This window comes from Gastrolobium bilobum, unplaced genomic scaffold, assembly GCF_033153095.1.
Source record: "Gastrolobium bilobum isolate Gb01-03AN ecotype WA unplaced genomic scaffold, APGP_CSIRO_Gbil_v1 utg15969, whole genome shotgun sequence".
In the NCBI taxonomy this organism is placed as follows: Eukaryota; Viridiplantae; Streptophyta; class Magnoliopsida; order Fabales; family Fabaceae; genus Gastrolobium; species Gastrolobium bilobum.
In genome coordinates, this window is record NW_026898747.1 from 372,108 (window position 1) to 444,196 (window position 72,089).

The following is a 72,089-nucleotide window of genomic DNA, read 5'->3' on the forward strand; positions in this document are numbered from 1 at the left end:
GACATTTTTTTTTCTTTTTTTTGGATACATTAATAAAAATTGGACCCATAATCTAATATAAACTACTCAACTCGCTTATCACTGGACCAACCCTAAACTCAATCAAGAGAGTGTATTTGAAGGAATGTAATTTTTCTACTTCTATTTTGCGCTTTCTCCTCAAAATTTTCATTCTGCAATTGGAAGGGAAAATAACATAAAATGCAAGGGGCAATTAGCAAAAATGGGTCATGTTTGTTTTTAGTCATCCCAATTTCATGGCCATATTCAAAGCCACTCATACATCAAAAACAAAGTTAACAACAGCCTCAATTTGCCTCAGCACAAACACAAAACACAAGAAGCAAAACAAATCTTCTCTCTCATCTCTCATCTCTCTTTCAAATGAAAAACTAATATCTTTGAAAAGCATTGAGCATTAAAGGCTATGGCTTTTCTTATCCCCAATCTCCAACCTTCTCTCCTAGCTCAATCCAAATCCAAAGATAAACCCCTTAACCAAACTCTTTCACAACCAAAACCCACTTCTCAGTTTCCTATCTCTTCAACCCTCCAAACTTCCACTGCACAAGTTGCACAGGTCAACACACCACCAATTGCTAAAGATAAGCAGCAACACCAGCACCCAAAAGATGAATTCTATGTCAACCTTGGCCTTGCTGTGAGGACCCTTCGCGAGGACCTACCTTTAATCTTCAGCAAAGACCTCAATTATGAAATTTACAGGTTACTTTCTCACCCCATGTAATCATGTCTTCAAATTCTCTTCTTTGGGGTGTTTACATTTTTCACTTTTTGTGAAAAAGTTAAGAGCTTTTCATTGGAATTTGATCATTTCAGGGATGATATAACATTCATGGACCCCTTGAACACATTCACTGGGATTGAAAAGTACAAATTGATTTTCTGGGCATTGAGGTTTCATGGGAAAATCTTGTTTCGTGAGATTGAATTTGATGTATATAGGGTGTGGCAACCTTCAGAGAATGTGATATTGATTAGGTGGAATCTTAGGGGTGTGCCAAGAGTTCCTTGGGAGACTAAAGGAGAATTTCAGGGTACCTCAAGGTATAAATTGGACAGAAGTGGAAAAATTTATGAACACAAAGTTGATAACTTGGCATTCAATTTTCCACAGAATATCAAACCAGTTTCAGTTTTGGATTTGGTTACTGCATGCCCTGCAAGTCCAAATCCTACATTCTTGTGGGGACCTGTGGATGCTTACTCTTCTTCATGGATAACTTTTTACCGGGCAGTTAAGGAAACATTGGATCAAGAAGGGAGTTTGATACCACAAGATGGTCTAGCTACATGTTCATAGCTATGAGCTATTATCTAGTGAACTGTTTCATAGGTTATGTATACTATAGAATTCAATAGGTTAGGTATAATGAATATGTTTCATAGCATAAAATGCTTTCTCTTGAAGGACAAGAGTTTATATAGATAGGCAGGGATTTGGAAGAGTTCAACTTGTTCACTGTTGGAGGAAATGGAGATTCCTATGTTTGGCAGATGGCATATATCTAAATGCAGTCATCTTTTAAAGTTAAATTTAATAATTTAGATTTTCTTTGATTCTGTTACAGAATTGATCTTATAATTTTTTCTCATATAATTGTTGAACCATATGGATCACAACTGTTTAAACTTTTATGTGAACATTCTATAATCTCTTTCAGAGTTGTAATAATTTTACCCTAGTAATTTTGATTATCTTATATTGGTTTTCTGTAGCCAATTTTACTTCATATGTTTGAAATCTCAGCTTATGGCTTAGGTGATGATTTCATTGAGCAGTAATTTGTTCTATAAGAAAAGTTGATCTAGAAATGGTAATATAGCATGTATTGTCTTGTAGAAATCCTTACCTATATCTAATTTCTTTTGGACTATTGTTGGTCAGATACATAGACCTGGTTTCATTGTCCACATGATATGTGCCCTTGCTTTAGTTAATTAATATCTTTCAATTGTTAAAGAAGAATTCAAATATCCTATTCTGACACTTTGGCAGACAATGAGTTTAACATTAATTTAAATGGCAACGATATAACCCAAAATAATATCTACATTTTTGCAATTCTGTTATAGATTATACCACAATGATTTGATTATTCTCATCTCCCTTGAAGAAATATTATCAGAACAAAGAATGGTTTGTTGATTTTCATCCAAAAAGGTTTAAACATATTACATAACCTACAGGGCAGTGTGTGTTTCTGTTGGAGGACAAACTTATATTTACCTAGAAGTAAGATGTAGCTGTAGCACTTTCTACTGGAAATCCAAACATATATCATCTTTGAATTATGATTTAGTGCTCACCTTTTATGACTTAAAAACATTGCTGTTGTTTATAGTCTTCTGATGATTCGTTCCCAAACTTTTTATATGCATTCCCTGATCTTTACTATTTCTGTTTTTCATGGCAGCTTCTTTAAACGTTCCTTATGGTTGATGAATTCCCTAGATGGAATTCATAAGAAAACTGAAAATCCGTGTCTCTCTTTTCTCCACCTTAATTCCCTTCCGGTAACTTGAAATTGTCTATTTCCATATTTTGACTTGAATGCTGTTTGCGAGACTTTTCCATGGTGATGGTATGCTAATGGGAAAAATAACACTTGGTTGCAAAACACGCTTTTCCTCATTTCCCTTCCACTTTCAAGTCTTATTTTCTCATCTTAGTTCTTCTTAAGTCTTAAGTTAAACAATGGCAGTAGTAGAAGAACAAGATCGCAGCACCTTTTTTTTTTTTTTTTTTTTGGATAAACCACATGTATCCTTGATGGAAGACAATCTTATTCGGGGAGGGTTCAGGATTAAGGCTTTAAATTCCTTCCAAAGATGGCACTGGAGAGGATCGAACACATACTTTCACCTCCACCTATTTAGTTCTCATGCGCCAACTAAACTGCTATCATTTGATTTGCAGTACCTCTTTTTAATAAAGTAATGTAATATCCTATCAGAATATATGAGATAAAGAATCAAAATGAAATTGGTCATTCAAGGTCAAAACATTTGGACCTTTGTAAAACAAAATAAGAAATTATATTTTTTATGGGGCAGGATATACTTACAACTAAAAAAGTTTACTATCTTTACAACCAATTTAATCTCCGTTGATTTTCGTCAATATAACGGTTATCATTTATTAGAATTAATAATTAATTAATAAATGCGACTCAATAATTTCTAATAAATAATAATCGTTAGATTGACGGAAATCAACGGTGATTAGGTTGGTTGTAAACTTTTTTGGTGATAAGTATATCCTTTCCCATTTTTTATTGCCACAAATTTCAAATTTTGATGCAGAGAATTCCTATAGGATTTTAACTTTGAAGAGATTCATAATCTTGAAAAGCTGAGGAATTTGAAGCTTCCAATGTTCTTCTTGCTTCTTTTCTGAGAATTGTTTTCCCTCTATTACTGAAAACTTGCCTACCCTGAAAGTTTTGAGGCAATACTCTTATTTTCCACCTTGGATCTCACTTTAAGAAGGAGAAAGAGACTTTAAATGCAAAGTTTGTTCTCTTGTATCATTTCTCATTATACTCAAAATTATATAATTAGTGGAAAGAGAAGAGCATGGAAGGACTTGATTCATCTAAATAAAAAATGTCATGCATGCATAAAGCATCTTCTATTGTAGGTCTCTATTTTTTGTATCAGAAATCCAACAGCATTGTTATATCCTAAGGTAGTGTTTGGTTGAGGAGAAATTTTGTAATACTAGGGAAATGTAAATACTAGGGATCTGCAGGAAAAGTGAGTTAGATAGGAAAATTTTAAATAAGTTGTTTGGTGGGGAAAAATTTTACCAGGAAAATTGAGTAAAACTCCTGAATGTGTGTTTGGTTGAATATAAAATATTGATGGGAAAACTTATTGAAATTACAAAATTATCCTTTTACAAAATTATACAACCAATTGCCCCACTGCATTAAGGGGTAGTATTGTCACTGTTTTGTACCGTGTTCATTTATCCGATTTTTAGATACAATTCCACCTGATTTGATGGATTCTTGAACAGTTCTTTTCTTCCTTTCTTACGTGCAATTTGAGATAGCTATGCATCTGATATTGATGGGCAAAAATCATGATACCATGAACCAAACATGGAAAAATGATAAAGTCACAATCACTTCCCTAGGAATATCTACAAAACTCCTGAAACAAACACTACCTAAGAAACACGGACATATCAATTTGGAAGAAAAATGATGTTCGACAACGACACGTTTCGACATGCAGTCAATGTTTTCTGACACGCGGTCAATATTTTTCGACACTTTTTTTTTTAATCCAAATTTTATTTTATTTTATGTTTTAACTAAACATAAAAAATTAATTCATAAATCAAATATTTTCTGTTATGAAATTTGATATGAAAAATTAATAAGGTATGGATAATTATTTTTATTTTAAATTTATGTTATGAAATTTGAATATTTGATTGGTTATATGATTTATTATGGGCTGCTATATGTATTAAATATAAACTATATTATATATATTAAAAGTATTATTTAATATTAAAACATGTCAAAACTTTAAAATTAACGTGTCAGCGTGACGTGGCGTCGGTGCAACATATATATCTCGCCAATATGGAAAATGTTATTGTTGTTTGTATATTTGTAAAAAGTATAGAATTAAAAAAGAATTCAAGTATCGTTCACTGGGAACGGAAAATTCAATTTTTTTTTGTTATTCTTTCTTATTTTCTTGAATGTGAATGTAATGGCTTTTTCAATGGAAATTGTATTTTCTAAAATGCAAACTAAAGTAAGAATAATAAGAACACGTTTAAATGAGTAAAACTGAAAATTAAAACTCTAGAATTCTGATTTCAATGACTTTTCCTTAAAAAAATGCATGTCTGCGTTTTAACTGCTGTAGCACCTATCTTAATGGAATCTGACTTTTGTAGAACCTCACTAGACTTTTCCAAATTCAGTTCTAAAATGATTCAAATTAATCCATTAATCTTGAATCATTTTATTGATGACTTGTAATCAAATTCTTTCCTAGATTATTCCTAATCTTGAAAACTTGAATTAATGAAATGCATAAACTCAAATTTTCCAATACAAGTTCATGCAAGAATCTTTAAGCCCATTCCCATGGAACTTAAACCAAGAAAAATTCACTAATCAAACATCAAGAACATGTACAGCAGTTTGAATCAATTAATGGGTACTTGTCATCTTCATCAGAATTCTAAAAATTTGAGTTAACAATGCATGTTGAAAGGTAAAGCAAAAATGAAATCTGAGATAACAGTAAGCATAGTTTTCATTCACAGAGAAAAGAAATAGTAAAGAGTTGAAGGTACAGACCAATAGGTTCTTCACAAATTCAAAATGTAAAACTATGAAAAGCTTAAGAATAGAAAAGTAAAACCACGAGTTGCGCTGCAAGTTTGCCTTCTTGAATCCCTTCAAGAGTGGTGTTCTTCCTTGTGTATCGTCTCCAAGAAACTCTAAAAGCTAAGGGCTCAAAATATGAAAACTGAATAGAACTAAAATTGAGTTCTCTATTCAACGAAAAATCTCCTTTTTAAAATCTGAGTTCAACTCCTTTTTTATTACAAAACAGAGACTTGTGTTTAAGCCACATCTTCAAATGTTTGCTGGCCGTCAGATCAAAAGAGTATCCAACAAGTCTCACTTTACCATCTCATCTCATCTTTTTTCTTTATCAGCCATGTGTCTTTTTCTGCATTATAATGTAAAACATATTAGTGAAAAGTCAAAATCTCTTTTTTTTATCCCTTTTTACCAACTTGGGCTTACTTCATTAATTTTGACCCACTTTTACCTGCATTTTAACACCATTCAGCCCATAAAATATAAGAAACTTACCACTAAATTAAGTAGAAATTAAGACTAACAGTTATTATATACATACGTATTATTATAGCAATGGTGTTGATTACGTGCATCATCTTAAAGTACTGCTAAACAATTCTAAGGAAGAGACAAAGGCACATAAGCACAGTGCTGACCTGATCTGAACTTTGGTTTCAAATTTGAGCATTAGAAGCCTTGAGTGTGGTCTTAATAACACTTTGCATTCACATATTTGATTACAAAATTTGAAGTAATCTCAAGGAGTAGCAGCTAACTTATTAACATCAAAACCAAGGGGGTTCGAAAAGATATTAAAAAAAAAAAGAATAAAAAAATGGCCCATGCAGGTCTCGAACCTGCGACCTTCGCGTTATTAGCACGACGCTCTAACCAACTGAGCTAATAGGCCATGCCATTGAATTGTTCGTGCTTTAGTGCTATGTGTATTTACACATCAGGATCATTTTACTGATAAAAGAAGAAGAAAAGACAGGAATTAAATAGAATTAAGTTTGATTCTTTTTCTGCAAAAAATTGCTGCATATTTTATTGCACGATGAAACCAATAATATTATGAAATGCAAATGCAAATGAACTAAACACGAATGTCATAAAATAAAACAAGTTAAGATACTTGTGTCTTGCATCAGTTATTTTACATTTAATATATCTATTTTTAAACTTTTAAGGTAATATTTTCATGTATAATGACTGTTACTAATTATTATTATTATTTTATTCTTATTAACTCTTAAACTCTAATATTGTTTTTTTTTTCTAATTTACCTATAACATTTTTTTTCTATTTAGAAACTAACAATGTTATTTTATACATAATAATAGTACATATTTTTGTAAAAACTAATTTTACACACACATATATATAGCTTTGAAAAATCATCAACAATATTATCATAGAATTCTTACTAGTTTTTAAATTGAAATAACTAGTAAAAGCTAGTAAAAATTACTATTAAAATTACTATTTTATTTTCAAATGTAAAAATAATATTGTTGTGTTTTCTAATGTCAATATTTTACTATTTCACTTTAAAAACTAGTAAGAATTCTATGATAATATTGTTGATGATTTTTCAAAGCAATTTTATATATATATATATATATATATATATATATATATATATATATATATATACACCAGTGTAAAATAATAAGTTTTACATCAAATTTAATAATGATTTTTGCATCAAATTTTAATGGTTGATTTTAGCGAATCTAACAAATATAATTTATTATAAATTAATAATTAATTAATAAATATGACCTAATAAATTATATGTTACCGTTAAATTCATAAAAATCAATGATTAAGATTTGATATAAGATTTATTATTCTTATACCGGTGTAAGTTACCCTTTATTGCAAAAACAACTAGACTTGGAGTCTAATAGAAAATTCCTTCCTTTTTAATACAAAGATTCAGAATATATATAAGACATAAGGGGTGTTTGGTAAATAATAAATTTTTTCGTATCCAGTAATATGGTGGGAAAATCATTTTCTCGGGACTGTTATCAAAACGTTATTTGGTAGGTCAAAATATCAACGAGATTTTGTTTCAAAAAAATGTAATTTTTTTTCAATAACTGAGATTCCAAGAATACCACTTATTTAGTGATATTCTCGTATGACATTTTGAAAGAAAAATTATATATAAAACAAAATCTCAAAAAAATCAGATTCTCGGAAGAAATTTCAGGAACTTTATACTAAACATGAGTAAATAAAATTACCACTATTACTTTTAGGGGGTGTTTGGTTCAAGTTACATTTTTATTTCCCCATACATCTCATTTTGGTAAATTTGGATGTCCATGTTTGGCAAAAGTTTTTGAAATACTTCCCCATCTAACACATTTCCCTAGCATTTCAAGCATGTGTGTAAAATGGGGAATAAATCACTATTTGGAAAGATCACTTGGATGGTGGTATTCGTAATTAGATGGGTAAATGAAAAAAAGGACAACATGCATTGAACCAAAATACCCCTAATCTAAAGTGCCAAAGAAAAAATTCCGTACACTAGACCAAAAAATTCCATAAAGTGTTAGAGTTAATTTTGTCATTTCAACCATCTTCTCCATCTTTATTTTATCTTTAACCAAATAAAGACTCAGAAAATTTAACTCAATTTCCCTGGTAAAACTTTGGCCAACCAAACAACTTTTTTTATATTTTCCTATCAAACTCACTTTCCAACCATTTCTCTATCAATTATATTTCCCTAATATTCAAAAATTTCTCCTCGACCAAACAACCCCTAGGAGAATCTCACAAAATTCCACTTACCAAACACCAAGCTATTAACTTCACAACAACACCGTTACTGTTCGTCACACTAGTTAATCAATCCTTCCGTTTTGTCCTCGTCCATTTTCGGTTTGTGTGCTGGGCTGGGCTCACTCCATTGTTGGCCCACAATTCCGATCCATCTACCCTGTAATATTGGATTTTCTAAGCATAGATTTTTATCTTAGTTATACATGTTAATTCATAAGGATTAATATATCTTACACATATATAATATAAAAGTGTATTAGCCTCATTTTTTCTTTTTTTTTTCTTCACATGATTTCATATGAGTCCCACAAAATTTTATGTATATGTAGAATTTATAATATTGAATTGTGTTGATGATTGTATGGTTATTGCTATTGGTATTTCGTTTTTTAATATTTCTTTGTAACGTTATCTTTCGAGTATCAAGCCACATGGAGGAAGATGGTGTTAGGGTGGTAATTCGGGTTGTTGGATTATGTTTGGGTTTCAAAAATTTAATATAGACACGAATATAATCCACTCTAGCACAAGCACGCATAGTTAATTGTGTCAAAATCATATAAATTAATACAATTTATTTATTATGTGAGTTTACACTATATAACCGGCCAATTTTATTTTTTAAGGAATATTATTTAAATAACCTGAAATTAATTAATAAAAGTGAAGTAAGTGAAATAAATATGTAATATATTATTATTTAATTTAAATGAATTAATTATGGATCGACACAAACCCAACAAGAATAAAATAAAATTTCATGTTATGTTCAAGTCGTGGTAGCATATCTGGTTGAAAATTGCCATCCCATTGTGTACAACTTCATCTCCCAGTTGATAGAGAAATAGAAGTTAAAATTTCATATGATTTATTTATACTAGATTCAGAGGATCCTCTTGCTACAATAGCTAATCATACACATCCAAATCTGTTAGAACACATTTAAGATATTAAATTCTTTGTAAATAGGGCAATCTATAGAAAAGGTGAAAAAGTATGTTCTATCATAGATACTTACAGTTGAAAAAGAGTATCTAAGTTCATATTCTATTTGCATACGTGTGAATATGAATGGCTTACTACTATATTCTTGAATGTGATTAAATGTTCTAGAATTCCAATTGCAAATTTATTCTGAAAAAAAAGGAATTTCAGTAATATTACTTAGAAAGATAGATCAAGCAAGTGGAAGCAATGGAATAAAATTAATAGTAAATAATTTGGGCAACAATCGCCACACGAAGCCGTGTTGCAGATAAGATACTTATTCCAATGATGAATTTGAAGCTTACAAATTCATGCGTTCATTTAAAATTCCACATAAGGCAGTTTTCATTAATTCTTGCTTTGCAATGACAACCACTAAAAGTCATGCATGATTAATCACTTTCTAATGTGGGTGTCAATTTATCTAAAAGCAAACAAGGAATGAAATTCTTAATTTTTGATGAATTTGGAAAGCCATGTTGAATAACTAAAAATGAGCTTACAAAGGAGTAGTCCAAAACATATGATCAATCACAGGGTAGCTAGCTACATGATTACTATTTTTCAAAATTGTCCAATATATTTTGATTTTCATTTTACAGATATTGAATACTGTCCATTAAATATTCTTCAAAACAATTGCAAGGGAAATTTGCGAGGGAAAAATTCCCTTGCAAACTGCGACGGAATTTGCAAGGGAAAAACAATTGCGAGGAAAAATAGGCAAGATTTTCGTTACTACATTTCCGTCGCAGAATCTCTTGCAGTTCGGTCGCAATTCCCTCGCAATTTGCAAGGGAATTTGAATCCCTCGCAAGAATCATAAGTCTGTGACGGAAACAGCGAGGAAAAAAATTAGCGACGGAAGTTTCCTCGCAAAATTTAAGATATGAAAATTGCAACTGAAATTTCACAATTTCCCTCTCAAATTCCCTCGTAAATTGCGAGAGAATATATTCTCTCTCAAATTCCCTCGCAAATTGCGAGGGAAAGAGGGAATATATTCCCTCACAAAATTCAAAAATAATATATAAATCAAATTTAAAAGGGACAAGGGCATAAATTGGTCGCCGCATCATGCGTATGAGAAAAAATCATTAAATAGTTCGCCACATCCTTTATGGAAGACATTGAGTGCATGTAGTGACAGTAGTGCCTATGTTAGCTAGTCATAGGAAAGATAAGACTCTGTTGATATTTAAGGTGTGTGTAAAAATTGTTCAATAATGAGAAGCAGAGAAAAATGTCTGAAAGATTCCTGTTCCAACCACCCTCGTTGTCATCACTGTACAAATTAAATGAAAAGTGACACATGCTTCCGCTGCCACCAAAAAGGGCATTGGTCTTTGTAGTTGGGGTTTAACCACTTAATTAAAAGTCAAGTCCAGCCCAATAAAGAAAGCTAGGGTTCCCAATTCAAGATGTCTAGCAACCACTGTATGTTTTACTTCTTTTAGGACTTCAGAGATATATCATATATTTTTTGTATGTTTTATTTTTTTTAGAACTTTAGAGACATTTTTGTTGTAGATTTGATGGTTGTTGTTGTTTACTTTTGTTGATATACTATTTAATTTTAATTTAATTGTTTATCCAGTATTTTTTTGGATTTCTGTTGCTCAATTTATGTATTTATGTTCATTTAGAATCCTTGTTGTTTATAGGAAAATTAACAATAGTTTAATACATTTTTTTATTTTTTTTATTTTAATTCCAGAATTTGTGGCGGAAATTTTCAAAATTCCCTTGCAAAATTCGTAGCCTTTTGCGAGGGAAAATCAAAATGTTCCCTTGCAAAATTTGTGGCCTTTTGCGAGGCAAAATCAAAATGTTCCCTTGCAAAATTCGAAGCCTTTTGCGAGGGAAAATCAAAATGTTCCCTTGAAAATTTTGCAACGGAAATTTAATACAGCCCTTGCAAATTCTGCTACGGAAATTTGCGAGGGAAATTATACTCGCAATTTCCGTCGCAATCTGCGAGGGAAAAACACTGTAGATAGGTCTGTTGTTAGCGAGGAAAATTTACTTTTTTGCAAGGGAACTTTTCCGTAGCAATTTGCGAGGGAATTGTCATATGACAAATTCCCCTTATAAATCTATTTGCGACGAGGGTTTTAGCGAGGGATCACGATCCCTCGCAAATTTCGTCGCTGACAGATTTTGCAAGGGAATTTTCCCTCGCTGATTGGAAATTTTCTAGTAGTGTAGAGAAAACAAAAAGAGTAAATACCTTTTTTGATCCTCAGCAAATTTTACGATGCTCGCTTTAGTCCCTAGCAAATAAAAAGGCCTATCGTGGTCCCTAAGAAATTCAAAATGGACCCATTTAGTTGAAATCGTGGTCCCTCACATATTCAAAAAAGACCCATATTAGTCCCTCGAAAAGACTAAAATGGATCCATTTTGAATTTCTTAGGGACCACGATGGACCTTTTTATTTGTTATGGACTAAAGCGGGCATCTTAAAATTTGTTGAGGATCAAAAAAGATATTTACTTAAACAAAAAAGAGTAAGGGGAGAGAAATTGACACAGAGGTTGACCCTAGTTCACCCAATGTACGCTACCTCACCGTTACTCTTTACAACTCACTCGATTTACAAGGGAATAAAAATAGGATTTAGAAAACTCTAACAACAGTTATTCATGGATCTTCCTCACCGTTCCTCTGAGGCTCCTGCAATGGAAAGACCAAGATCTTCCTCTGTAATTCACACCACTCCCTGATCACAACCTTCAATGGGGAAAGTTGTGGAGTAACGGTTCTCTAACACACTGTGAATGCAGAGGGGATCTAGCTGTAACAACCTGTTGTATACTGATATTGTTAACATTGATCATGATATTAAGCGCAGTTACAATCACAACAATTCATTTATAAAAATACGAATAAATTTTTTCTTTTTTATTACGCGAGCATTTAAAACAATAATAAAGCGTAATAAATAAAAGTTGTGACCGTAACTGAATTTGCCAATTTATAGAAATTTCGCTAGAGTCTCCTTTGTTATTCCAACTTATCCCACTTTTACAAGTGTGTTATCTAAACTCAAATGGTACCTAATAAATATCGGTGGTACTCAAGGACCAGCAATGTATAACACCTCACAATTTTAAATTAAGTATTTAAGCCATTAAGTGTGTAATCAAGCGATGGATTAGTGAAAATCCTAAAGATTAGGCCAAAATACAAAGAAAGGGCAAAACAGTAATTAACCAACACGCAACCCTAGGAAGATAAAAATTGAGTTGAAGGTCTCATATGGTAAAAATAACCCTGGAAATTGGTTCAGAACGAAAAATTAAGTGGATAGGCAAGTTTCAGAAAAATCAGTGAATAGTGTTTTTCGCGGGAAAAAATATCGCGTTACGATTGCTCCGTAAAACGTGCCAGTGAAATTTTGAGCTCTAGGTTTCAAATATGAGTTACAAATGGTCTAATGAGTTAGGAAATATGATTGTTGATAAAATTTGATGAAAGTAAGTCATTTTGGGAAAACGTGTCAACGGCGCGCGCGATAGCTTAAAAATAGTGTTTTCTCTGAACGGATGGAGGACTCTGAATTCATCTGATCAAGCCTAATTAAAGTGGAATAGTTAATGTTAAAAATTAGAGTTTCTAAATAGGCTTTGAATTTACGGACGTTTAGTGAGAGTTTTGACACGTTTTGAATCGCGTGAGGTGGCGTGGGACCCACCCCACTTGAAAGTCACTTAAACATCTCATCACTACACTATTCATCTCCTCCTCCACTCCTCATCAGCCCCAAACCCGCGCCCCCCTCTCTTTCCCTTCATCTTTATGCAAAATTTTCTTTGGATTATAACTTGGCCATTTCTCCACCAAATCACTTGATTCTTGTGTTGAAATTTGTTGGGGAGAACCTTCTAAACCCATTGGTACCCTTCTTGAGCCTTGAAATCGCGTGTGGGAGGAGATCCTGCCCATTTTCAGCCGCGACTTGGAGGGAAAATTTGGTGTTCATGGAGCTTTGGAATGCTCCAATGGAGGAGTATGTGTAGGAGGAGCCCATTGCCTAGCATTTGAGTGAGTTGTTACACCTTTTCATTGGTTGATTCTTGTGATTGAAATTTGAAAACCTAAAGCTTTGAATTGATGAGTTGTGATATTAGAGAGCTCAATTTGAAAATGTGTATTAGATGATAATGTGTTAGAATGAAGTATTAAAGCTAGAAATGCGATGAAATTTATTGGTGAAAATTGATGAATTTAACTTAGAAAAAATTGATGATCATGATTTTGGACTTGTGAATTTTGGTGTTGAGACTTGTTTGATGAATTGTGGCATGATGGTATGATGATATAATGGTTGTATGAAGGTTGGAATGATTAAAATTGAATGGAAATTCCTTGGAATGTCATAGGGCAAGATTCGAACCTTTGAGGAAAAATTGAGGAATTGATGTTGAAAAAATGTTTTGGATGATGATTTGTGTAGTTATATAGTGCTTAGATGGGTTATGTTGTGGTTGGAAAGTGTTTGAATCAATGGGAAAAGTGAATTGTGTTTAGAGACCTAAATGAGCCTAAAGTGAAATATTTCGCAAAACAATGCGTAAATGTCGTAAAACGGAAAAACGACGATTGAACTAGCCTCTAAGCAACCTAAGGGAGTGTTATAAAATGAGAAAGAAAATTTAGAAAAATAAATCCCCAATTAACACCTATATGGCCGAACCTCCAAGGGGAAAAATGGGGATTTTGCGGTTTTCGCGTTCTGATGTAATTCGACGCGAAAATGACGAACCGGCACTTGAATTGGCCTATTGATAACCTAATGAGACGTAACAAAATGAGAAAGAAAATTTAGAAAAATAAATCTTAAATTAACACTTGAATGGCCGAACCATCAAGGGAGGATGGGGAGGATTTTTTGATTTTGCATTTTGATGCTATTTGACGCGTACTAATGGATGTACGTGATTGTATAGGTTGCCGTACGTTGACTTGAATCTGGGAGTTACCCTTGGTCTTGGACCAAGTGGATTGAGGTATGTAATTGGTTCAATGCATGTATAATTGTAAATTAGCATGTATTGTTTGAATTATAAGAGATTGGGAATGTCCTATGTGTAGGCATTCTGCTGTGTACCAAATTGAGGGATAAGCTGCTGCGGAGCTTGTGAAAACAACATTTCAGGTAACCTCTTGGTACTGGGGCTTGTTCCCCTTTTCTGTTCCACCTTGCCAGTTGATGGCAACGGTAGGAAGTGTGTATGAGTAGTATAAAACACATGAGCATGCATGCATTATTGCTATGGGTACTGAGGTACCGAGTCTCTGGCCAGTAGACAGTTTTATTAGCCTTCGGGCAGTTTCGGACTTCCGCTGGATAGGTCTCCAGGAGGAGTTCCAGTTGACTGCGTGTCATGGTGTGTGATCCGGGTAGGAGCACACTAGGAATGTCTTTGGCGTTTTGGATGGTTTGGGCATCATGGTTGTGGTTTCTGTGAACACACCTTGGATGATACCCTTAGGCTTATATATGCCCAGGGCGTACGTGGAATTGGGGTTACCATCCCGTATCGTCGTAGTTTGTATCTTTATATTCCTCATTTCTCTAAATCCCTTGCTATATCCCGTTTTCAAAGTGGTTGTTTTATTCTATTGATATGCATCGAAGTGAACCATTGGGTGGAGTTTTCTCCAGAACCTCTTGGTTACTGAGATATATTCGTATATCTCACCCCGTCTCGGGGCATTTATTTCAGGATGTAGCAGTGGAGCCGGAGCAGCGGGCAAGAGGCCCGCAGAGTGAGCAGTGGAGTGCTTCATATTTTGCATTTTGATGGCCGTGTGGCCTAGGCTAGACTTAGGGCATGAACATCTCATATGTATGTAGTATGAGCTTCATTAGCATATTTGTTCATGCCATTTTGCCTAAGTCTAGTAGTTATGTATTTGTTATGTTGTCATTTGAATTTAAGTGGTAATATTGGAAGAATGTAAGTTGAAGTTTAAGTTTCAAGTTGTAAATTGTAAAGCAATATTGTAATCATATTTGATGCATGACTATTTATGATGAAAGGGCCTTAGGCCTATTTTAGGGTATGATTACATGTATGATGAAAATATGCATGAAAAAGGTGTTAGTGATTGCAACTACCTAAGAATGATTAATATGAACTATATGCCTAATGACTATAAACTGGATTGGGTTGTAAGTGCCCCAAGGCGTTGTTGGTCTTTGTGTGTGCCACCTATTGGATTATTACTGTATTATCATGTGATTATTAGGTACATTTGAGGCTTAAATGATCTTTTACAAATTTGGGATTATTGGAAAAACAAAGGAAACTCTGGCGAATTTTCTGTAGAATTGGCAGATTTTAAGCGAACTTCGGGAGAGCATATCTCCCTCCATAGAGGTCCAATAGGGACGTTCCATACGCCATTTTGAAGGTTGAGATGTCCTCTATCGTTTTTCAAAAATTGGGAAAAATATAGGTTGATCTTCGGCCTGAAACAATTGGAGAAACGCGGACTGCTCATGTGCCACTGCATCTGAGGCAGTTCTGGACCTGATTTAGGAAATTAATTCCCGCTTCGTTTCTCAGTCAAATTAAGCGTGTGATATATCAAAATGAAGTTTGAGATGTCTAGTTTGTAGGATAAAAATTTGAGAGCAAATGGATGAGTGGATTGAGTGCAGTAATTCGAGAAATGTGAGTGGTTTGGAGCTGTTTTTGGGGTTGGTTGGCTATTTGCTTATCTAACTTCAAACGGCGATAACCGGAGCAAATGAGCTCCGAATTGAGCGTGTGTTAGCTTGTTAAAAAGGAAATTAAGTAAGACAAAGATATAATCTGAGAAGAAGGTTTGGTTGCGAGCGGCATGGTCGCAGAAAAAATTAAGAGTGAAACATGTCCGAATGGGTAAAAACGTAAAGTTTGGAAATTGGCTAAGTGGGTCTATGGGAACCCCTTAGTAACTTATAATAAGTAAAGTAAGTTATAAAAATAGTTTAAATAAGCCTTCCGCAAGAGTTTACGGTTACGGTCACAGCTTTTAATTATTACGCTTTTTATGTTTTAAATGCTCGCGTAATAATCGGAAAAAGTTTATTCGCATTTTTAGAAATGAACTGCTGTGATTGTAACTGCGCTTAATATCATAATTAATGTTAACAATACCGGTGTACAACGGGCTGTTACACAATGCCTTGGTGCTCTTACACCCTTCATAATTTATATCAATTAGCTTACTTTACAATTCAATAATGTCATTATCAAATCTTAAACCATTTCAATCACATTAATTCATTTGCATGTATTCCTTTGACATAAAACATAAATCAAATCCTAGAATAAGCCTATTTCCCTTTCATCATATACATGCTTCAATATTACACAAGGTCTCCATGTTACTATTACAATTTACATTTCTCCAATGAGGCTTAATACAAATAAATCTCCAAATGAAAGCATGGTAAAACACAAGCTAAACTTAGACAAAATATGGCATGAATATCAATGATAAAATGCTTAATCCTAACTCAACATACAGTGTTCCTTCCCTAAGTCTATCCTAGGCCCAATGGCCACAAAATGCAAAATAACTCCATGTACAAGCTCAACCTACGGGCCTCTTGTCCGCCTCTTCAACGCCACTGCCACTACCTGAAATAAAGTCCCCAAATGGGATGAGATATACGAATATATCTCAGTAACCTAGAGGCTCTAAAGATTACTCCGCCCAATGGCTCACTCAGATGCATATCAATACTATACCACAACATCCAAAAAGGGACAAAGCAAGGGATTTAGTGAAGTAGGGAAGCATAGGGAGTAAAAATACGATGAAGCTGAAATGGTCGATGTCAATACCACGCAACATCCATCCTAATGGCCTCGGTATATAGCCTACGGGTTCTCATCCAAGGAAGTATTTCCAGAACATCAACCAAGGCACCCTCCATCCATATACACCCGAGACTTCCTAGTGTGCTCCTCTACGGATGACACACCACGATCCCAGGTCAACTGGAACTCCCTCATGGAGACCTATCCAGTGGAAGTCCGTAATTCCCGAAGGCAAACTGTCTATTGGCTAGAGACACGGTACATCCTATGTACCATGATACATACAAAATGCAGGAGCATGTCATAATATACTACTAATATACACCTCCAACCACTACATTCGAGGGGCATGGTGGAGCACACACGGGGACTAAACCCCAGTACCAAGGGATTACCTGATGGAAGCTCCCTCTCTAGGTAGCTCCAAAGCCAAACACAACCGAGCTTGGTCCAACAAGAAATGCCTACATATAGGTCATTCCCATATCAATTATAATCACATAACGACATCAACTTGGTTACTCAAGCATTCATGAATTTTTACGTAATTACTCATCACAATCATTTTGGTCAAGGACCAAAGGCAACCCATCCAGCTCACCGTTCCAAGTTCACATCCGTGGGAGGCAACCTACAATGATCACAGAAGGATCATCAATACCATGGTGCAACCAAGTTAAAATACAAAGCACCACACTCCCGCCCACACATACATAGGTTCAGACAAATGGCCCAAAAATACCTAGCCATGTTTTTAATTTTATTTCAAGCTTCAACTAGCTTACGAAGCTTACTACAACATCAAACCAATTCCTTAATTTCACTCCATTACCATTCAACATCATTTTTCCCAAATTTCCTCCTTTAGGCCAATTTCTACACTTAGACATATCCAATGGTTCCACTTCCAATTCACATGCATCAAACCAACATACAACCTATTTAAACTAAATTCACAACCACACAACACCAATCACATATTTTTTACATCATCTTTTCATTACTTTCCTTACATGGTCGAAATTTTCATGTTTGTGTTCCTAGGGATTTTTAATTCAATTCAACACTTCCACACATCATACAATCCTATAATTAACTCATACAAATACTCCACAACTTAATTACACAATCCTACAACCATGTCATTTCACAAAGTGTTGAATTCCCACATCAAATTTTGCCTAAGTTAACAATCCAATCTTCAAAATTTTTATAGTTTCTATCACTCTAAAACATCATTCTAAGCCAGTTTCATCTAATACACAACTTCAATTTGAGCTCTATAACTACATCAATCAAGCAAAATAGCTCTAGGGTTCACGAATTTTGATCCATCAATTCAACCAATCAAAAGTGTGAAAACTTACTCACAAGCTAGGCCTAACACTGGAGAACGAGACATTGGCCATGGAACGATACTCAGCCTCGGTGGAAGAACGAGACACAGTCGGTTGCTTCTTGGACTTCCATGATACCAAAGAATCACCAATAAAAATGCAGTAACCAGTAACCGAACGTCGACTATCAGGGCAGGTTGCCCAATCTGAGTCACAAAAAGCATTGAGATGAATATGAGAAGATGAAGAGAAGAACAGACCCTGCCCAATTGTTTATTTCAAATAACCAAGCAACCTATAAGCAGCCTGTAAATGAGGGAGACGAGGAGAAGCCATAAACTGGCTGAGATGATTCACTGGATAAGAAAGATCAGGCCGAGTAATGGTGAGATAAATGAGACGACCAATCAGCCTTCGATAGATAGCAGGGTCGGGGATCAATTCTCCAGAATTTAAAGTGAGTTTAAGACCAACATCCATAGGGGTGCTTCGAGGCTTACAACCCAAATAACCTGAATCCTTGAGAATTTGCAGAGCATACTGTCTTTGACAAATGGTGATGCCCTTGGTGCTTCGAGCTACCTCTATACCAAGAAAAAATTTTAAATTGCCCAGATTCTTAAGACGAAATGTATCATTTAATTCAGCAGTAAGAGTCTGAACATGAGAAAGACTGTTAGATGCCACTATGATGTCATCAACATACACCAAAATAGCAGTAAAAAAAGAAGCATCAGACTTCACAAACAAGGAATTATCAGATTGGGACTGTTGAAAACCAAGCTGTAATAATGTAGATGAAAACTTAGCAAACCATTGGCGAGAAGCTTGGCGAAGCCCATACAAAGACTTATGAAGACGACAAACAACATTAGGTGGAAGAGGAGAAACCCAAGAGCAATAGACAAGAGGTAACTGCATGTAAACCTCTTCAAACAATTCCCCATGAAGGAAAGCATTATTTACATCCAATTGAATTAAAGTCCAGTTAAAAATAGCAGCCAAGGCAAGAATGATTCAGACAGAAGTTAATTTAGCAACAGGAGAAAAAGTATCCATGAAATCAATACCTTCCTATTGTGTAAACCCCTTGGCCACCAAACGAGCCTTGTAACGTTCAAGAGAGCCGTCTGATTGGTATTTGACCTTGTAAACCCAACGACATCCAACAACATGCTTGTCCTTAGGAAGAGACACAACAGTCCATGTTTTGTTCAATTCAAGAGCTGATAACTCAGAATCCATTGCAGCCTGCCACTCATGTAATTGGGAAGCCTCAGAATAAGAGGTTGGCTCGAAGTGAGAGGAGACCGAATTCACAAAAGCCTTATGTAAGGGAGACACCCGATGATAAGAAATGAAATTGGTCAGGGGGTGTTGAGTGGAAGATGAGCACACAAAATCAGCAAGCTTAGCAGGGGGATGTCGAAGCCTTTGAGACCTCAAGGAGTGGTTAGAGGGAGAAATATCAGAAGATATAGGAGAAGGAGATAGAGGCAAAGAAGGTGGTAGTGTCAAAAGTTCTGTGTGAAAGGATGTGGAGGATGTGTTGAAGGTATAGGGAAAAATGTTTTCAAAAAATGTAACATCACGGGAAATATAAGTGGAGTTGGATTGGATGTCTAAAAGTTTATATCCCTTATAACCAGTGGGATAACCCAGAAAAATGGCAGGGGAAGCACGGGGCGAAAATTTATGGCAGTGGTGAGGAAGTGTGGAGCTATAACAAAGGCAGCCAAACACACGAAGGTGAGCATATGATGGGGCTCTATGTGAAAGGAGTTCAAATGGTGTCTTAGAAGCAAGGAGAGGGGAATGAGTGCGGTTTATGAGGTAGACAGCAGTAAGAACACAATCCTGCCAATAAGGTAAGGGTACTTGGGACTGGAAATGTAAGGCACGGGCCACATTGAGCAGGTGTTGGTGCTTTCTTTCTACAACAGAGTTCTGTTGAGGACGGTTGACACATGAGTGAAACACTTGAATACCATGAGATGAATAAAAGGAGGATAAATTGAATTCAGGAGCATTGTCACACCTAATGGATTTAATTAAAATGTCATACTGAGTATGAATGAAGGTGTGAAAAGCTAGAAAAACAGTAGAAAACTCAGATTTAGTTTTTAAAAAATATGTCCATGTGAAACGTGTGGAATCATCCACAATGGTTAAAAAATATTTTGATCCCTCGACAGAGGGGGTGTGAAATGGACCCCAAATATCAAAATGCACTAAATCAAAAGGCAATGCAGAAAGTGTAGGATTTAAAATGAAGGGAAGCCGTTTTTGTTTGGCTAAGGGACAAATAGAACAATGATGAGAAACATGCAAAGCATCAGAAAAACCAAGGGAACTTTTCATTGAATTCAAAACATTGACAGACAAATGACCAAGCCGAGAATGCCACAGTATGGGGTCTCGAACAGTTAAGGAAAAACACAGGGGAGGGGGAACATCAACAATGGGAAGAAGACATTTACTATCCAAAATGTAAAGATCACCACATCTCTTAGCAATCCCAATCATCTGAGTTGAAACACGGTCCTGAAGAAAACAAAAAGAGGAGGAAAAATTAGCAATGATGGGAGAGTCCCTGGTTAATGCACCTATGGACAACAGGTTGAAAAAGAAAGTAGGAACACAAAGCACATTAAGAAGAGACAATGAGTTGGACAACAAAACGGAGCCAACAGCAGAGACAACGGTAGATGAGCCATTAGGGAAAGCAACAGATGAAAAAGAAGGAGTAGAATCATGTAAAAAATCAGGAGACACACACACATGGTGCGTAGCACTAGTGACAATTATCCAGCAAGAAGAAGGAAAAGAAAGGGGAGATTTACCACTTAAGCTCGCCACGGAAGGAGACGAGTCAGCAACAGAAGAAGCAACCGAGGAAGAAGCAGAACTCTGATGTAGAAGCGAAAGTAACTGATTATATTGGGTGGGCGTGAAGGCAAGAGAGGCATCAGCAGCGGAAGGGTGCAGGTTTGTCGGTGGTGCAGAGTGAAATTGGGAATTAGGTTGGGAAGAAAGGTGGGAAGTAGGTGGTAATGACAAGTGGGAATTACATGTCATGCAATGAACAGAGGGATGGGTATGGGTCTGAGGTGAGGCTGAATAGGGAATGGGCCTAGGCTGTTTCGGTTTGTAACCTGGGGGATACCCGTGAAGTTTGAAGCACTTCTCACGGGTATGACCCGTTAAATTGCAGTAAGTGCACACTGGGCGTGAACGGCGTGGAGCAGCAACGACCATGGATGCTTGAGAAGCATCAGAAACAGAATTCATCAATGGTGTGTCCAGAACAACAGGAACAGATAAGGACACAGAGAGTTGATGCTGGCGTTCCTCTTGAAGGATAATAGAGAAAACCTTGGCAAGAGGAGGCAAGGGGTCAATGAGCAAAATCTGAGCACGTGTAGCAGAAAACGAATCATTCAGACCAATTAAGAACTGGAGAACATGATCTTGATCATTCCTGGAAATCATCTCGCGAAGCGTACCACAAGTACATCGTGGAAGAGGCAGATAGTCATGAAGCTCATCACAAAGAGACTTCAACTTAGTGTAGTAGCTGGTAATATCAAGAGAACCTTGACAAAATGATGAAATTTGCTACTTCAATTACCCTTTATTAGATGAATCCGAAATTTTTCGGTCGTTCGGAGAAATCACAGTTTTAAGCTGTTATGCGCGCAACATTTTAATTTTAAAAAGAAAATAAGTTATTTGAAAATGACTAGCTAAGGACTAATTTTATAATGTGGCCACATTTTAAGAAAAAAAGCACATGATCCAAGGTGCGATATCTGAATATGACTCCATCCAACTAAAGTCAAACAATAATGAATCAGGCGGTGATTACATCCTTCATTGATATAAGACCTTCCATGGTCACAATATCATTTGACTCTATCGACTAGTCATTAGTGTGGAGTGTAGCAAGAAAATAGCATGCCAATGTGATCTAAAAATAGCCAAACTGTTATTTTCTTTGTCAGTCCTTAAATTTCTCTCAAATGCCTTAAAGACAAAGAAATGTTATGGTTTATCAAACAACCATCATATAATCAAATATGGTGTCGACTACGGGCCCTGTAGTCCTAACAATACCATTATGTCTCAAACTCCCATATAGTGTCAACCACAGACATGATGGTTCCAATGACATTAAGTTTCAAAATTATGCCTTAAACTCCAATATAGTGTCAACCGTAGGCATGGCAGTCCTGATGACACTGAGTTCCAAAATCTTTCACAATTGAATATATACAATAATAAAACTCAAATCCTTATCCGTTTGTTCAAAATAAAATTTGTCTATCAACCAAACATCAATTGTATCCAAAATGAATGGTTCACCACAACAAGAAAATAATAAATAATTCAAACTCCCACTAATCAACTAAATCAAAGGAACTTATTGTGCCCATATTCTTCACATACATTTTAAATACCATGGGCTTAAGTCTTTCAATTAAAGGGTTGAACCATATTCTTAATAATTAAGTCATCAAAAAAAAAAAGATCCATAGCTAATTAATAACCTGAGAATTCAACATTATTTTTCCATCACTTAAAAATACAGTAAAATCCAAACAGGATAAAAAAATTCAAAATCCTTCATAATGAGGCCTTATAGAAAGTTCATTTCAAAATAAACTCATGCCTTGATGTAAAAAAACTAAGCAAATATCTTTCATTGACTCTATAATAACTTCAAGATCACCCAAAATCAAGTATATCTCTCCAGCTAAAGAAATATCAAGTATACTGTCCACATTAACTATATGCTAACTTTAACGTAATACCTTATCGAGATCAAAATTCATAATAAAAAATCTAGATCTCATATTTATTCATTATAATTTAATCCAATAAATAATTCTGTTATAACATTGTTATCATTCATATCAAAAGTATATTTATTACATTAAATGCAATTATATTAATTATAGGCAATCAAGCAATTTTTACAAAATAATTAACATATTATAAACACTCATTTGGGCGGAGTATATAATCACAATTATTTCACATGATTAAAAATTTAATCTCCATGTATGTTTCACAAATTACTGCCACAATAATCCCCTTTGGGCAGATAATTGGAAACAATAATTTTTATCAATAAAGAACTCTAACAATTCACAAATAATATTCTGAATAATCATGTCCAAATAATATAAAAATCTTATAACATTTGTTTCCAAAATTCATATTGCATTAACTAAACTATAATTTATATACAAATTCTAATCTCCAATATCAACAATTATTCATCTTAGCTCACTAATCAAATACAAATTGCAGAGTACATAAAATCTACGCTAAATTAAAGAGTAAGTATTAACATTATAATCATCCTATTTTATAATAATTTTTTCATTAATTAAAATTCGAAAAAGGAACATAAATATTTATATATGTCAAAAACTAAAATAAATATTTCAAGAACATTGAATAAGAAATCATTTAAACACACTTACAAATGGATTTAAATAAAAAAATATAATATGAAGGCAAAATAGGAATGCATTTAAAGAAACTATAGGGCAAGATACAACTTCAATTAAATTAAGATAATATAACGAGGCCAACATAATAGTATATTCCCCTTTAGGCAGAATGCACTAACTAAGGTTGTCACCAAGGCCAGAACCTCAGATGAGTTAATCAATAAGCACTACATTGGGTTTGAAAATCTATCCCCTTTGGGCAGATAGATTCCTAGACCAATGAGCCTCCAATAACTTCATCTACAATCTCAAGAAGAAGTTGCTCAGGATGAGTTAATCATTAAGCACAACAGGTTATCATAACAAGGCCAACATAATAGTATATTCTCCTTTGAGTAGAATGCACAAACCAAAGTTTAAACCAAGGTCAGAACCTCAGATGTGTTAATCAATGAGAACAACATTGGGTTCAAAAATTCATATATTTTGGGCAGACAGATCCCTAGACCAATGAGCCTCCAATAACTTCATCTACAACCTCAAAGAAAAGTTGCTCAGTGAGCATACACTGACTTCAGAGATTTTTTTCCCTTTGGGCAGACAAATCACCTAGATCAATGCACCTCCATTAACTTCATCCCAAACAAGTTCACAATTATAACACACAATTACCCCCTTTGGGTAGAAAATTGCATGAAGTAACCAAAAATTATTTCTTAAATTTTTCAATTTTTTTTTCACAATCCAATATAAGTAATCTCACTTTGGTGGCAATTACCCTTAGTAATTCATGAAAACTCTTGCACCGAAATTAATTTTCTCTTGCCCAAAATCATAATACAATCAATAAGAAGGTAAAACACCCCTATCGATCATGAATTCAAAACAATAGCAATCCCATACAAGTTTTGAACTTAAACATTTCAAGCGGAAGCATTAAACTCAATACTCAAAAATATTAGAGCAAGCATTAAAATCTCGAATCAATCAACACTACAGCATAACCACATCCAAGTCATATACCTCTCGCTATAATATATTCAGAAAAATAATAAAATATAACATAAATTTCAACATACCTGTTGTTATCAAAATCTCAAATCAAAAAATGATAATAACGAAATATGTCTAAATATAAACACATAAATAACATATGCATTATTCATCAAATTTGTAACTAACTTTTAATGAATGACCTTTGATGTAAACATCTACTTAACTAATAAGGCTCCCAAGACAAAAAAAAAGGGTATATGATAAATACTTTCTTATTCAATTTTAATTTTTTACACACAAATTGAAAATACAAATGAATCATAATAATTAAAAGGGAGAAATTGTAAATAATTCATCATAATATTATATTAATAAGGTGCCTACAAATATAATATTATAACATTTTTTTAAAATGTATCATAAAATCACATTTAATTATAACACCACACAAATAATATTTAGTAAAGGTTAGGTCAATATTAGGCTCACAAACGCCTAGTGCATCATAATCTGCAAATAAACTTCACTCAAGGGATTCAAATAAGTCTTCTTCTCCATCAAGCATGAAGCATGTCACATAAATAGTTACATCCCAAATAAAACATAAGAAATGTTGAAGTTATGGAGCATATTATTTTTTGCAAATCGATAGTGGTGGCATAAGAAATGTGGAATATTGTGTAAAATCATATATAACACCACCATCAACAAAGATAATATTTTTCATCGAAATATATTCCAAAAAAAAATTATAAAATTAATATTTTATCAAAATATTTTTTATTTATTTTTCGTCCACATATCTCATCCAAAATTCTTCTTGAATTTAAAAGCTCCTAAGGTCTCGATTTTTATCGTGGTTACATTGGATCTCATCATCATTTTTGTATTGCAGGTCACGCGTTGAAAATGGTGCACAAATAAGTAAGGATTTGGAAGATCACATTTAAAAATCAATTGCATTTTGATATTTTGATATTTATTTTTAATAGCATTATCTAAATTACCAAATGCCACAATACCATGAAAATAAGTTTCAGACTTCTCTGAAACCAATATCATGTGTTCCGTTCCGTTCCAAATACCTCACAACCATGACAACAAATATCAAAATTCTATTTTTATAATGTACAAAAAATTAGGGATTTAAAAATTGTAAAATCCCCAAAAATTATTGAATTTAATTTCATCAAAATAAAAATAAAAGTTAATTTAAAATTTAAATATTCAAGATCGAGGGTAGCAAAATCCCAAAATATGCAATCACATCCAATAATAGATGATTGGGTCCTAAATCATATAATTTAGGCTCTGATACTAAATGTAAAATATTTCATAAAATAGGATTATATGACATTAGAACACCAAAATATTTAGACTTACTTGTTGAAGACATGATTTTTGATTTCTTGAAGGCTTCTTGTTTCCTCTGAGGCTCCTGCAATTGAAAGACCAGAATCTTCCTCTACAATTTACACCACTCCCTGATCATAACCGTCGACAGGGCAAGTTGTGGAGTAACAATTTTCTAACACACTGTGAATGCATAGGGGTCCTTGCCAAACTTATTAACCCTAGTCCCCTTCCCATCATTGGCCTATGGGTTAGGCCTACACTTTTACCCACACTAATCAGTTTATAGATATCCAAGTCTAAACAAAAGGATCACTTAATTAAATGGGCGTTATACTGCACCGCCATATGGATATGACTTAGCCCGTTTTTATAAAACAAAAGAAAAATTATAATTGACTGAAACCCACAATTATAAAAATTCTAACATATTTGTTATCACCAAAACTCTTGCATCTTTATACTCTTTGACTTGAGTGTATTCGTTCCGCAAAAATAAAAAGATTGAGAGAAAAAAAAGATAACGATATATGACGTGACTTATAGGAAAAACTCATTGTGTGTAATAACATTATCAAACATTCAATTTTAAAGAGACTTGATTGCTAATTAGGATTGGCATAGCCGGTTGAACTTTCCGTTCACTTTAGCCAAAACTTGGGTTTGATTTTCAGTTTTTCCTTTTAAATAGGTGATACATAATATTTTTATGTCCTCGGTCAATGAGATTGTTAGGGTGTGCATGACAACCATTCTATTCCCTAGCACTATTTCTGAAAAGAAACAATTCTTTTCTATTTCTGTTCCTTGGAACAGTTTCTGAGAAAAAAATGTGTTTGATAACATATTCTATTTTTATTCTAAGAATGAGAATTGCGTTTGATAACACAACAAATAATATAATACAAAATAATTCCTATTAAATATAAAAAAATTCGGATCATCACTTTCCTTACCCTATGGTGTGGTTGTGGTGGTGATGGCGACGGGGGATGGCATAGTGGTGGTGGTGGTGGCGGCGGGGGTACAACGGTGGTGGTGACAGTGACGTGGTCATGACAGTTGTGGTCGTTAGGGGTGAAACTGGACCGGGCCGGCCTATAGGGGCCTACGGCTCGGCCTACATCAGGCTAGACCTGACCTAGTATATTTTGTATAATAGGCCGGGCCCGGGCCTTAAAAAAGCCTATTTAATAAAAAGGTCGTAGGCCCACTTTCAAAAGGTCGAGCCTATAAGCCTACAGGCCGGCCTATATTGTATTATTTATTTTAGATAAAATAAAATAAAATAGAGTAAGTATGCCTGGAAGAAAAAAAAAAGATATAAATTTAATCAATTGCAATTATTTATAACTTAATCATATTCGATTATATTTTAAAGAAATCTTACTTTATTTCTTATATAGGAGGAACCAACATCTCAACATGTTAGATTGTGTATATGAATATATTAAAAAAAAATTTGGCAGAGGTTATACGTACTACAAACATCATGATATGTTTGTTGGATTCATGTAGTTATTTTAATTTACATAGTATGGATTTGTTTGTTGGATCTGATGAAATATATGTTATTTAATTTGAGCATTTTGCTTTTGAAAATGACTTAAATGCATATTGTATTAGTTTTGTTATGATTCATGATTCTGTTTGGACATTGAAATTATGATTTTTGGTGTAGCAACAGAATTTGAGTACTTTGTAAAGTTGATTCATGGTTCTGTTTGGAAGTTAAAAATTAACAGGATAACGAGCCAAGCCAAGCCATTTGTTTTTTTTCATAAACGGGCCAAACCAGGCTAACAGTTAGACTCATACTAGGCTTGGGCCGGGCCAATTTGAAATTTTTTGACGTAGGCTTGGGCTTTTTGGGGCAAAGCTCGGCCCAGCCCAGCCCACTTTCACCCCTAGTGGTGGTGGTTGTGACGACAATGGCTACAGCGATGGCGGTGGTAATGGTGGGGATGATAGTGGTGGAGGTGACGGCAGTGGCTGCGACAATGGTGATGGGGATAGTGGTTGGTGGCATTGGCAGTGGCTGCGACGGTGAAGGTTGAAACAACCCGTGTATACCTGGTTTGTTAACATGTCATCGTATTAAGCCACGCTTAATTAAAATGCGAAATAATTTTTTATTTTCAATTATGACGTCATTATCAATTACCAAGTTGATTACTTAATCACTTTCAAAATATTTCCTGTATATAACTTGCAATTCGACAACTAGCTACACTGAATAACCTTAATATACAAATAAGTGAGTATCTAAGTCACGAATCTACAACACGTAGTCCGAACATAATCTTGATACATTAATACAACTCGAATCTGAAAGCATAAAGTCAAGTCAATGTGGTATGGACAATCCCCATGATCACCAATTAAGGCGCAAGCCCAACAAGTCTCAACAACAACATCATAATAATAAAGGCAGTAAATCAGAACAACAGCCAGTCATATCAGCATAACATCAAACACCTTGATGCTCTCCGGCAAGTATATCGATCGCACAAGTAATATAATGATAAGAAAAGTTCGTCTCCACAGGGATTGTGATCGTATATCAATTAATAGTCCTTTCAAGAATGGAAGAGTTCAAAGAGTTTGTGAAAAATATTGTCGATTTGTGTAAAATTAGAACTGAAAATAAAGACTTGTTTTGAATTTTTTGTTATGAGAAAACCACATAGATGGATTTTTGTAATTGAGAGAAAGAATTGTAGCTAGAGTGCATTCACCATATGATCCCCACTTCTTACTTTGGATTGATTTAAGAATACTTATTTATATAAATACTCAGATAATTATCATCTAGAATTAATTAGTTAAATTCCAATCCCTTGGCAATTTAACCTTTTAACCTCAATTGGAATCCTAATCCCTTAGTAACCCCTCATGAAAATTAAGCAATGAACACGATAATTAAAGCATCTGCAATTAAATATACATCTATTCCTAGCATGCATAATAATTGTTATCTTACTCCCTTTCAAGATCAAAACCCCAATATTCCTATCTAGGGTTCTAACCCTCAAACTATCATCAACTATTAGATTGATCAAGTCTAACAAAGAAAATAGAAATTTCGCACAAGGTAAAGATAAAGAAATTTATATAAACGAGTAGAAATAAACCAATCCGTCGTAACAAAGGTTCACATAAGGTTTGTGACCCTAACTACAATAAAGAAAACTTAGCCAATCATTATCATGGCTGATAAATTCAATAGTCAATGTTACTTGAGAATGTAGATGGAAGAATAAAGAAGATCAAGAATTTCTCTCCAGAGCTCTCCTTCTGAAGCACGACGGTCTCCTTAGGTCCAGAATACCTAATTCTGTGCTGAGCATCCTTTTTATAGTCCCCCTTTTCATCTTTCAAAACTGCCCTTTTAAAAACACAGTGTTGTGATTTCGCAATCTGGCGCTCTTAGGGTGAGTTTCACGCTATGAGCGTGGATGTCTCTGCATGTTCACGCTACTAGCGCGGATCTCACGCTATGAGCGTGCATGGCAAGAATGACTGGCGCTACTAGCGTGAGTTTCACGCTATGAGCGTGGATGTCTCTGGATTCTCACGCTACTAGGGTGAGTTTCACGCTATTAGCGTGGGACTCTGGCTTGAACTTCCAAAAGTGCCTCTTTTTGTCCTGTTTCCTACAAAATTAGAAGAAAATCAGTTGCACAATCTTTGATTGAGATTTATCAAATTAATAGTAATTCTAGCCCTTTTTCTCCAAGATTAATCAATATTTCTTTCTCATTTTGGCTAAAAATCATATATATGCTAGAGGCATATCAAATCATTCCTAGATTTAAACGTTGCTGTCCTCATCAATGTACAAGACTCAATCCAGGACATATTCAATTAATCCAACATAATAATCCATAGACACTCTCACACACAATATGCCATGCATGCCTAACCCAATATCATAAACTCCCAACAATGTCATCAGCTTCTTTAAAGATACAAGTCTACATTGATTACCCCTCACACAGATAAATAATATCCACTCAACACTCAGTGTTTAAGGGTATCATGAGCACTCAATCAATCACAGCTTTAACACTACCATAGGCTTGATCATATTCTCAATAATTCTTAAAATTGAAGAATCAAACACATGCATCAATTGATCAAAAGAACTTCACAGGTTGTAACTTGGTCAGGGTAACGGGTAGGAATTTATGGACAGTAGCTCAAACAACAATGAGATTGAAAAACTGATATTATTTCACTTTAACACATTCAACTAAATGGTTTGCTCTACTAACATTCTCACAGAATTTTGAGAATTAATTCCTTTCAGCCACCTTTTATGCACATTCATTCTTTTACTTTTTCTTGCTTTTTTTCTTTTTCTCCCTTTGTTTTAAGGGTACAGATGAAATTTACATCCCCCAATTGCTTGACCTTTGTGGAGCTTACCTCAATTTCTTTGTTTTATTTTCAACACATCAGTAATTCAATCTCAATCAAGGTAAGTCACATGGATATAGGCTAAACCATCAATCAGGCCACAAGTCATTTATCAACAAACAAGTGCAGGCTCAAGGGGCTAGCAATGGAAAAATTTATACAAGTGGGCTATTTTGGCCATAAGCTATCAAGAACAAAATGCCTTTATCACTTCAACCAATGCATGCATTACAGAGAAACAGATCAAGTTCTAGAGTGTTACAACAGTGAGGTCTCTCAACAAAAAAATTTCAGTGTTTAAACTCAAACCTCACAGCTATGGTATCAATATAGACTCAAGAAATTGACCTCAGACATTATCAGAATTTTACAAAATCAGTTCAGACCAACGAGAAATCATGCAATCTAGTTATACCTATGCAATGTTATGCTAGAAAGTCATATAATATATTTCCAAGAATTCAGTCAAGCACATTAACTAGATAAGCACATTTAAACCTGAGAATTGCTTGAAAAACATATCAATATTTTTTTTATGCATAGAGTAACACAAAGTAACTAACAAAAAAAAATAAGGAAAATTAAAAGAGTTTAGAATATGTCCCCTGATAAATGAACTGCAGTTCCAAGATGCTTTCCTAAAGCCTACTATTCCTAGATTTAAAGAATTGTTGTCTCCAGCAATAATCAAACCAAAAGATGGATGAAAAACCTGCATAATAGAACAAACAGCAGCATATAGGATAAACTATAATGTGCTCAAAAGACATCAGAATGTTTGGGAAATAACCCAACACAAAGTAGCTAAATGATCCTAACATCAACCTAAGGTCATAATAAAATAGCAAAAAGTACTAAGAAAAATAACTAATATACAATAAATCTCCGACAGCAAGGAGATTTAATCAATCCTCCATGTCATCCCCCTCAGCAGCACGGGATGACTCAACAATTGCAGGATCTGGTGGTTCTGGATGCATCAGTTCATGAGACCACCATTCCCAGATTTGATTCCAACTGCGAATCCATGTGAGGAACTCTTTAAAGTATTTTTTTCTTTGAGAGATAAAGTCGCGATGTCTCTTCTCAAAGATTCTCCTTTTTGCGGCCTTCAACCTCTGGTGATCCACAAACATCCTCCAACCAGTATAAAAGAGTTTCATCACTTCCTTTGTCATTACCTTCTTCCTTGTAGGATTATGCCTCCTTTGAGGTTTCCTCACATGTTTGACATCATCCTCTTTAAGAATTTTGTGGGTGTGGAAAGAAAGCAATTCTTTGTTAATGATAACAGGGTACGTCTCCTTATCACCCAAGAAGATATCTTTTAGAGTTTCAGGAAGCTCATTTAACTCCACTTTTGTGGCACCATCTTCTTTGTCATCATCTTTCTTTTCAAGAACCTCAAACGCTACATTTTTTCCTTCCTTAACAGGAATAATCTCATTCGCCTCAAGTTTTTCATCAAGCTCTTGACTAGAAGATTTTTTTTCTTTCCCCACTTGCTCTAAAACATCAAGTTTAAAACAATCGCCTTTGTCAGAAGATTGTTTCATAGAGTCAAAGACGTTGATGGTGATGGTCTCATCATTCATCCTTAACTCAAGCTTCCCGTTCTCAATATCAATCATGGCCCGAGAAGTGGCCAGGAAAGGTCTACCCAGCAAAAGAGGCATTTTTGTTCCCTCTTCCATGTCCAACACTATGAAATCAGCTGGAAAAATGAATTTATCTACTTTCACAAGGACATCTTCAATGATACCACTGGGCTTCCTTAAAGATCTATCAGCAAGTTGAAGGGATACCAAAGTAGGCTTCAACTCAGTGATCCCCAATGATTTACAAATAGAAAGAGGCATCAAATTAATGCTAGCCCCAAGATCACATAATGCCCTGCTAATTTTTGTGTTACCTATTTCAATAATAATGTTGAAACTTCCAGGATCACGAAACTTAGGAGGACATTTCCTTGTGATAATAGCACTGCACTCCTCAGTAAGTGCTACAGTTTGGCACTCTTGTAACTTGTGCTTCCTTGACAAAAGATCCTTTATGAATTTAGCATAGTTAGGCATACTAGCCAGAGCTTCAGCAAAAAGAATGTTGATATGCAGCTTTTTGAAAATATCCAGGAACCTTCCATAGTGTTGCTTCTGAGCATCCTGCTTGAATCTTTCAGGATAAGGTGCCATAGCTCTCACATAATCAGGACTCAGCTCAAATTTCTTCTTTTCAGCAACAATCGGTTGCTTTTTTTCTGCACCTTTCTGAAGAGGCTTCACAACCTTAGAAGGAATTCCAACTTCTTTTTCTGGCTTCTTAACTTCATTAAGCTTCTCTTCAACCTCAGGAGATGGGAGTATTTTACCACTTCTAATTGTGATGGCTATACAATCTTCCTTCGGATTAGTAACAGTGTTACTAGGGAAAGTACCTGGAGTTCTATCAGCAACTTGCTTAGGCAGCTGGCCAATTTGATTCTCCAAATTCCTGATAGAAGCACTCATGTATTTAGTATTGGACCTAGTCTCTTCCATGAAGGCATTGGAATGTTGAGCCATTTGTCCCACTAATCTCTCCAAATCAGATGGTTCCTTAAGCTGAACTGGTGGTGGTTGCAAATAATTATTAGAATTGAAATCAAGACCAGTCCCCTGCACCCTCCTCTGAAAGTTATTATTTCCAGAACGAAAATTCTGATTCCTTGGAATATTTTGTGGCTGAGGTCTTTGATCATACCAAATGCCATTCACATGCACTTGTTGAGGAGGATCTGCAGATAGCAAAGAAGGACATTCATTAGATTCATGATTGTCCTTGCAATATTCACAAACAATTGAAGCAACTTGAGCTTGGACACTAGAGAGTTGTATCTTATCAAGCCTCGATGTCAAATTCGCCATTTGCTGTGATAACAATTTGTTTTCAACCAGCACAACATCATTACCTTCCAGTTGAAGCATACCTCTCGTAGGCTTGGATGACAACCCTTCATTTTCATTTGCAGCCATTCTCTCAATCAACTCAAGAGTCTCATTGGCTCTCATGGATTTAATACTTCCACCTGCTGCACCATTCAGCACCATCAGGTTTACAACCATTGAAGAAGATTCGGACCTGATCACCAGAAGTCAAGCTATACTGAGCACATCTCCTCATTAAATCTTTAAATTTGTTCTAAGCTCCACACATGGTTTCACCCTCAGCTTGAGTGAAATTGGTGATGTCATTCACCATCTGGTTGTATCTCTCCATTGAGAAGAACTCAGCAAAGAACTTTTGTGATAAATTATCCCATGAAGGAATACTTCTTGCAGGCTGCCTCTCCAACAAATTAAGAGCCTTTCCCTTCAAAGCAAACGGGAACAACCTCAACCGAACTGCATCATTAGACACCTGAGAACATTTTGTCGAGTCACAGATCATCAGGAATCTGTCTATGAACCTGTGAGGATCTTCATCTTCCTCTCCACCAAATTGAGCTCTCTCTTCCAGTTGAATATTGGCAGACTTGAGCTCCCAATTATTGTTGCCAACTTCAGGATTAATAATACTCGAATTGGGCTTGTTGAATGATGGAGTCAGAATGGTATCCATGAGTGGATTGTCTGCTTCATTATTTCCTGCCATGTTGTGTGCTTCTTCAGACAGAATTCCTAACTCGTTGAATGAAAGCTTCTTCCGAGCAAGTTTTCTTATCCTCTTTTCTGTTTTTGTAATCTCTAAATCAAGTGAAAATTCTGGCTCTTTACCTCGCATACAACTCAGAAAAGAGATTAGTAGCACTGTTCAAAGACCACAGAAATCAAGAATAAAATAAAAATAAAAATCGAGTCTTAAAAATCAAAATTAATTGATATAAGAAACGCAATCCCCGGCAACGGCACCAAAAACTTGATGCTCACTGGCAAGTATACCGATCGCACAAGTAATGTAATGATAAGTAAAGTTCGTCTATACAGGGATTGTGATCGTATACCAATTAATAGTCTTTTCAACAATGGAAGAGTTCAAAGAGTTTGTGACAAATATTGTCGATTTGTGTAAAATGAGAACTGAAAAAAAAGACTTGTTTTTGAATTTTTGGTTATGAGAAAACAACAGAGATGGATTTTTGTAATTGAGAGAAAGAATTGTAGCTAGAGTGCATTCACCATATGATCCCCACTTCTTACTTTGGATTGATTTAAGAATACTTATTTATATAAATACTCAGATAATTATCATCTAGAATTAATTAGTTAAATTCCAATCCCTTGGCAATTTAACCCTTTAACCTTGTTTACAAAAAAAAAAAAAAAAACCCATTTAACCTCAATTGGAATCCTAATCCCTTAGTAACCCCTCATGAAAATTAAGCAATGAACACGATAATTAAAGCATCTGCAATTAAATATACATCTATTCCTAACATGCATAATAATTGTTATCTTATCCCCTTTCAAGATCAAAACCTCAATATTCCCATCTAGGGTTCTAACCCTCAAACTATCATCAATTATTAGATTGATCAAGTCTAACAAAGAAAATAGAAATTTCGCACAAGGTAAAGATAAAGAAATTTATATAAACGAGTAGAAATAAACCAATCCGTCGTAACAAGGGTTCACATAAGGTTTGTGACCCTAACTACAATAAAGAAAACTTAGCCAACCATTATCATGGCTGATAAATTTAATATTCAATATTCATATTATACTGTAACTAATTTTTTTTAAATCATGAATATCATCTTTTAACTTTATGGAACTAGAAAGCATTCAAGTATATTAAAATAAAAAACATGATACCTTTTTCGTTACCTAACTCTGGTTCATTTTGTATCTTAGTTTGGTTAATATGTCGATATTTTGTCTTTGCTCCTCCAACATCTCATACGCCCATTTATAATAATTCCATTTTTAATGACTGTTATTATTAAGCTCTTATAATTAATGAATATATATATTAACCCCTATTTTAAACACACAAGCAAATGATTTAACTTGATATATATAATCGCCCTATTTCAAAACTTTTCAGTAGTAAATATAATCGCCCTCTGTATATATAGCTCAATAATAATATAATCTAGCTTAATAATAATAAAATCAACGAAGGGAACTTTATATAATGGGTATGAAGTGTGAGATGTTGGAATAGCAAAGACATAATATCGACATATTAAACAAACTAAGACACATAATGAAACAATAATGGGTAAATTCCATTTGATTTGGAGGTTTGCGTGATAAAATAGTGTATATAAATATAAAAAATAAATAAATGTTAATGGATAAAAATTATATTTATTACTTGTTTTAAAAAAAAAATTTACAACTCTTACTACTAAACTAATTACCGTCGATTTCCGACAATCAAACAATTCTATTTTATTAGGAATTAATAATTAATTAATAAATGTATCTAATAAATTATAACCGTTATACGAGTGACAATCAATAATAATTAATTTAGTAGTAAGAATTGTAAAACTTTCCAGTAGTAAATATAGTCATTCTCCAAATATATATATATATATATATATATATATATATATATATATATATAGCTGAATAATAATCTAATCTAGCTTAATAATAATAAAATCAACGAAGGGAACTTTATGTAATGAGTATGAAGTTTGAGATGTTGGAATAGCAAAGACATAATATAGACATATTAAACAAACTAAGACACGTACATAATGAAACAATCATCGGTAAATTCCATTTGATTTGGAGGTTTGCGTGATAAAATAGTGTATATAAATTTTTTAAAAAATAAATGTGAATGGATAAAAATTATATTTATTCCTTTTTTAAAAAAGTTTTACAACTTTTACTACTAAATTAATTTCCATTGATTTTCGTCAATCAAGCGATTATATTTTATTAGGAATTAATAATTAATTAATAAATGTAGCTAATAAATTATAACTGTTATATGGATAAAAATCAATAGTAATTAATTTAGTAGTAAGAACTGTAAAAATTTTCATTAGTAAATATAACCGTTCTCCATATATATATATATATATATATATATACGGAAAAAACATTTCTACAACCACTTTAGATAAGATTGTCTACAGCTACCTTTTTTCACTAAGTACGACCAGTCGTACATTAAAATTATATTTTCTCTCACCGCCACGTCAGCCGACAATGTTTGAGGAAAGAGAAAAAAGAACAGCTCTATTGTTATAACTAAGTACGACTGGTCGTATTTAGTGAAAAAAGAGTAGCTGTAGACAACCTTATCTAAAGTGGCTGTAGAAATATTTTTCCAAATATATATATATATATATATATATATATATATATATATATGGCTTAACATTTCTGCAGCAGCCGTAGATAGTGTTATCTACAGCTGACACAGAAAAGTGGGCCCCACAGCTTTTTAAAAAAAAAAAATACTCAGGATCCGTTGTCCTATCCTAGGATTCCGACGCGGATCCTTACTTGCTGTAGTTACAGCAGCTGTAGAAATCATTTTGCCATATATATATATATATATATATATATATATATATATAAGGTAGGATCCTTTGACACCGGTGTCAAATTTGAAGTTTGACACCTCATCTAAGAGTCATTAGATAAAAAAAGATCAATGGTGTCACATGTTTACAAATCAGAGTTGTTGATCTTTTTTGATCTAATAGTTCTCAGATGAGGTGTCAAACTTCAAATTTGATACCGGTGTCAAAGGATCCTGCCTATATATATATATATATATATATATATATATATATATATATATATATATAGCTGAATAATAAGATAATCTAGCTTAATAATAATAAAATCAACGACGGGAACTTTATGTAATGGGTATGAAGTGTGAGATGTTGGAATAGCAAAGACATAATATCGACATATTACACAAACTAAGACACATAATGAAACAATCATAGGTAAATTCCATTTGGTTTGGAGGTTTGCGTGATAAAATAGTGTATATAAATTTAAAAGTAAAATAAATGTTAATGGATAAAAATTATATTTGTTCCTTTTTTAAAAAAACTTTTTACTAAAATTGTAAGTATTTGTTAAAAAAAATTAATAAAAAAATGTAAACATACATGCTTTGGAGCACTTTGGCTTTATATCATTTGGGATGTTTTGAATCATCTATTCTCACAGAGGAGTAGTTGCTTCAAGAGAGAACAATAAGTCCACCATTGCGTTCTTCAACCTGGGTTCTACCCTGCATTTTAGAATAATAACGTTATAAAAAAAACAACATTTCAAAAAAATCATAACTTCGTTATTTAAATAAAAAAAAACACAGAGGAGAAATTCCACTTGTACTCAGCTAAAGAAAATACAATAAAAAGATAGTAATTTCATGTAATAATTGATGAAAATAATGGGAAAAATTGCAATGATAACTTTTGTCAGAGCTATCCAAAAAGGCAAGTGCTTTAACTTTCTGCTTCAACTGACTAATTAAATCAAAAGAAGAAGCTTTATGTAATAGGAATGAAGTGTGAGATATTGGAATTTCAAAGACATAATATCGACATACTAACTAAACTAAGACACATAATGAACAAATCCTAGGTAAATTGCATTGGTTAAGGGGTTTGTATGACAACATACTGTCCACACTATTGCGTATATCAATGACCTTTTTTTTTTTTTCTTTTTACCTTTTTTTTTTTTTTCTTTTTATTAGGTAAGACATCTTTTCCCACTATGGATGCACGTCCTTCCATTGCATGACCTCATTTCAGCTTTTCAATGTCTGTCTGTAACTGCACTTCATTACAAAATTGCTTTTATTGATTCAAATACGTAAATCCCAACAAGGAATATGCATAAATTTTAAACTTGGTTTTCAGTTTTCATTACCTTTCGTTACTGCTGTATGAAAAATTCGTGCAGGTTACGTATTAATATATTATGGCCTATGGGCAGTTCAACCTCTTGCAACAAATCACATGCATCCCTCAATTTTCCCATAAGTTTTCCTTATGATTAAAACGATCATGTTATCTGTATAACTATATCAATTTTATACATTATCGATATAAATTTCAATAAATATTAATATTTGACATAATGAGTGTGACTAATAATGAGTGAGATCAACGGTTAATAATGAATCTTATAATATTATTATTTTTACATAGGTGTAACTTAATCATTCATCTTATAATACTCACTATTAACAGTTGATTTTACTTATTCATAATGAGTTTAATTTATTACTCAATGAGACTAGCAATATAACTTCTTATTCTTATATTGATATAAATAAATTCTTCCTCTTTATCAAGATATTATTCATAAATAACTATTTACATTATATTTTATCCCAAAAAAAAAAACTATTTACTTTATTTTATAATATTTTAATGGGAAATTTTTTTGTCCTTTTAAAGGATATAAGCTGTGCCATTTTAATTGCTTATAACTATCTACTCCAGAGAGTACATAGTTATAAATTTATAATATTAAAGTTATACTTTCTTTTTTCACTTTCTACGTCAGCTGACAGCTTTTAAAGAGAGAAAAAAAAGTACAACTTTAATATTATAACTATGTACTCCCCGAAATATATAGTTGTAAGTAGTTAAAATGACCTAATTTACATCCTTTAAAATGACAAACCATTTTTTCAAAAAACAAAATACTTATTTAATTCATTTTTGAAATAATTATTCATATTAATACGTTTAATCTCGCACGTCAATCATGTAGCATTTATTGTTATAGAATAATATAAATCATTAAAAAAGTTATTATCCAATATTTTAAGATTTTTGGTTAAAATAATTATTTACACGGTATCAGATCACTAGGTCATGAGTTTGATTTTAAGTACAAGATAAACAAAAAAATTAGTCCCGTGTAATATTCATGCTGAACCCTTTTCGTGAACTGGTATGTTAGAACCATTAGAAAGACTTTCAAGTGTGGAAATTCTATTCTTTAATTCCCGCATTAGAAACATACAAGACTAGTCAGTACATATTGTTAAAACCACAGCACGATTATAAACCCTGTGAGTTGAAGACAAGTTGTTGGTTAATTAACCAACTTATATAAGTTATTAATTAGTAACTGAATCATTATAAACCAAAATTATTTGTGTAAAATTGATGTCCACCAAATGATATGTACGGAACATTTTCAAAATTAAAAATGAGTATATGATTCTTTACAAAATTTAAGTTTGAAGGGGCGTAAGTGACTGTACAAGATGCTTACGTTTTCAGCCCCTCAGAGTGGCCTTTATTTCCTTTTGTCTTTATATGGTCAATGTTCGATCAGACAAAATCAAGTGTAAACTTTCCTCCTTTTAAATAACAATCTCAGAAACATTTCTCAAAGACTCATAGCACCAACAACATTTCCTAGTTTCTACACACCTTCATATTTCTCTTCCTCACTAACAGGAATCATGAACTTTCAAGCTTGTTCTTTCACCATCTTGGTGTTGTTATGTGTTCATGTCCTACCAACTATGGTTTCATGTGAGTGCACATGTGACACAGAACAAGCCAAACATAGTGATGATACAAGTGAAGCTCTCCATTACAAAATTGGGTCGATAGCTTCTGTGCTTGTTGCTGGTGCTCTTGGGGTGAGCCTTCCATTGTTAAGCAAGAGAATCCCAACTTTAAATCCTAAAAATGACATCTTCTTCATGATCAAAGCTTTTGCAGCAGGGGTAATCCTTGCAACTGGGTTTATCCACATACTACCAGAAGCATTTGAAAGCTTGAACTCACCCTGCTTAAAGGAAAATCCATGGGGAAAATTTCCCTTTGCCGGGTTTGTTGCCATGTTGTCCTCTATAGGAACATTGATGGTGGATTCAATTGCCACGGGGTATTATCAAAGACAACATTTTAATCCATCAAAACAAGTTCTAGCTGATGAAGAAATTGGAGATGAACATGTTGGTCACATGCATGTTCATACACATGCCACACACGGTCATGCTCATGGATCAGCTATCTCTTCTGAGGGTTCAATGACATCTGAACAAATTCGGCAGCGCATCATATCACAAGTAAGACCAATGAGTTTTTCATAATTTTTATTGTTTATGGTGTTTACTAGTTGAGTTTAGAATTGTTTGCCTTATCAATGTTCTGTTTGGATTGGTTTCTGTGTCAGGTGTTGGAGATAGGAATAGTGGTCCATTCAGTGATCATTGGAATATCTTTAGGTGCTACAGAGAGCATTGATACCATAAAGCCTCTCCTTGCTGCCTTGTCTTTCCATCAATTTTTTGAGGGGATGGGGCTTGGTGGTTGCATATCTCAGGTATTGTAATTTGCAATTAATGCAATTCTTTTGGTTTGTATAAGAATAAGAATAAATTTTTTTAGATTTTTTTGAATAAATTATCTAACCTTTTACTATCAGTCACTAGTGAATTAAGATCTGCTTTTGGGTTTTGCATATTATATGATCACATAACTTTAAAGTTGAATATTAATTAGGATTAAAAAATATTATATATGAATGTTTTATGTGCTTCTAATGATAAATAGAATATATTGCGTGCAGGCAAAGTTCGAATCCAGGTCCACTGCAATTATGGCTACTTTTTTCTCGCTAACAACCCCAATTGGGATAGCAATTGGAATGGGAATTTCAAGTGTGTACAATGAGAATAGCTCAACTGCTCTGATTGTTGAAGGGGTTTTCAATTCTGCATCTTCTGGAATTTTGATTTACATGGCATTAGTTGATCTGCTAGCAGCAGATTTTATGAACCCAAGGTTGCAGAACAATTTAAAGCTTCAATTAGGAGCTAATATATCCCTTCTTTTAGGTGCAGGTTCCATGTCTTTATTGGCCAAATGGGCTTAACTTTTGGTGTTTTAGTTTGTTATCACTACGCAAAATAGAGCCTTATAAGTGTTTTTCCTTAATTTTCTGCTCCTTTTCTATTAGTATTTCTCTGTCTTCATTTTCAGTTTAGCATGTTCCTTGATTTATTGATGAATCAGTAAAAGAATAGTTGTGATATTAAGAAGTTTCATTATAGTTATAATTATGGAGCAAGGTCCAAATACATGGAATTCGTACTCATTAGATAAATATTTATAAAAATAAGTAAAAGAAAAGAAAAATATAAATGTGGAATAAATACTGTGATTTCGTAGCTTAGTGATTTGTAAGTGGTCCACTATGCAGAACAAGTTCTTCTTATAAGCACCCCACATTTCAGTTTGTCAATATTTCAACTTTCCGAAAAGAGCATGGTGTCTTAACTTTGATGATGCCTAACCTAATTGACCATAGATTAGTAAGATTAAATAAAGGATCATGACATGCTTAAATGCATTATGTCCCCGTTGACTCACTTTTCCCTAAAATTGACCAATTTTTCATAAATGCATTATGACGACTTAATTGTGAATTTATTTATTTATTTTTTTGGTAAAATTTGTGAAAATTTAACTCACTACAGAAAGATATATAATATTTATATTTTTATACAAGAGATTTTTTATTTTATTTTTAGTTTAAAGCGTATATAATACACAATCATTTATCTTATATTTAATTTTAACTTTAAAAAAAAAAGATATAACAAGGTTTAAATTTAAAGTATTTAATTACTTTAATATTATGTCAAATAAACTATATCAAAATTTTAACCTTATAAATAAAAATATATTAATATCTTTTATACTTAGCATACCTATCACCAATTTTAGAGGAAATGTCAATTCTCTCAAAATCTTAAATTGTTGGATAAAAGCACATCAATAATTTTATTATATCTCTTTACACTTTTCTTCATGAGAGAATCCTTTGGATTTTGAATCATGGATAATGCATAGACACATATTTTTTTTATGGTTACCTTGTGCTTAATTTCTTTTATTAGAAGAATGGGGGTGACAATGATCGAAAATATAGAAATCCTAATGCCCACAAACTCTCCCATCACACCTCAATTTGTTTGAAAGTTTTTAGAATATCACATTTTTTATTTTTTTAGCTTTTTGTATTTTAATGGCCACGTCACCCAAGTGGTTGTAACAGAATTTGTTATTCTTCTCCTTTATATTTCGATGCACACTGTACAAATACCAATCAACAAAGAATGAATATACAGTTTCAATTCTCTGCTTCTCTTTTTACTGCAAATGCAAATTTGCACTACTAATATGGTATCAGATAGCAATTTTTGATGGCTCGTGGCCATATTTGTCTTCCTCCTTCCCCTGATTTTTCTTCTGGTTCATCTTCTACAATGGAAGATGCTTCCAGCCCCTATTTCCTCCAGAGCAGTGATCATCCTGGACTAATTTTGGTAACTCACTCACTTGATGGTACCAATTATAGTTCATGGAGTAGAGCTATGCTCCTTGCTCTCACTGCTAAGAACAAATCGGTCTTCATTGATGGATCTATTCCTCATCCCCCTGATGTTGACTTGCTTTTTCCCGCATGGAACTGGTGTAACTCGATGGTAATTTCTTGGCTTCTGAATTCTGTATCTAAAGCTATTGTTATAGCTTGGTCTACTTCTCCAATGCTTTTGACGTCTGGATTGACTTACGCACTCGATTCCAACAAGCAAATGGCCGTCGAATTTTTCAATTGAAGCACGAAATCCCCTTCCTACACCATGTGAATGCTTATTACACCAAATTGAAGACTCTCTGTGAAGAACTTGAACTTCAGAGTCACATTCTCATCTCGTCATGTACTTGCGGAGGTTTGCGACATCTCTCGGTCTCTCGGCAGCAGCATGATGCTCTCCAATTTCTTATGAGCCTCAACGATTCCTTTTCTTCAGTGCGCACCCAGATCTTGTTAATGGATCCTCTTCTCTCGCTTGCTCGAGTTTTCTCCCTGGTTCTTCAAGAAGAACGACAACGCCAAATTTCCATCTCCATTCCTGCCACTCTTGATACATCATTACTGAATTCAGTAAACACTACACATAATTCCCATTTTCCCTCTGATTCCACCTCTCCGGTGGTTGCAGCCACCACCACTCCTCGTCACCTTGTCCATTTTGCACCTATTGTCATGCTCAGGGTCATGTGAAAGACAAATGTTTCCGTCTCCATGGTTTTCCCCCAGGGTACAAGCCTAGAACACCCAAACCCAACTATCACTCAAACCCGTCCCAAAGTTCCTCGGCCCATTCTAACTCAGCAGTCTCTCACCCAACTCTCCCCAATTCCCCCAAACCAATTATCCCTTACCTTAATTTCTCTCCAGCACCTTTTGTCTCCCTCAACCAAGCATAATATGAGCACCTTCTGTCTCTCCTCCACAAGAGTTCTGCTGCTCTGTCACGTCGTCTTCTGTCTCGTCAACAATGGTTCTCCCTTCGTCGCTAGTCTCAATGGTATTGTTCCTCCTTTTTTCTCTGATTCTTGTTGGATCTTAGACACCGGTGCTACCCACCATGTGTGCTTCTCTTCTCGTTTATTCCTTTCTTCTGATCTTTCTCCACCTTCTAAGGCTTCTGTCATGTCCTTTCCCAATGGCTTTACTGTTCCCGTGGTTGGATCTATCTCCATCTCTATTTCTCCTTTTTTAAATCTTTGAAATATTTTATTTGTCCCCTCTTTCACTTTTAATCTTTTGTCAATAAGTGTTCTCACTCGCGATTCCTCTTTCGCAGATAATTTTACATCTTCTCATTGCATCTTACAGGAACCTACAATGGCAACGACGATTAGGATTGCTATGCGTTGTGGCAATCTTTATGTCCTTGATGTTTGTTCTCTTTTCCCCAATATTTCTGTTCCCTCATCCCTCTGTTTTGCTGTAAATAGGCCTAGTCCTACACTTTGGCATGCTAGACTAGGTCATCTTTCTTTTTCTGTCTTGAATTCCATGAAGGATGTTTTACATAACACTGAGCATATAGAATCCACACATCATTGTAATGTTTGTCCCCTTGCAAAATAGAAACGATTACCGTTCATTTTAAATCGTAAATTGTCTTCTGCTCCTTTCACTCTTATCCATTGTGACATTTGGGGACCTTTTCAACACATATCTGTTGAAGGTCCAAGTATTTTCTTACAATTGTTGATGATGCTACCCGTTTTACATGGGCTTATTTTTTGAAATGTAAATCTGAGTTTCGCTCTGTTTTTCTTAATTTCATTCATCTTATACAAAATCAATATAATGCTTCCATCAAAGCTATTCGTTATGACAATGCTCTTGAGTTTATAATATCTGACATTTTTCATTCTAAAAGGATTCAAGTTTATCACTCATGTGTTGATCGTCCGCAGCAGAACTCAGTGGTGGAGCGAAAGCTTCAACATATCCATAATGTTGCTCGCGCCCCTCCACTTTCAATCCCATATCCCTCTTGCCTATTGGCAAGATTGTGTGTCCACAGTTATATACCTTATCAATAGGACCTTTTCCCCTCTACTTTCTCACAAAACCCTTTTTGAACTTCTATCCCACAAGCCTCCTTCCTATGATCACTTGCGTATTTTTGGCTGCCTCTGTTGTGGGTTCACTCTCCCTAAATCACGTCATAAGTTTTCCCCTAGATCTGTTCCTGCTGCTTTCCTTGGCTATCCCCCTGGTTTTAAGGGTTATAAACTGCTTCATTTAGCCTCTAACCGTACCTTTATCTTTAGGGATGTAACCTTGTTGAAACCATTTTTCCTTTTGCCTCAAATACATTTCATATTTCTCCTTTCCCTGTTTTCCCTCCCACCATCCTTTCCCCAACCGAACCTTCTCCAACAATTTTTCCTACTCACCGTCCCATTAGAGCTAGACAGCCCCCTTCCCATTTGGCTGAGTATATTTGTTCCTCTTCCACAGCTCACCCTCTTTCAAATTTTCTTTCCTACCGAAAACTTTCCCCTTCCCATATTGCCTTAATTAATTCTTTGTCCAATCATTTTGAGCCAACTTTTTTTTCTGAAGCATTTCAACTTCCTGAGTGGCAGGCAGCCATGGATGCTGAAATTCTGGCTTTACAACAATACAATACTTGGTCCATTATGTCTCTTTCCCCTGGCAAGAATAATGTTGGCTGCAAATGGTTCTATAGAGTTAAATATAACTCAGATGGCTCTGTTGAAAGGTATAAGGCACAGTTAGTGACCAAGTGGTTCATTCAACAAGAATGAGTGGATTTTTCTGACACATTTTTGCCTGTAGCAAAATTAACTTCAGTTCGTTTACTGCTTGCACTTGCTGCTCTTCATAATTAGCATCTAATTCAATTAGATGTCAATAATGCTTTTTTAGATGGGGACTTAGAGGAAGAAGTTTACATGCATTTGCCCCCTGGTTATCATGGACAGGGGAGTCTATTCTCTATGATGTGTGTAGATTGCATAAGTCTTTATATGGGCTTAAACAAGCCTCTAGACAATGGCTTGCAAAATTCTCTTCAGCTTTGTCTGCTCTCGGATTTACACAGTCTAAGGCTGATCATTCTTTATTCATAAAGCACTCTGATTCATTTTTTGCAGCTCTTCTCATATATGTGGATGATATCCTTTTTGCCTCTAACAATTTATCTGAAGTACAGCTTCTCACTGCTCTTCTAGACAGCAAATTCAAGCTTAAAAACCTTGGACCTGTCAAGTATTTTTTTGGACTTGAAGTGGCTAGATCCTCTAAAGGAATATCTCTCTGTCAGCACTAATATGCACTAAATATTTTGCAGGATGCTGGGCTATCTGGTTGTAAGCCGAAGTCAACTCCAATGGAAGTCAACTTAAAGCTCTCATCACATGATGGAGACCCCTTACCTAATCCAACTCCATATAGAAGACTTATTGGATGACTTCTGTACTTGACCATCACAAGGTCAGATCTCTCCTTTGCAGTGAATCATCTTAGCCAATACATAGCTGATCCTCGGGTTCCTCACCTTCAAGCAGCTCATAGAATACTTGCCTATGTAAAAGTTATTATTGGTCAAGGACTATTTTTTCCATCTAACTCTTCTTCACATCTGAAAGTCTTTTGTGATTCAGACTGGGCTTCTTGCTTAGATAGTCGTCATTTTGTATATGGTTTTTATGTTTTTCTTGGAGCTTCCCTCATTTCATGGAAATCAAAGAAGCAACACACCATTTCTAGAAGCTCAGCAGAGGCTGAATACTGTTCAATGGCAAATGCAGCCTGCAAAGTTCTTTGGCTCTTACAGTTACTCAAGGATCTTGGTCTTCCTCATCCTTCTGCTGCACATCTGTTTTGTGATAACAAATCTGCTCTTCATATTTTAGATAATCCAGTTTTTCATTAGCGTACGAAACACATTGAAATTGACTGTCACCTCGTACGAGATTGCATTGTTCGTGGCCAGTTGAAAACCTTCCACAATGCCTCTTCTCATCAGATTGTTGATATGCTGACCAAAGCTTGTCATCCAAGTCATTTTTCTGCTCTTCTCTCCAAGATAGGAGTTCTTAATATACACTCTCCATCTTGAGGGGGAGTATTAGAATATCACATTTTTTATTTTTTAGCTTTTTGTATTTTAGTGGCCACGTCACCCAAGTGGTTGTAACAGAATTTGTTATTCTTGTCCTTTATATTTCGATGCACACTTTACATATACCAATCAACAAAGAATGAATATACAGTTTCAATTCTATGCTTCTCTTTTTACTTCAAATGCATATTTGCACTACTAATAAAATTAGAGCTATCAAAAAGGGTTATTGCCTGCAGGCCAACCCAAAATGCTCTATATTTGGCCATAACCCTCTAAAACCCACTTTATAATAGGGTTTTTCTAACCCTAACCCATACAGTCCTATGATTTAGTGAGTTGAGTTTGGGCTTATCCACAAACCAAAATTTCTCATTCATCTCAATGGTCATCATAAAAAAATAAAAAAATATATATAAACTTATTTATATATATTTATAAATATTAAATAAATTATAAATATAATATAATAATTAAAATATTATACACACACACATATATATATACATACGTAATACTTAAAAATACACTTACTTTTAAATCTAAATTATTTAAAATAGATAAACTTGTATTCAAATATGAATTCACATCCTTTGAGTAATCCAAATTTGAATCCATTGGTCTGGAATGTCAAAAAATATTATTTTCTTAATAATTAATAATTAATAATGCGAGAATGGATAAGTGTTGGAAAATTTTGATCAGCAGAAACGATTTCGGACATAGTAGTACATTTGTATGCTTACGAATCATTATTGTCTCGCAACCACAAAGGTCATACCTCTCAAAGCGCAGATCCGCGAGAAACCTCTCTTATGTAGGTGTGATGTTCCTTCTCGCCTCTAATGCCACATAATGTCCTCTGCACGAACTTGCCTCCTCAACATCACAACACAAATAGACTTCCTCAGCGTCACAGTACGATCTGACCTCCTTCCTCAAGGGGCAAAGGGGAAGTATGTGGGCACTCTTAGTTTTTCAGATCTAATCTTACCCCAGCAAGAGTAGCTTGGAGGCTGATGACTAAAGTGAAAATGTATATATGGGTACTAAGAAACCCTAGCCCTGAGTTTCTTGGGCTCTAGGCTTCTTAATCTCTTCTTATTCACTGAGCCCAATTGGAATTTGGTAAAATAACATAAACACAATAATCTCCCACTTTCTCTTAAGTACAAACTTGAGCCCCAAGCCTAAACTCATGTAACTCACTAGTCATCTTCAACTAAAATTACCTCTCCATTATCTCAAGCTAGCCTGGGGATCTACAATTTATCATTAATCAAGGCTTCTGATAATCAACAAAAGATTATCTGATTCGGTGCTACTTCACTAAAAGCCCGAACTTAAAATCCAAGATTATTAATTATAATTTGAATATGTATCACCCCTTTGTAGAAGGTCTATAACTGACTGATGAGCTTTCTGTTACTAAATCAATTATTTGTTCTCTTGACTGTGATAGTTTCTCTAATGGATTACATGCACTGGCCAATGTCTTCAATATCGAAGAACTGAAACATATCAAGGGGACATTTCTTACAAATTCCATATTATTTATCTCATATATACCTATAATAAAATAGTCTCACTCTCAAAATATCGAGTTATTGGCAGTCAATAGATCGGACGTCACCCGTTGGTAAATCAAAGAATAAAAACTATTTAATTACCTATTTATAATGAACACAGGATTAAGATAAATCACATAATTATAGTTAACTGGATATTTGATACCTTATGATAGAAAAACAACCTTAATCAAATCACTCCTTGATCCTTTCAATGTGAATATTAAATCATACCAATATTTTACAATGAATCGGACAAGTCACTTCATAAAATATTGCAGCCTAAATAAAGTGCCTAACTTTATTTAACAACTGTGAACCTATTCATCAATTGTGAGAACCTATGTTCATATCCTCCATGAACATATCCAAATGATTATATACTTCGCAATTGTTCAGGACCTTAATGTTTGTAAATTGTATTCACAAAATAATGAACAATACCTCATTCGCAAAATTCAGAAAGAGATTACATTGTTTCATTGTTTTACTCCAAGAGCACAATGAACACAATATCTCCATTCTCCTAGTGCAAGTCTAGGATCCTCGTAAGACCTAAAAAAGTAACATACCTCTCGAACACAAGTTCAGGCAACCTCTTAGTAAAAGGGTCAGCCAGATTCACCTCTAATACTATATTGTTTAGTGTAAATTTCATAACTCGAGGTCGATTTTCTTGAGTCTATATCCACTCGGAAAGCTGATTATGTGTAATCTAAGATTTTCAAGACTCCCACTATAATATACTAGCATATAATCTCTCATTCTTCGAAGATACTTTAACAACAATCTAGTGTTCCTGTGGGATTAAATTGGTACCATCTCACTACTCCCACTGTGTGGCAAATGTCTGGTTTATTGCACAATATGGTATATATATGAAACTACTAATTGCCAAATCATAAGGTATCATACTCTTGCATTCTTCCTTCTCAAGTGTCTTTATAGGTTACTTCTTAGGAAGATGAATTCTATGTCTGAGGAATATGATTCCCCTCTTAGTTGTAATTCCTATTATTTTGAGCATTATAATTTAGTAGTTATATTTGTGGTGGACTAATGTAATTGATGTATAAGTACCTTGTGTAATTTAATGATGAATGTATGTGATGGAAGGGAAATAGGCTTATTCTAAGTTATGATATTGTTCAATTATGTTAAATGCATGTAATTGAATCATGTGATTGAAATGAGTATCAAGTTGTAAAATGATTAAGTGATGGATGTCGATTGTGGATTAAATAAGGAATTATGCAAATGTTGTTGTGGATTGTAAGAGCACAAAGGTATGTTGAACCTTGTGTGCCACCCTTGGTCAATTAGGTACAATTTGGAGGATTAGAACACACTTGGAGTAAGTGGGATTAGTTAATAAAACAAAGGAGATGCTGTCAAAATTTCTAAGAAAATGATCAGTTTTTAGACCAACTTTGGGAGACAATATCTCCCTCCACAGATGTCCAAATGAGGCATGCTATACCTCATTTTAAAGGTTTAGATGTCAGTTACACAGTCCCAAAATATAGGGTCATTTAGAGTTGTCAAGTATTCTGTAGGTCGAAAAGAGTGATAATTAGAAAATAAGTGTTGTATAGTCCCAAAATATAGTCCCAAAATTTATGGGAACCTCTTAGCAACTTAAAATAAGTGTTGTATGATAATTAGAAAATTAGAATATTACTTCAGCATTTAGATTTCAGTTGCGATCATAATTTGTATTATTGCGTTTTACGGTTGTTTTAATTTCATTCGTAATAAAAAGAAAAAGTTTTTTCGTATTTTTAAAATAAACTGCTATGATTGTAACTACGCTTAATATCATAATCAATGTTAATACACAGCGGTGTACAACGGGGTGTTACACAATCCACGCCTCTTTGTCTACATTGTGGTCTAGAGATGAGAAATGAAAAGAATTCAAAGAAACAACCAATTATAAATCACTTTGAAAAGTAAATAAAAGTGGCTATGTGAAGAATTAAGCATTTGTCTTCACTTGATATACATAGATGGTCATATGTTACCTATGTCATGCCATTTTCCTTTCAATTGCAAGGGATTAAAGATTCTAGAATGTTTCATTACTTTGTGACTAAGTTAAAGTGACAAACTAATGGACCAATAAAAGGAGAGATGAAAAATTAAAACACTAAGTAAATATCTAAGTCACTTGGTCATTATTGCAATCTATAGATCGATTAGTTCATTTCTTCCAAGCCTTGTAAAATACTTTCTTCTCCTTTTTTCCTTGTTAAAATTGTGAGCTTGCTTGGAACAAAGAACAATGAAGTTCATGGTGATCTAGTCAAAACTAGCAAAAGTTCATTACACAAAACTTGTAGTTCTTGGTCTTGTGAACTAAAATCTTCTTTCTTTTCATCTTGGGAAGTCGTATGTAACACCTCGTAGTACTCCAGTTGTTATTATTATGATACTTAGCGTACACAGGAGAATACTTTATTTTAAAAGAATAATAAATCATCTTACGAAAATATGAATAAACTTTTTCTAAAATATTTTATGAAAACCTTTCTAAAAACATTCACGTGAGATACTGCAAAAGCATAAATCTAAAATATACATCTACTAATTAATCCCATTAGCCAGTATTAGTGGCCATTGATCATCCGGATATAACATCAAGTGTCATTCTTGATGGAGTCTCACGGACAGCATAACAACTGTATTTTGGATAACTGGGAACTTGATCCCACACATACACACCTGATAGATACAATAAATTAAACAGATAGCTTGCAAATCCCACACGGACTGCAATCCCCTTAATGGGTCAATACAATCAATAAGGCTCCATGCCCAAATTAACTGAATACATACATCAAGTGTAACAGCCCGTTACGTACCGGTATTGTTAACATTAATTATGATATTAAGCGCAGTTACAATCACAGCAGTTCATTTAAAAAAACGAGAATAAATTTTTTCCGACTATTACGCGAGCATTTAAATCATAAAAAGCGTAATAATTAAAAGCTGTGACCGTAACCGTAAACTCTTGCGGAAGACTTATTTCAACTATTTTTATAACTTACATCATTTATTATGAGTTACTAAGGAGTTCCCATAAACTCACTTAGCCTATTTCCAACTTTACATTTTTACCAATTCGAACATGTTTCACTCTAAATTTTTCTGCGACCAAACCGATCGCAACCAACCCTTCTTCTCAGATTATATTTTTTTATTACTTAATTCCCTTTTTAACAAGCTATCATACGCTCAATTTGGCGGAGAAACGAAGCGGGAATTAATTTCCCAAATCCGGTCCAGAATCTGCCTCAGGTGCAGGGGCACATGGGCAGTCCGTGTTTCTCTAATTTTTTCAGGCCGAAGATCAACCCAGAATTTCCTCAAATTTTGACACAAGATAGAGGACATCTCAACCTTCAAAATGGCGTATGGCACGTCCCTAGAGGACTTCTATGGAGGGAGATATGCTCTCCCGAAGTTCGCCTAAAATCTGCCAATTCTACAGAAAATTCGCCAGAGTTTCCTTTGTTTTTCCAATAATCCCAAATTTGTAAAAGATCCTTTAACCTCAATTGTACCTAATAAACACATGATAATACAACAATAATCCAATGGGTGGCACACACAAGGACCAACAACGCCTTGGGGCACTTACAACCCAATCCAGTTTATAGTTATTAAACATAGAGTCCATATTAATCATTCTTAAGTAGTTGCAATCACTAACACCTTTTTCATGCATATTTCCATCATACATATTATCATAACCTAAGATAGGCCTAAGGCCCTTCCATCATAGTTAGACATGCATCAATACTATTACAATATGGCTTTACAAATTACAACTTGAAACTAAAACTTCAAATTACATTCTTCTAAAATTTCAACTTAATTTAAAAGACAACATAACCAAATACATCACTACTAGACTTAGGCAAAATGGCATGAACAAGATGCTAATGAAGCTACTAATAAATACAAATGACATGTTCATGCCCTAAGTCTAGCCTAGGCCACACGGCCAACAAAATGCAAAATATGAAGCGCTCCAGCGCTCACTCTGCGGGCCTCTTGCCTGAGGCTCCTGCTCCACTGCTACCTCCTGAAATAAATGCCCCGAGACGGGGTGAGATATACGAATATATCTCAGTAACCAAGAGGTTCTGGAGAAAACTCCACCCAATGGTTCACTTCGATGCATATCAATAGAATACAACAACCACTTTGAAAACGGGATATAGCAAGGGATTTAGAGAATGGGGAATATAAAGAAAACAAAATACGACGATACGGGATGGTAACCCCAATTCCACGTACGCCCTCGGCATATATAAGCCTATGGGTATCATCCAAGGTGTGTTCACAGAAACCACAACCATGATGCCCAAACCAACCAAAACGCCAAAGACATTCCTAGTGTGCTCCTACCCGGATCACACACCATGACCGCAGTCAACTGGAACTCCCTCCTGGAGACCTATCCAGCGGAAGTCCGAAAATGCCCGAAGGCTAATAAAACTGTCTACTGGCCAGAGACTCGGTACTGCAGTACCCATAGCAATAATGCATGCATGCTCATGTGTTCTGTACTATTCATACACACTTCCTACCGTTGCCATCAACTGGCAAGGTGGAACAGAAAAGGGGAACAAGCCCCAGTACCAAGAGGTTACCTTAATTCGTGTTTCCACAAGCTCCGCAGCAGCTTATCCCTCAACTCGGTACACAGCGGAATGCCTACACAGAGGACATTCCCAATCACTCTCAGTTCAACCCATACATGTTAACTTATAATTACACATGCAATGAACCAATTTCTTACCTCAATCCACTTGGTCCCGGACCAAGGGCAATTCACTGATTCAAGATTCGGGATTCAGGTCGACGTACGGCAACCTATACAATAACGTACATCCATCAATACTCGTCAAATAGTATCAAAACGCAAAAACACAAAAATCCTCCCCATCCTCCCTTGATGGTTCGGCCATTGTAGTGTAAATGTGAGATTTATTTTTCTAAATTTTCTTTCTCATTTTGTTACGTCTCATTAGGTTGTCAATAGGCCGGTTCAAGTGCCGGTTCGTCATTTTCGCGTCGAATTACATCAAAACGCGAAAATCGCCAAATCACCCCTTTTCCCCTTGGAGGTTCGGCCATGTAGGTGTAAATTTGAGATTTATTTTCCTAAATTTTCTTTCTCATTTTATAACACTCCCTTAGGTTGTTTAGAAGCTAGTTCAATCGTCGTTTTCCGACATTTACGCATCGTTTTGCGAAATATTTCATTCTGGGCTCATTTAGGTCTCTAACACAATTCATTTTTTTCCATTGATTCAAACACTCTCCAAGCACAACACAACCCATCTAAGCACCATATAACTACACAAATCATCATCCAAATCATTTTTCAACATCAATTCCTCAATCTTTCCTCAAAGAATCGAATTTTACCCTATGGCATTCCAAGGAATTTCCATACAACTTTAATCATTCCACACCTCATACAATCCTATTATATCAACATACAATCATACAACAACTCATCAATCCAATCCTAACACATTTTCAAAACTCAAAGTCATGACAACCTCAAAATTTTCTAAGTTAAAAATTCACATTTTTCATCAATAATTTTTATTGCATTTATGGCTACTACACATCATTCTAAGACACATTCATGTACAAACATTTTCCAATTGAGCTCTCTAAACACATCAATCCAACAAGCCCTCTTTAGGGTTCATAAATTCAACCACAAAATTAAACCATTGGAACACAAGGAAACTCACCCAAAAGCTTGGCACAAGGCTCCTCCTAAACATACTCCACCATTGGAGCATCAATCAACACCATTTTCACAAATCTAAAGGAAAGGGCCGCAGCTTTGGGGAGGGTTTTTCTCAAAATCTAGTGGCTTTCAAGGCTTGGGAGTACCACCAATGGATTTAGAAGGCCATTTCCATCAAATTTCAAGACAAGAATCAATGGATTTGGTGAAGAAATGGCTAAGTTATGGTGAAATGAAATCTTGGAGGTGAAGGGCTATGGTGGCTGCGGGTTTGAGCAAGAAGAGGGAGGAAAGTGATGCATGAATAGTGCCAAGCACATGTGGCTTAAGTCACTTAAGTGGGGTGGGTCCCACCGCCACCTCACGCGATTTAAAACTAATCCGAATTTTCCTCCGATTCCACTAAACGTCCGTAAATTCACAACCTATTTAGAAACTCAAATTTTTAACATTAACTATTCCCCTTTAATTAGTCTTGATCAGATGAATTAAGAGTCCTCCATTCGTTCGGAGAAAACACTGTTTTAAGCTATTATGCGTGCCATTGGCACGCTTCCCCAAACTGTCTTAATTTCATCGAATATTATAAGAAATCATATTTCCTAACTCATTAGACCATTTTTAACTCATATTTGAAACCTAGAGCTCAAAACTCAATCGGCACGTTTTACGGTGCAATCGTACCGCGGTATTTTTACCCGCGAAAAACACTATTCACTGATTTTTCTGAAACTTGCCTGTCCACTCAATTTTTCGTTCTGAACCCATTTCCAGGGTTATTTTTACCATCTGAGACCTTCTACTCAATTTTTATCTTCCTAGGGTTGCGTGTTGGCTAATTACCGTTTTGCCCTTTCTTTGTATTTTGGCCTAATCTTTTGGATTTTCACTAATCCATCACTTGATTGCTCACTTAATATTTTAATTACTTGATTTAAAATTGTGAGGTGTTATATTCACCCCAACTTTTTAGAATTTTGTCCGCAAAATTAAATCATACTCACCCGCTAACTCAGGACACAGCCGGAGAATCTCATCCTCCCGCTCCCAAGTAGCATCCTCAAGTGTGTATCTTTACCATATTACTTTTATCACAAGCATGATCTCCTTTTTATGATACTCATTATCCTTTGATCCTTCATAATTACTCGTCTCTCATGGTTCTGTGACATTTTAATTCCCAATACTTTAAACTTTCTCTGGTTTACCGTTTCTCTTTCGCTGATTTGTAGGTAATAATATAACCATATTACGGATTTGTCGGTATCAATTTACCTCATTCTCATCTTTATCCATCCTTCTGACCCATGGTCGTTCTCAAAAGCACCTAATCGTTTTCATACTAGGCTCTAACCGTTCTCATGCACATTCACTAGTTATTCCTGGAGTATTTCCAACTCACATGTTCTTTAGTACTTAACTCTTTTCGATGTCCTCACTGTTTTCACAATACCCCAACAACCATTTCTTTCTATTACTGTTACTACTCTTATCATTTCGTTGTTTTCTTGGCTTTCACCCAAGCACATACTTTCTAGTTTCAAAGGCACTTTGTCGTGTCCTACAATTACGACTCACATTAAATTCTATACTCATATACTTTATTTTTCCTTGTCACGTGTCTTCACCTCTTTTTAGGTACTCACAACTATATCTTTCTCTTTGTGATACGAAACTAGCAATACCCATACTAGTTTATATTTTCGATTAGCCCTATAAGGCCTTTCGACCACAAATACTCATGAAATTTTTCCATCTACAAACTCATATTCATAATTTACACTCATTGTTAAACTCTTTATTAGCTTAACCATCTCAACTTTACCAACTCAACCAGCTCAACTCCATACTTAGACCTCTCAGTCTAAACACAACACTCATCAATGACCTCCACATCAAGGCCTCATGCTTAATATTTTCTCCCACTAACTATTTTCAACTTTTATTCCACTCCGACGTTGCAACTTAACCATATGTTCAACTTATTTATACCACTTTTTCGTAATCATCGTCATTTAATCCTGAATGTCAAACTCAATATAACATCACCTTACAGTTTTCACCAACTTTCACCAATCATCTTGGTTGTTCGAATCAATCAACCACACCAAGCAATTTCACTACTAACTGATGGACCCTTAAAATGCCATGTCTCTCACATGCAAGTCTCGTTCTATAGGAATCTTTGAAACTTAATTATCAAGTCACATAAAACTAAATCCATCCTTGCCACTACTTATACAATTCCCCACCGATTAGTATCTCAATCTCTCAGAATATTCAAAGCTACCACAAACACTCAGTCATACCTCATTAATACTTAACCAAAACAATATTATCATTGTGCATTTTCCACACACTTTCCACCATAAGTGGCATATGCGATTATATATAACACTCCTCAATCCACTCTATCAGTACAACCAAGCTATCAACTTTTAGGCAACCGATCGCAATTCCAGTTTCCAACTATTATTACACATTCGCGCTTGATTCCATGACAATTTACCTTCTATAAGGGCTAATAATTCACCGTTTTAACCTGAACTCTTGATCATTACCAGCCTTCCTAGAAGGACACTCACTCAATCTGTCAACATCAATCTCGTTATTATCTCTTTCATCATAAGACGAGAATTCCAACAAATTTACTACCTCACTTGGAGCCGAAATTATTTCATCAAACTTACTTTACACCCACAATAGTGTTTCACTATCACACTTCAAAAAAAAATTTACACACTATACCTCACCTCTTGTCTCCAATTCTGACATACTATGGTCCATTTACAAATATCTGACCTCATTTTTGCGTTAATCACATGGAAGAACTCTCTCAATACAGTGGGTAACAACATTCACAGGTTTTAACCGCTCGAGCTCTTGCTGTCCTCAGGGCCCCAGATGTAATGACCCACCGATCAGAGAATCCACCCATATAATCCATGCAGTAATGATAACCTACCACCTGCTGACTGTGTTCTATTAGTATTCCCAACGTTTCTTATTTGTGCACTTATGTAGATCAATTCAACTATAATAGCAGTCTCATCACTGCGGGATACTTCCTCATCTCATATTACTCGTATAACATAATAATAGTCTCCGGGAACATAATCCGCACGGAGATGGCTACACACTCCGGGCACATAGGCCGCACAGAGATGGTAATATCAAGTCTCATAACGTGCACCCAGTGCACAGAGGAGTTCATATTTATATCACATCTGTATATAACGGCAAAACTGGTACTCCGTACACTCCAGATCACACATGGACCCAGTCCATTTGGTGTTTGTATCACCTCTGTATATAACAGCAAAATATCTTTGGTATATTCACATGGGGCTATCCCCATAACCATAGTAATAGTGGTATAATATACCCCTGTTATATATATAAGTCAATTCATTTTACTCTCTCGTTTCATTCTTCTCACTGATAGTTTACATGTAAGTCACTATTATAATAATTCACATTCTGTTCGTAATTTCGTACACATTTCTTAACTCTCAATAGTCCCTTCTGTCATGTTACTGTTCAAATCCATAGTCCATTATCTCTTCCTTGCTTATTCTTCTCACAAATTATCTTCTCTTTTACTTTGACTATTCACTTGGCATAGTTCATAACATAATCTCTATTCCATGAATCCAGAATTTTCTCAAAGTGCTGTACACATCTCACATATACTTCCCATCACACAGGGATCTTCTAAGCATATTCGTCCTATCACAGAGAACTAATTTCACCTCAATCCGTGCACTGGAAAATTATATCAATCCTTGCACTAACACTTATACCTCAACTCATTAACTAATCTTATCATTTTTGTTTTGACATTACACATTAGCTCTTTTGCTAAACACATAATTCCACACTTTATTGTAACTTAGTTCATACACTAATCACATGATTTCCCATCAGGTTGTACATTAGCTCATTCTCTAATCATACAATCTCTTCAGATACTTCCCATCATCGGGGATTTCATTCGGCCTCATTGTCCTTTTACAAAAAATTTAATAATTTACCTCAACACGGATAATTAGGCGCTCAGGCCATCACAAGGTGTACATACATATATATGTATACTGGCACTTAGGCCATCACTGGATTATTATCCGTTTATTCATCAGAATAGGTATACTGGCCATCAGGCCATTAGGTATTATTCACAATGCATTACAACATCCACAAGTAATTAGGCCATTTAAATTACGATATTCATTCTCTGAGATTTCCAAGAGACCTCCATCATGGATCAATCCTCTTATGCTTCGTAACACCTGAATCTCTACATAGTAGCCATTTCCAAGGAGAATTCCACACATTAACGCACACATATAGTCATTTGTTTCCTTCATGGCATATCGGTCAAGCTAAACCATTATTCCGTTACGGACAATCATACTCTCAATGAACCTTGTTCAATGCCATCCATGGCGATTCTCTCAACTTCTTCCTTATACATATAATACATAATTAATTCATCTCGCCTATGTTTAATCAGCACTACCTCCTTATGAGTTTAAATCCCATATTTCAATATATCTCAATTTAACAATTGACCAGCATTATAATTTCAAGTGGTCAAATCCCATAGGATTAATCATCAATTATTCTATTTATTTCTCTGCATGAACCATCTCAATTTGTTTAAGTGTACATCATCCATCAAGGACTTATAACTTCTAGTCAACATAAAATATTCAAACTCATGCCTAAGCATATATGTTCATCATTTTCAATAACCCAACAGGTTCTAATCTTCCACCTTGATGAAGTCCCTCCACCACGTCCACCTGGACATAATTGTTTTTACTATACAACACATATACTTGGAAACTTCACCAATACCTTTTCCATACTATGGACTCATCTCAATTATATATCTTTATTATTCATGGTACTACAAGGTTCATCCATGCAATACCGTACATATCATAGATTTGTTTACAACTTTCACTTACAATCCAGCTTTATAAATTTCATCTACAAGGTCAGACAAAACATTTAAGTATGTTTCCCTGAAGTCCTATAATATTCATATTTTACTTACTGCCATCTCTTGTCCATGGAGCAGTCAACACTGCATCCACAACATCAGGCTAAGGACTTACATTTGGTGTTCCAAGGTTGCCACGCAGGCTTCTTTCAACTATTTTTATAACTTACATCATTTATTATGAGTTACTAAGGAGTTCCCATAAACTCACTTAGCCTATTTCCAACTTTACATTTTTACCAATTCGAACATGTTTCACTCTAAATTTTTCTGCGACCAAACCGATCGCAACCAACCCTTCTTCTCAGATTATATTTTTTTATTACTTAATTCCCTTTTTAACAAGCTATCATACGCTCAATTTGGCGGAGAAACGAAGCGGGAATTAATTTCCCAAATCCGGTCCAGAATCTGCCTCAGGTGCAGGGGCACATGGGCAGTCCGTGTTTCTCTAATTTTTTCAGGCCGAAGATCAACCCAGAATTTCCTCAAATTTTGACACAAGATAGAGGACATCTCAACCTTCAAAATGGCGTATGGCACGTCCCTAGAGGACTTCTATGGAGGGAGATATGCTCTCCCGAAGTTCGCCTAAAATCTGCCAATTCTACAGAAAATTCGCCAGAGTTTCCTTTGTTTTTCCAATAATCCCAAATTTGTAAAAGATCCTTTAACCTCAATTGTACCTAATAAACACATGATAATACAACAATAATCCAATGGGTGGCACACACAAGGACCAACAACGCCTTATTATCATAACCTAAGATAGGCCTAAGGCCCTTCCATCATAGTTAGACATGCATCAATACTATTACAATATGGCTTTACAAATTACAACTTGAAACTAAAACTTCAAATTACATTCTTCTAAAATTTCAACTTAATTTAAAAGACAACATAACCAAATACATCACTACTAGACTTAGGCAAAATGGCATGAACAAGATGCTAATGAAGCTACTAATAAATACAAATGACATGTTCATGCCCTAAGTCTAGCCTAGGCCACACGGCCAACAAAATGCAAAATATGAAGCGCTCCAGCGCTCACTCTGCGGGCCTCTTGCCTGAGGCTCCTGCTCCACTGCTACCTCCTGAAATAAATGCCCCGAGACGGGGTGAGATATACGAATATATCTCAGTAACCAAGAGGTTCTGGAGAAAACTCCACCCAATGGTTCACTTCGATGCATATCAATAGAATACAACAACCACTTTGAAAACGTGATATAGCAAGGGATTTAGAGAATGGGGAATATAAAGAAAACAAAATACGACGATACGGGATGGTAACCCCAATTCCACGTACGCCCTCGGCATATATAAGCCTATGGGTATCATCCAAGGTGTGTTCACAGAAACCACAACCATGATGCCCAAACCAACCAAAACGCCAAAGACATTCCTAGTGTGCTCCTACCCGGATCACACACCATGACCGCAGTCAACTGGAACTCCCTCCTGGAGACCTATCCAGCGGAAGTCCGAAAATGCCCGAAGGCTAATAAAACTGTCTACTGGCCAGAGACTCGGTACTGCAGTACCCATAGCAATAATGCATGCATGCTCATGTGTTCTGTACTATTCATACACACTTCCTACCGTTGCCATCAACTGGCAAGGTGGAACAGAAAAGGGGAACAAGCCCCAGTACCAAGAGGTTACCTTAATTCGTGTTTCCACAAGCTCCGCAGCAGCTTATCCCTCAACTCGGTACACAGCGGAATGCCTACACAGAGGACATTCCCAATCACTCTCAGTTCAACCCATACATGTTAACTTATAATTACACATGCAATGAACCAATTTCTTACCTCAATCCACTTGGTCCCGGACCAAGGGCAATTCACTGATTCAAGATTCGGGATTCAGGTCGACGTACGGCAACCTATACAATAACGTACATCCATCAATACTCGTCAAATAGTATCAAAACGCAAAAACACAAAAATCCTCCCCATCCTCCCTTGATGGTTCGGCCATTGTAGTGTAAATGTGAGATTTATTTTTCTAAATTTTCTTTCTCATTTTGTTACGTCTCATTAGGTTGTCAATAGGCCGGTTCAAGTGCCGGTTCGTCATTTTCGCGTCGAATTACATCAAAACGCGAAAATCGCCAAATCACCCATTTTCCCCTTGGAGGTTCGGCCATGTAGGTGTAAATTTGAGATTTATTTTCCTAAATTTTCTTTCTCATTTTATAACACTCCCTTAGGTTGTTTAGAAGCTAGTTCAATCGTCGTTTTCCGACATTTACGCATCGTTTTGCGAAATATTTCATTCTGGGCTCATTTAGGTCTCTAACACAATTCATTTTTTTCCATTGATTCAAACACTCTCCAAGCACAACACAACCCATCTAAGCACCATATAACTACACAAATCATCATCCAAATCATTTTTCAACATCAATTCCTCAATCTTTCCTCAAAGAATCGAATTTTACCCTATGGCATTCCAAGGAATTTCCATACAACTTTAATCATTCCACACCTCATACAATCCTATTATATCAACATACAATCATACAACAACTCATCAATCCAATCCTAACACATTTTCAAAACTCAAAGTCATGACAACCTCAAAATTTTCTAAGTTAAAAATTCACATTTTTCATCAATAATTTTTATTGCATTTATGGCTACTACACATCATTCTAAGACACATTCATGTACAAACATTTTCCAATTGAGCTCTCTAAACACATCAATCCAACAAGCCCTCTTTAGGGTTCATAAATTCAACCACAAAATTAAACCATTGGAACACAAGGAAACTCACCCAAAAGCTTGGCACAAGGCTCCTCCTAAACATACTCCACCATTGGAGCATCAATCAACACCATTTTCACAAATCTAAAGGAAAGGGCCGCAGCTTTGGGGAGGGTTTTTCTCAAAATCTAGTGGCTTTCAAGGCTTGGGAGTACCACCAATGGATTTAGAAGGCCATTTCCATCAAATTTCAAGACAAGAATCAATGGATTTGGTGAAGAAATGGCTAAGTTATGGTGAAATGAAATCTTGGAGGTGAAGGGCTATGGTGGCTGCGGGTTTGAGCAAGAAGAGGGAGGAAAGTGATGCATGAATAGTGCCAAGCACATGTGGCTTAAGTCACTTAAGTGGGGTGGGTCCCACCGCCACCTCACGCGATTTAAAACTAATCCGAATTTTCCTCCGATTCCACTAAACGTCCGTAAATTCACAACCTATTTAGAAACTCAAATTTTTAACATTAACTATTCCCCTTTAATTAGTCTTGATCAGATGAATTAAGAGTCCTCCATTCGTTCGGAGAAAACATTGTTTTAAGCTATTATGCGTGCCATTGGCACGCTTCCCCAAACTGTCTTAATTTCATCGAATATTATAAGAAATCATATTTCCTAACTCATTAGACCATTTTTAACTCATATTTGAAACCTAGAGCTCAAAACTCAATCGGCACATTTTACGGTGCAATCGTACCGCGGTATTTTTACCCGCGAAAAACACTATTCACTGATTTTTCTGAAACTTGACTGTCCACTCAATTTTTCGTTCTGAACCCATTTCCATGGTTATTTTTACCATCTGAGACCTTCTACTCAATTTTTATCTTCCTAGGGTTGCGTGTTGGCTAATTACCGTTTTGCCCTTTCTTTGTATTTTGGCCTAATCTTTTGGATTTTCACTAATCCATCACTTGATTGCTCACTTAATATTTTAATTACTTTATTTAAAATTGTGAGGTGTTATATCAAGCCTATATTAATTCTAAACATAACATCAATGAATAATCCATAACATAATCTCAATACAATAATTAAGCATGTTAACAAATCCACATGTTGTCATAAAGTCTAAACATAATATAAAATATCAGCTGCATCATCCACTACTCCACTACCGGGTCCTTGCCCCTAGAAGCATCACCACTACCCTGGGTACCTAAAATGTTGTCCCCAAACGGGGTGAGATATCAACATCTTAGTAAGCTCAAGGTTCATAGAGGATCCTCTAATCCCCTGAGTCCACTTCCTGCATGACAAGTCAGATATAAAACATATAATACAACCATACAACATAAACATAGCATCATCATATCATCCTTGTGTAACCCCAGGGTCAAAGCCATAGACGGTTACACATGTGTGACTCCAGGGTCAAGCCATAGACAGTCAACACAACCTCAGTATGAAATAGCTCCCAGAGTCAAGTCATAGGCAGCCTACATACCATGATCACTGGTCAGGATTCTCATAACATATATCATCAGTGCATCATCATAACATCAAGAATCATATAACATCTATATAAATGTGAATGAATGCTCATATATATTATACCACATACTTCCATACAATACAACCATAATGCCACCAACATGGTGGGGCCACAAGAAAGAGGAGCAACCAGAACTAGGAGCTTACCTTAGGGAGCTTAGCACAAGGCCACACTCCAATATAATACGTATGCTCCAACAAAATCCTCAAGTGCACGGTTCTCTAGGCACACCTAGTGTAGGAACCATTCACATCATTAATTACATATTAATTAATCAAGTCATATCCACGACTTAATCATTTAATGATTCCACTTTTCATACTTATATGCCAATAATATGCCCATTACAAGTCTAGACCAATTATTACATAATTACGTATTTTAGTGCATTATTACAAGCAACCTCAATCTTCACTCACTTGCATAACTTAGAAACCCATGCAAGGCTCACTTAGGTAACTTAGATTATTTTCAAATCATCCAAGCCATATATATGATTATTATAAGTTACTAAGGGTTCCCATAAGCCCACTTAGCTTAAATATCATTTTTACGGTTTTCCTAAAATTGTACATGCTTCTATTTTCTAGTGACTAGGAATAACTAACTGGTTATAAAATTCTCATCTTTTATTATGTTAATCTAGACTCAATTAACTTTCTAACAAGGTATTATATGCCTCATTTGGAGTTTTCTAGCTTCGGTTATCACCATTTGAAGTTGGACTAGCAAAGCTGTTTTCCAACTCCGAACTGAGCCCTAAATATCCTTTACCATTTCTGCGATTCTGGAAAAAATACTTAACCAATTGCTCTCACATTTTTATGCAGACAACTGGACACATTTAGCTTTAATTCAACATATTATGAGCCTAATTTCAGTAAGAATTGAGGAAGAAACAACTTGTGAAAGTTGCAGCCATGTACAACCCCTGCACATTTCTTCCCAGGACAGTCCTCACTCAAACAAATATACAGAATTCTATACATCTTCAATTGCTACCAAACTTTGACACCACATAGCTAACATCTCAAGTTTCAAAATGATATAAGGAACAATCCTATATGACCTCTGTGGAGAGATATATGCTCTCCCCAAGTTAGCCTAAAAATTTGTTATTTAGACCTAAATGTGTTTACTTAACAAACCTTATTTACTTTTGATTATAAATCCTAATTCACTTTAATTCTTGGATTTTTCTATTATTAAATCACATAATGAAATCCCCTAAGTCACATTATGTTATGACACTTCAAGTTTACTAATTTCTTGATTAGTGCACCTAAACCTTACTTAAGTCCAATTCTAGAGTTTAATCATTAATTAGTGTATTATGCATAGTCCACTTCACTTCACCACTAAATTAATGTCCTAATTAGGTCTTAATATTTATTTTAACATAGTGACCCTATGTAACAGTCTGTTACGTACCGGTATTGTTAACATTAATTATGATATTAAGCGCAGTTACAATCACAGCAATTCATTTATAAAAATACGAATAAACTTTTTCCGATTATTACGCGAGCATTAAAACAATAAAACGCGTAATAATTAAAAGCTGTGACAATAACTGTTAACTCTTGCAGAATATTTATTTTACCTATTTTTACATCACAGTATACTTATTATAAGTTACTAAGGGGTTCCCATAAACCCACTTAGCCAATTTCCAAACTTTACATTTTTACCTATTCGAACATAGTTCACTCCTAATTTTTCTGCGACCACACCGCTCGCAACCAAACCTTCTTCTCAGATTATATCTTTGTCTTACTTAATTCCCTTTTCAACAAGCTATCACACGCTCAATTCGGAGCTCATTTGCTCCGGTTATCGCCGTTTGAAGTTGGATAAGCAAAATAGCCAACCAACCCCAAAATAGCTCTAAACCTCTCTCACTCCACGAATTACTTCACTCAATCCACACATTCAATTGCTCTCAAAATTTTACACCATAAACTAGACTCCTCTATCTTCGATTTGATATACCATACGCTTAATTTGACTGAGAAACAAAGCGGGAATTAATTTCTCAAAACTGGACCAGAACTGCCACAGATGCAGTGGGCACATGAGCAGTCTGCGTTCCTCCAATTTTTCCAGGTCGAAGACCAACCCAGATTTTTCCCAAATTTTGACACAAGGTAGAGGACATCACAACCTTCAAAATGGCGTATGTCAAGTCCCTATTGGACCTCTATGGAGGGAGATATGCTCTCCCGAAGTTCGCCTAAAATCTGCCAATTCTACAGAAAATTCACCAGAGTTTCCTTAGTTTTTCTAATAATCCCAAATTTGTACAAGATCATTTAAGCCTCAAAGGTACCTAATAATCACATGATAATACAGTAATAATCCAATGGGTGGCACACATAAGGACCAACAACGCCTTGGGGCACTTACAACCCAATCCAGTTTATAGTTATTAGACATATAGCTCATATTAATCATTCTTAAGTAGTTGCAATCACTAACACCTTTTCCATGCATATTTTCATCATACATATAATCATAACCTAAAATAGGCCTAAGGCCCTTCCATCATAAATAGACATGCATCAAATACGATTACAATATTGTTTTACAACTTACAACTCCAAATGAAACTTAATTACAATCTTCCAATATTACAACATAATACAAATGGTAAATAAACTACATGGCATGACCACTAGACTTAGGCAAAATGACATGAATAAGATGCTAATGAAGCTCCTACCAAAATACAAATGAGATGTTCATGCCCTAAGTCTAGCCTAGGCCACATAGCCAACAAAATGCAAAAGGCTAAAACTCCACTGAATCACTCTGCGGGCCTCTTGCCCGCTGCTCCTGCTCCACCGCTACCTCCTGAAATAAATGCCCCGAGACGGGGTGAGATATACGAATATATATCAGTAACCCAGAGGTTCTGGAGAAAACTCCGCCCAATGGTTCACTTCGATGCATATGAATAGAATACAACAACCAATTTTTAAAATGGGATATAGCAAGGGTTTTAGAGAAATGAGGAATATAAAGATGCAAACTACGACGATACGGGATGGTAACCCCAATTCCACGTACGCCCTGGGCATATATAAGCCTATGGGTATCATCCAAGGTGCGTTCAAAAAACCACAACCATGATGCCCCAACCATCCAAAACGCCAAAGACATTCCTAGTGTGCTCCTACCCGGATCACACACCATGACCCACGGTCAACTGGAACTCCCTCCTGGAGACCTATCCAGTGGAAGTCCGTAACTGCCCGAAGGCTAAGAAAAACTGTCTACTGGCCAGAGACTCGGTACATAAGTACCCATTGTAATAATGCATGCATGCTCATGTGTTCTACACTACTCATATACACTTCCTACAGTTGCCATCAACTGGCAAGGTGGAACAGAAAAGGGGAACAAGCCCCAGTACCAAGAGGTTACCTTAAATATTTTTTTCACAAGCTCCGCAGCAGCTTATCCCTCAACTTGGTACACAGCAGAATGCCTACACAGAGGACATTCTCAATCACTCCTAATTCAAACAATACATGCTAATTTACAATTATACATGCATTGAACCAATTACTTACCTCAATCCACTTGGTCCAGGACCAAGGGCAACTCCCAGATTCAAGTTTCGGGATTCAAGTCAACGGACGGCAACCTATACAATCACGTACATCCATCAGTACGCGTCAAATAGCATCAAAACGCAAAATCACGAAATCACCTCACCCACACTTGGTAGGTTCGGCCATCCTAGGCTTATTTTCAAATTTATTTTTCTAAATTTTCTTTCTCATTTTATTACGCCTCAATAGGTTGCCAAGAGGCCAGTTCAAGTGATGTTTTGCCATTTTCGCATCGAATTACATCAGAACGCGAAAACCGCAAAATTCCTCCCCACCCCCTTGGTGGTTCGGCCTTGATAATGTTAAATTAGGATTTATTTTTCTAAATTTTCTTTCTCATTTTATAACGCTTCCTTAGGTTGCTTAGAGGCTAGTTCAATCGTCGTTTTTCCGTTTTACGACATTTACGCATCGTTTTGCGAAATATTTCACTCTAGGTTCTTTATGCCAACTAAGCCACTTATTATTTTTGCATTGATTCTTCCACTTGCCAATCACCACACAACCCATCTAATTACCTTTTTAACACATAATTCATCACTCAAACAATTTCCAACAACATCAATTCCTTAATTTTCCTTTAAAGGCCAAGTTGTAACCTAGGGCAATTCTAGGATTTCCATTCACTTTTAATCACTCCACACCTCACACAACCACATTATATCATCATATAATCATACCACAATTCATCAAACAATGCCTCAACACAAAATTCCAAAGTCCCAAAATCATGACCTCAAATCCACTAAGTTAAAAATCATCACATTTCACCTAAAATTTTCATTGCATTTCTAGCATTAATACATCATTCTAAGGCATTATCATCTAATAGACATTTTTCATTTGAGCTCTCTAACACAACACATCATAAAATCCCTCTTTAGGGTTCATAAATACAATTCAAAAATCAACCATTGAAATGTTGAAATAACTCACCCAAATGCAAGGTAAATGACTCCTCCTAAGTATACTCCACCATTGGAGCATTTGAAAACTCCATGAACACAAAAACTGCAATGTGAGCCGCGGCCTTTGAGGGGGAAGATCTCAAAATCCTCTCACTTTCTCGGCTCAACAAGGCCACCAATGGCTTTGGAAGACAATTTCCAACAAATTTCAAGTTAAACTTTGTTGGATTTGGTTAGGACTTGAGTGATTAATGGAGGGAGAAAGTTTTGAAGAAATTTTTGGGGAAAGAGAGGGGGAGGCATGGGTTTCAGCTGAAGAGGGAGGAAAGAGGGTGATGATGAATAGTGGTGATGAGGTGGATACGTGGATTTCAAGTGGGGTGGGTCCCACGCCACCTCACGCGATTCAAAACGCGTCCGAACTCTCACTAAACATCCGTGAATTCAAAACCTATTTAGAAACTCTAATTTTTAACATTAACTATTCTCCTTTAATTATGCTTGATCAGATGAATCCAGAGTCCTCCATTCGTTCGGAGAAAACACTGTTTTAAGCAATTGCGCGCGCCGTTGGCACGCTTCCCCAAAATGACTTACTTTCATCAGATTTTATCAACAATCATATTTCCTAACTCAATAGACCATTTATGACTCATATTTGAAACCTAGAGCTCAAAATTCAACTGGCACGTTTTACGGTGCAATCGTAACGCGGTATTTTTATCCGCGAAAAACATTATTCACTGATTTTTCTGAAACTTGCCTATCCACACAATTTTTCGTTCTGAACCCATTTCCAGGGTTATTTTTACCATCTGAGACCTTCTACTCAATTTTTATCTTCCTAGGGTTGCGTGTTGGCTAATTACCGTTTTGCCCTTTCTTTGTATTTTGGCCTAATCTTTAGGATTTTCACTGAATCTTCACTTAATTACACACTTAATGGCTTAAATACTTAATTTAAAATTGTGAGGTGTTATACCCTATCTTAAGCATACATAGCTGAATTATTAGTGTGCTAATTAGGATTTTAAAGCTTATTTCTTAATCCTTTCTTTAGCTAATTAATCACTTCCTTAGTTAATCCACTCATTCATCATTTCCTTAAATTTTAAACATAAAACCCTAATCATACTATTTAGGACAGATTTGATTAAGTGGTATTATTAGGGTTCAAATCCATTCCTTAGTCATAATTAGTGTTCTTAAGATTAAAGGTTGCATTTTTAACATTTCCCTTGGTTCCTGTAAGAACCCGCACCGTTAATTAAGGTATTTAATTAATTAATTATGCAAAAATAAGAAAGGATTCCATAATTGACCCTAATAATTATTTATGAGGCTTAATAATCATAATAAGTGATTAAAAATGCTGAAAGTCGCTTTTCGGAAGAAAAGTGCAGATACCGGTTCTGCTAGTCGGTATAAATGTGTACCGAAAAAGTATCCCGGAAAATTAATATAAGTGCATGATAATTACTAGAATAATATGTAGGACTTGTAAAACGAGTTTCAAGTCCAAATAATGAGAACTGGTGCTAGAAACCGGTACTGGCTCTGAAAAGCGCGTACCAGAAAGTTGCTCAGAAAATTATAAGAAAAATATGATAATTCTTAGAAAATTATGTAGTTTCAGAATCCAAAGTTTGGGATTAAAATGCTAAGCGTAGCAATTAAAGTTAATACTGTGTGTTTAAGTGTGTTTGGGCTATAAATACTCATTTAAGGGCTCACAACCCTAGGTAACATAAAACCAGCGTGAGTTTTTCTGTGGTGGCTGACCTCCTTTGCTGTTCCATTGCCATTTACTCCATTTTGAGACTTTGTGATCATTTTATGCTTGTTTCTCCTTAAAACCTTCTTCCTAAACACTTGTTCTTGTTTGAGTGAGCCTTGGGAGGTTGGAAGACACCATTTTTCTGAGTGATCAGCCATTGTTCTTGTTGTTTGGGGGCTGACCTTGGTGGTTGGGTTGAAAGAAGTCTTGTCTTGGGTTTTTGGTGGTCCAAGTGTTGATCTTTGGTGCTAAAGGGTCAACCTTTCTTACCATTTTCGTGCACCATATTTCCAGTAGCTGTTGAAGTTGTTTTGGGAGCTTCTTGAGCAGTTGAACCTCTGTTTTGGCCTTTGGTATGTATACCAACCTTTGATCTTGAGTTTTAAGGCTTAAAAATGGTAGCTTGATGCATGTTAAGGTTAAAAGATGATAACTTGTTGTTGAGTGAGGCTTAACACATCTAGAAATGCATGATTAGGTGTTTAAAATCGGTAAAAAGGGAACCTTTGAGGGATATCTTCACGAAAATGCAGAAACTGCATTCTGTCGTGAGATATCCGGATATCTTTCGAACTGATATCCGGATATTGGATATCCGGATACGTGGTTTTGGGATATCCGGATATTGGATATCCGGATATGTGAATCTGTATATCCGGATATGCATATCCGGATATGGACAATGAGATATCCGGATATTCTGGGATTTCGCAGAACAGTAACTGTGATGTGCATACAGTAGGCTATTGGGGGTTTGTAGACCCTAGATTGATGAAGTTGAACTTCTGTTTTTAATGGATTAAGCCAGAATCATGGGATTTAGGGCTTGTGGCGTTGTTAGAAGCTTTAAGACTTGAAAACGTAATGAAAAGGCGTTGTCTTTAATTTGTATGCATGTGGTACATGTTATTGATTTATGTTTGGTCCATATCAGATTGTGATCTGCTGTGATTGGACTTTGAGCTTGTGGCATTGGATAGCTAGCTTAGAGGTAAGCTTTCGTGTCCTCGGTTTAGCCATGTTGTGGTTCCACCATGTCCCATGGGGAGATGGTATATGCATGCTGTGTTACATGTTTTTGATGTTTTGGAAATGTTGTTGAGCTCTTGTACGTTAGTGCCTTGTTGATATGCATGAAGGTGTTCCACCTATACGGTAAGCCTGAGTATGTAGAACATACAATAGGGTGAGGTTGTGGGTGAGGTGCAAGCGGTGTTCCTTGTACTACATGTAGGGAATAGACGTATTCCTACATTTCTCTGGCCAGTAGATAGTGATTACAAACATGCCATAGATATCTGTTGCACTACATAGTTTTGGAACTGATAATGATATAAATGCTTTTGAACTTATATTGCACATGTAAGTGAGCTTGGGGTGGAAGATCCTTGAGGACCCCTTGTCTTACTGAGATTTCTAGTTTAGAGATCTCACCCCACGTTTGGGGAATGCTTATTTCAGGGTCAGGTAATGTTGAGACCTCAGGCGGCAGGAGGCCGGAGCTGAGTTAGATTGCTGTTATATTATGCTGCCATGTTTGGATGCTGGATTTGTATGCTGCTTTTATGCTTATAGCTTCAGTTTATGTATTGGAGTCTTATGTTGAGACTCGTTGGTTACTATGTTTATTTGGTGAGCATGGGGATTGTCCTTGACACATAGTATTTTTATGTCTTGAGTCTTTTGGAGTTGTAATAATGTATCAGGATATTGTCCGGATTACTTGATGTAATGCCGTGATTTAGATACACACTTTATCTATATATTGAGGTATTTCAGTAGATGTATTATTGCAATTTACATACAGGCGATATTTTATGGAATTGATTAAGTAATCAAGTTGGTAATTGATAATAACGTCATTATTGAAAAGAAAAAGAATATTCCGCATTTTTAATTAAGCACCGCTTAATACGATGTAATGTTAATATTCCGGGTATACACGGGGTGTTACATTTTATGGTATCAGAGCCTGGCCCTGGACCGGTGTGTACAGCGGGGACGTTGTATTCCAAGTGGGGGAGGATGTAATGTCCCACATCGGTTGGAGAGGGGAACGAAGCATGCCTTATAAGGGTGTGGATACCTCTTCTAGTGTGAGGCCTTTTGTGGGGTGTCCCAAGAAACAAAACCGTGAGCCCGAGGGCAAAGCGGACAATATCATGCTACAGGGTTTGGGGCTGTTACAGTTCCACTTATGAT

At 35.3% G+C, this 72,089-nt stretch overlaps 4 protein-coding genes and 1 non-coding gene across 6 annotated transcripts; 3 read left to right on the top strand and 2 right to left on the bottom strand.

Moving 5' to 3' along the window:
• The first annotated feature begins 317 nt into the window (after positions 1–317).
• On the top strand, positions 318–1,701 carry LOC133283838 (uncharacterized). Its single transcript, XM_061480750.1, has 2 exons — positions 318–726; positions 841–1,701. The coding sequence occupies exons 1-2, from the start codon at positions 428–430 to the stop codon at positions 1,322–1,324; spliced, it is 783 nt and encodes a 260-aa protein (XP_061336734.1). The 5' UTR covers positions 318–427; the 3' UTR covers positions 1,325–1,701.
• Positions 1,702–6,202: 4,501 nt separating this feature from the next.
• On the bottom strand, positions 6,203–6,276 carry TRNAI-AAU (transfer RNA isoleucine (anticodon AAU)). The gene has a single exon. It is a non-coding gene; the product is annotated as a tRNA-Ile (tRNA).
• Positions 6,277–18,346: 12,070 nt separating this feature from the next.
• On the bottom strand, positions 18,347–19,237 carry LOC133283831 (uncharacterized mitochondrial protein AtMg00810-like). The gene is made up of 2 exons (XM_061480741.1): positions 18,604–19,237; positions 18,347–18,522 (listed from the first exon to the last, which is right to left on the bottom strand). Exons 1-2 carry the CDS (start codon positions 19,235–19,237, stop codon positions 18,347–18,349), a joined length of 810 nt encoding a protein of 269 aa, XP_061336725.1.
• Positions 19,238–39,924: 20,687 nt separating this feature from the next.
• Positions 39,925–41,400, top strand: LOC133283836 (zinc transporter 1). 2 transcript variants are annotated; one of them, XM_061480749.1, is made up of 4 exons: positions 39,925–40,446; positions 40,516–40,560; positions 40,668–40,817; positions 41,064–41,400. In XM_061480749.1, the coding sequence occupies exons 1-4, from the start codon at positions 39,946–39,948 to the stop codon at positions 41,367–41,369; spliced, it is 1,002 nt and encodes a 333-aa protein (XP_061336733.1). In that variant the 5' UTR covers positions 39,925–39,945; the 3' UTR covers positions 41,370–41,400. The 2 variants fall into 2 exon arrangements, with proteins under 2 accessions (XP_061336733.1, XP_061336732.1); XM_061480748.1 differs by having other exon boundaries at positions 39,925–40,560.
• Positions 41,401–42,702: 1,302 nt separating this feature from the next.
• LOC133283832 (uncharacterized) lies at positions 42,703–43,568 on the top strand. Its single transcript, XM_061480742.1, has 2 exons — positions 42,703–42,971; positions 43,031–43,568. The coding sequence occupies exons 1-2, from the start codon at positions 42,703–42,705 to the stop codon at positions 43,566–43,568; spliced, it is 807 nt and encodes a 268-aa protein (XP_061336726.1).
• Positions 43,569–72,089: the final 28,521 nt, after the last annotated feature.

What these genes read in the sequence shown, in the direction of transcription:
- LOC133283838 (XM_061480750.1), top strand. Translation starts at nt 428, where the DNA reads ATGGCTTTTCTTATCCCCAATCTCCAACCTTCTCTCCTAGCTCAATCC. An exon ending in CTCAATTATGAAATTTACAG is followed by an intron (nt 727 to 840) that starts GTTACTTTCTCA and finishes TGATCATTTCAG; the next exon opens with GGATGATATAACATTCATGG.
- LOC133283831 (XM_061480741.1), bottom strand. Translation starts at nt 19,237, where the DNA reads ATGCAGTTACCTCTTGTCTATTGCTCTTGGGTTTCTCCTCTTCCACCT. An exon ending in GGCTGCTTATAGGTTGCTTG is followed by an intron (nt 18,523 to 18,603) that starts GTTATTTGAAAT and finishes TTTGTGACTCAG; the next exon opens with ATTGGGCAACCTGCCCTGAT.
- LOC133283836 (XM_061480748.1), top strand. Translation starts at nt 39,946, where the DNA reads ATGAACTTTCAAGCTTGTTCTTTCACCATCTTGGTGTTGTTATGTGTT. An exon ending in GGCAGCGCATCATATCACAA is followed by an intron (nt 40,561 to 40,667) that starts GTAAGACCAATG and finishes TTTCTGTGTCAG; the next exon opens with GTGTTGGAGATAGGAATAGT. An exon ending in TTGGTGGTTGCATATCTCAG is followed by an intron (nt 40,818 to 41,063) that starts GTATTGTAATTT and finishes TATTGCGTGCAG; the next exon opens with GCAAAGTTCGAATCCAGGTC.
- LOC133283832 (XM_061480742.1), top strand. Translation starts at nt 42,703, where the DNA reads ATGGCTCGTGGCCATATTTGTCTTCCTCCTTCCCCTGATTTTTCTTCT. An exon ending in CTTTTTCCCGCATGGAACTG is followed by an intron (nt 42,972 to 43,030) that starts GTGTAACTCGAT and finishes CTATTGTTATAG; the next exon opens with CTTGGTCTACTTCTCCAATG.